General features: G+C 41.9%; 1 protein-coding gene across 1 annotated transcript; it reads right to left on the bottom strand.

Annotated features, from left to right (window-relative positions):
- Positions 1–32815: 32815 nt before the first annotated feature.
- Positions 32816–62893, bottom strand: LOC125452411 (bone morphogenetic protein 2-B). The gene is made up of 2 exons (XM_048530804.1): positions 62575–62893; positions 32816–33639 (listed from the first exon to the last, which is right to left on the bottom strand). The coding sequence occupies exons 1-2, from the start codon at positions 62891–62893 to the stop codon at positions 32816–32818; spliced, it is 1143 nt and encodes a 380-aa protein (XP_048386761.1).
- Positions 62894–72089: the final 9196 nt, after the last annotated feature.

The following is a 72089-nucleotide window of genomic DNA, read 5'->3' as shown; positions in this document are numbered from 1 at the left end:
GCAGTCTCTGCAGTAATTTTTGTCATATTCTCATAAACTTCAAACAGTTGCTATAAACTTCATATTGTTTACTCAACAAGACTCTAGTAGTTAGATCAGAAAGGTAGATATCTTAATCCATGCTGGACAACTTTGGGCTCGAAGGAACCTACCCACAAGATGGTTGCCAAGTGGCCTCCTGCCACAATGTAGTGAGCAGCGGTGCCCACCAGTGAGCAGCATTATTCCCAAAGAGTACCACCTCAGAGAAATTACAATGAGGCTGGATAGGCTGGGACATTTTTCCACTGGAGGTTGAGGGTGAGGTTTATAAAATCATGAGAGGCATGGATAAAATGAATAGCAAAGATCTTTTTCCCTAGGGTAGGGGAGTTCAAAATTAGAGGGCATATATCAAAGGTGAGAGAGGAAAGATTCATAAGGTACCTGAGTGGCTACTTTTTCACACAGAGTGTGCTTCATCTGTGCATTGAATTACCAGATTAAGTGGTAGTTGCAGAGACATTTCCAACATTTTAAAGACATTTGGACAAGTACACAAATTGGGAAGGTTTAGAGGTATATTGGCCAAATGAAGGCAAGTGGGCCTAGTTTAGTTTGGGAAACTTGGTTGGCATGGATGAGCTGGATCTGGTTTCTATGTTGTATGATGCTATGACTCTAAATCTGCAGCGCTGAGGCACAGGTGTGGGCTGCATCATGAGGTGGTCTGTGGAAGCAGTCCCTGCCAGCCAGCCTTCTAAATGTCGAAGATTGCATGAGTTAATGAGTTAACAAAATTTTTTTGTGCAAAAGGAGAAATCTTAAATGGTTCAGTACATCAAGCTGAAAGGACGGTAATTTAGAAATCAACAAGTTGCAGCTCCAGTCGGGTGTCACGGCAAAGCTTAAAGACCTGTATGGGGGGAGGGCAGGGGGAGTGGGTTCCAGTTTGTGGGGAATTAGCACCACTATTGGGCATGTTAAATCTGTACCATTAAGACAATCTCCTCCTGGTCCATACTGGCTCTTCTTCCCAGCTGCTTAACAAGGGAAGTAAAGAGGATTTTAAACTAAGTAGTGAGGGTGAGGATTCAAATTTGGGAACATGATAAACCAAAGAGTAGAATCAATGTGGGAAATTATAAGCCACTGTGACAGGAAGGAATAGAGAGCATGGAAATCAGTATAAATGATCAGATAAAACTAGAATTTACACATAGAATAAAAGGATAAAAATAAACGCCTTGTATTATTTGAAAAAAAATGCTGAACTAAGGGCACAAACAGAAATGAATGAGTGCAATCTGGTAGCCATTTCAGAGACATGGTTGCAGGATGACATGGATTGGAACTTGAATCTTTAAGGGTGCAGGACATTTTAGAGATATAGGAAAGCAAGTAAAGATGGTGGAGTACCTCTGTTGGTTAATAATGGTATTAGCACAACAGTGAGGTATGGGCTAAATTCAGGAAACCAAGATGTGGAAACAGTTTGGGTGTAAATGATAAATGACAACAGGTTATTTGTGCAAGTGGTGTACAGCCCCTAACATTAAACACATGTTGGGTGCTTGTTAGGAAGGTATAGTGATAATCATGTGAGATTTTAATCTACATATTGACTGGAAAAAGTCAGAGGAGCGAAGATAGCCGAGATGAGGAGTTCATAGAATTCTTTTGGATTGCCCCTCAGAAAAGTATATACTGGGATCAAGCAGACAGCAGACTCAATGGAAGCTGGTTATGTAATGAGTTTGGATTAATTAGTGATCTCATACTGGAGGTGCCAATATATGTACCAACCATAACATGATTGAATTTTACATTCAGTTTGGGGGAGAGATGAATGATCCGAGACCACTATATAAATTATATAAGGCCAGTTGTGAGGGCATTAGGTTAAACGACAGGTCAATAAAGATGCAAAGGCAGACATTTGCAGTAGTTTTTCAGAATATATAATATTGATACATTCCAATGAGTAAGAAAATTCCAAACGGTAGACCCACTAACTGTGGCTAACAAGAAATGTTAAAGATGGTATAAAACTAAAAGTGAAAGCATATAACTGTGCAAAGACAGGTAGAAATTCAAATTATTTTATGGAATATGATAAATAGCAAATAATACCATAAAAGAAAGAAAGTCAGAAATATAAAATAAATAAGCCCAAAAGACCACAAGACATACAAGCAGAAATAGGCCATTCGGCCCATCAGGTCTGCTCTGCCAGTCAATGCGGTCATGGCTGATCTGATAATTCTTTGATAGTACACTTTCCTGCCTGTTCCTCATAACCCTTGATTCCCTTACTGATGAAAACTCTTTCTATTTCACCCTTTAATACACCTTGTGCCCAGTGAGTCTGACCGACAATAGAGAGGATGACAGAGTCAATCATCAAGGATTTAGAGCAGAACACTGAGAAAACAGACGTAGAATCAAACTCAGTCAGTGTAAATTTACAAAAGGGGAATCATACTTGACAAATTTTAAGGAATTTTAAGAAAATTTTCTATGAGATTGGGGCATCACAAGCTATCCCAGCATCTAATTGCCCAGAGGATAGTTAAGAGTCAACCATATTGCTGTGGATCTGGAGTTGTATGTAGGCCAGATGGGGTAAGTATGGCAGTTTCCTTTCCTAAAGGGGATTAGTGAACCAGATGGTTCTTTTTTTGACAATTGGCAATGGATTTATGGTCAACTTTATACTCTTAATTCTAGATATTTATTGAATTCAATTTCAATCACCTGCCATCTGCCATACCAGGATTTGAACCTGGGTTTCCAGAACATTGCCTGGGTCTCTGGATTCACATTCCAGCAATAATATCACTAAGCATTGCATCCCCTTGAAAATGTAGCCGATAGCGTTGATCAAGAGAAGCCAGTGGATGTGGTTGAGGAGTTTCGGATGGCTTTTGACAAAGACATTGAGTCGGTTAAGATTGTATTCATTGGAGTTTTGAAAAGTGAGGGTGGGGCAGGGGTCTCTTAGAGATCTACCACATTCTAACAGGACTAGACAGGTTAGATGTAGGTCATAAGTAAATTTCTTCACCCAGAGAGTGGCAACCCTTTCAAGTACAGAAAGTGGTTGAAACCAAAATGTTTTCTATTTTCAAGGAGGAGATAGATATAGCTGTTGAGTCAAAAAGAAACCAAAGGATATAAGGGGAGGGTGGGATTGAAGTATGAGCTCAATGACCAGTCATGATCATATGGAATGCTGGAGCAGATTTGAGGGATCAAGTGGCCTACCCCTGCTTCTATTTTCTATATTTAGTTGTGATCCAGCTTCAAAAGCCCTCTCTGGCATAGAATTTCACAGATTCACTACTCTGAGAGACAAGAAATTCCTCCTCATCTCTGTTTTAAATGTGTGACCATTTATTCTCAGATTAAGCACTTTAATCCTAAAATCTCCTCCAAAAGGAAACAACTTTTTGCATGTACATTGTCAAATCTTCTAAGAATCGTGTATCTATCAATAAGACAATTTCTCATTCTTCCTACATTCCAACGAGCACAGGCCCAAGCTACTTTACCTCTCCTCATAGAACAGTCCCTCCATACCGGGTATCAGCTTAGCCACCCTTCTTGGGACTACATACAGTACAAATATAGCTTTCCACAGACAACAGAAGTGATAGTTTCTACCAAATAATTAAACAAGAAGAGTTAACAAAGTGAGGGTTGAACCTGCAGTTAGTGAGACTCGAGGTTTAATAATAGATTATTTTTCATTATAGACGATACAAGTAATATCCCAGAAGCAGTGATAAATCGGGAAATGGAAAGTCAGGAGAACTGTCTTTAACACTTTCCACAGTTTCTCATTATTAAGTATTTTGGTTAGTTTACCCCACAGGAGAGTAAGCAACCGACAGTATATAATTTTACAATAGCCAACATACGACAAATAATTCAGGCTCATCAAAGTATTTGTACATTTAAACCAATATCCCACCATGTTGTTATTGATTTTAGCTATCAAATTGTTAATTTTTGTTACAGCCAATAATAACGTTTCTGAAAAAAAATTAATTTGCATTGCTAATTCAAAATGTTTCTGCCAAAATTGGAACATCATGTCCAAACCTCAACAAATACTCATCTATTCCTTTTCTCTGACAGTCCCAATCATAGTTAACTTTAACTGTTTATGACGATGCATGGCCGTATTCATGTCTCATGACCCTCCAACGACCTCTTCGTATTCAGAATGCAGCAGGCAGAAAATGGGTGTTCTAATTTGACATTCTCTTTTAACATAACATTGGAAGCTCCTTTCCTATGTCGGAATAAAGTATATACCTTTATCTCCATTAGATACCGGCAGGGGAGATCGGTGGTGGGAAGGCAGGGGTGCATATAGGATATAGCTTCTAATATACAATTGATTGTTTTAGAATGCTGCAGTGTTCAGATCCAAATGTCAAAAGCACAATACCAAGTTACATACCCACTATGGCAGCCTTCCAATTTCAATGACTTGCGTATTCATTTCTATAGTGAAGCAGTTTGTGTGCTCATATATTGTATACATGCCATTAGCTTGCAACTGTGCAATATTTTCTAATCTGTACAGGGTTCAGGGCTTCCTCTTAATTAGAACTAACAAGTGAGTATATGACAATCTCCACCATCCTTACATTTGATTTTCTGCATTCAACTGGAATTGGATTGGCTCAGGCTGTGCGGAACTGACAGCAATTGTTGACATTCTGGCTCCAGGCTTCAGATTTTGATAATCTATCCATTGAGGAAATTCCCTTCACAGGTTCTTTTCAGCAGCACATTCTCTTAATTAACAACAGGCTGATTTATGTACGAACATATTGTTTCTTCTCTTTTCATTACGTTTAGCTCCCAAGTGGAAAGTCTCTCGGGCAGACACCTAGGAGACCCAGGTTGCAGGGGCCTGTGGAACCTCCTCACGCACATTGAAACATTGAAAACAGGAGCAGAAGTAGGCAATTTGGCCCTTCAAGCCTGATCTTCCATTCAACACGGTCATGACTGATCATTCAACTCAATATCCTGCCCTGTTTTCTTCCCATATCTTTGATCCAGTTAGTCCTAAAAGCTATATCAAATTCTTTCTTGAAAGCATTCAATATTTTGGCCTTACCACTTTTTACGGCAGTGGATTCTACAGGCTCACCATTCATTAAGCAAAGAAATGTTCCCTCATCTCAGTCCTAAATGGCCTACCTTGTGCTGACCTATGGTTCTGGATTTCCCAGTTATGAGCATCATCATTTTCATCCCACATTTTGGCAATATTCATCAGTGCCATGCTGACATTCACAGCACCATACCTTGTACCTGCCAAAAATATCAAAATGAACAGCAACAGCTTCTACTGGAGGAGAAGAAAACAAAATGTGTAGCTAAATTGATTTTATGATAACTGGGGGATGACAATATGGCATTGATAATAGGGAATTGATTGCAGCACATAAGGAAATGGCAGATAATTTAAACCAATATTTTGAATTAGTCTTAACTGTGGAGAATACTATCAAGATTTCAAATCTTTACAAAGCAAGGTGCTAATGGGAGGGAAGAACTTGTGCCGTTCTCTATTACGAGGGCAAAATATTTGACAAACTAATGGGACTAAAAGCAAACACGTCACTTGAACGTTTGTATCAAAGGGTTTTAAAAGAATTGGCTGCAGAGATAATGGAGACATTCCAGCAGATTGAAAAACCACTACTGTGACACACCTGGCCAAGAGGAAGGGAAAGAGAAAGCCGGAAACCATGGGACAGTTAGTCTAACATCTGTCAATGGAAAAGCTCTTGGGTCCAATATTAAGGATGAAATAGCAGGGCAGTTAAAAAAATTGACACAGTCAAACAGATTTTGTGAAAGGGAAATCATGTCTGGCAATGTTTCTAGAATTCTTTGAGGTTGTAACGAGCAGAGTTGATAAAGCAGAACTGGTTGATGTGTATTTGAATTTCAGGAGGTATTTAGTAAGGTGCCACATAAAAGGGGAACAGAAAAATGAAAAATAATTTAAGGCACAGGTAGGAGCTCATGGTATTGGTGGAAATATATTAGCATGGATTGAGTATTGTTTAACAGACTACATGCAACAAACAGCCAGCTAGGATTTATAGGTCTTTTCAGTTTGGAAAGACATATCTAGTACCACAAAGATTACTCCTAGGGCTTCAATTATTTATGATCTATATTTATTATTGCAGATGGGGAGGGTGTAAAATATCTAATTTTGTTGATGATACAACAAACTGCAATGAAGACATAAGGAATCTGTAAAGAAATATGGATAGTTTGAGTGAGCAAAAATTTGGCCAATGTAAGTTAAGCATGAGAAAGTATGAGGTCATGCACTTTGATAAGAAGAATCAAAAGGCAGACAATTATACGATTATCTAAATGGAGAGGGATCACAGCGCAAGGGAATCTGGATGTTCTTGTGCCTGAAACACATACATTAGTATGCAGGTGCAGCAAATCATTAATTTCTTTTCTTTATTCATTCATGGGATAAGGGCGTCACTGGCTAGGCAGCATTTTTTGGCTTATCTCTAATTGCCCAGAGGGCAGTTAAGAATCAACCACAGTGCTGTGGGTTTGGTGTCACATGTAGGCCAGACCAGGTAAGGATGTCAGCTTCTTTCCCTAAAGGGCATTAGTGAACCAGTTGGGTTTTCCGGACGATCAACAATGGATTCATGGTCATCATTAGATTCCTAATTCCAGATATTTATTGAATTCAAATTCCGCCATCTGCCATAACAGGATTCAAACCTGGTCCCTCAGATTATTATCTGGGTCTCTGGATTAACAGTCCAGCGACAATACCACCAGGCCATCACCTCCCCCTGAAGAAGGCAAAGGGAATTTTGGCGTTCATTGCTAAGGCCTTGGAGTTTAAAAACAGAGAAGTCTTGTTACAACTTTGCCTGGTATTAGTGAAGCTGCACCTGGAATAATGCCTACAGTTTTGATTCCCATAACCAATGGAGGCAGTCCAAAGGAGATTCACTAGACTGATTTGTGGGATGGAGGGATTGACTTATCAAGAATGGTAAACAGTTTGGGTCTTTATTCAACAGAGTTTAGAAGAGTAATGAGTTATATCCTAGAAATATAAAACTCCCTTAGGAGACATGACAGGGTAGACGTTTCCACTAGAGGGAACATCTTGAAATATGATACTTAGTTACAGAATAAAGGGGCAACTATTTGAAGTTGAGATCCAGAGAAATTTCTTTCTCCAAGGATAATGAATGTCTGAAATTCTTTACCAGAGTATTATAGGGGCTGGAAATACTGAAAGTATTTGAAGGAGAGTTAGATATAATTTTGAAACATGACGGAATTGAGGGTGATGTGAAGCTGGCACAAAAGAAGAGTTGAGCCAGATCAGCCATGATTTTAGACCATGCGACCAGAAGAAATAGGAATAGGAGTAGGCCATTCAGTCCCTCAAGCCTTCTCTGCTATTAAATAGCTGATCCAACATTTCTCACGTCCATTTTCCTGCCATTTCTCCATAACTATGATTCCCGGCTGGTCGAGGATACAGCTATATCAGCCTTAAGTATACCCAAGTGACTCTGCCCCATAACTCCTTATGGCAAAAAGTTCCAAAGACTGTCAATCCAAAGAAGAAATTCCTCCTCATCTCAGTCTCAATTTGTATTCCTTTATTCTTAGGCTCTGTCCTCTGATCCTAGGTATCCCCACAAGGGAAACATCCTTTCAGTATTTGCCCTGTCAAGTTCCTTAAGAAGCCTACATGTTTTAATGAGATCATGCCACATTCTTCTAAACTCCAGTAAGTTCCAACATGTTTAGCTTTTGCTCATAGACAATCCCTCCATACCAGGGATGATTATAGTGAACCTTCTCTGAACTGCCTCCAATGAAATCATGTCTATCCTTACATAAGGGGACCAAATCTGCTCTCAACACTCTAGATGTAGTCTTATATCTAACTCTTCCTTAAATACCTTCAGGATTTCTAGCCTTCATTAATCTCTGCAGTAAGAAATTCCAGACATTCATTATCCTCAGAGAAAGGAATTCCTTTGGATCTCTACCTTATGCAGTTGCACTAAGACTTCCCTACTCTTATACTCCAAACTCCTCAAAATAAGGGTCAACATTTCATTCACATTCCTGATTACCCGCTGTGCCTGTGTGTTAGCTTTCTATGTTTCATGCACAAGTGTCCCCAAGACTCTTTGTGTTACAGCCTTCTGCAGTTTGCCTCCATTTGAAAAATATTCTGTTCTTTTGTTCTCCCTTCCAAAAAGAACAACTTCACATTTTCCCATGTTATACTCCATTTGCAAACTGTTTCCCACTTACTCAGCCTATTCATATCTTGTTGAATGGTGGAGCAGATTTGAGTGATGAATGGTCTACTCACTCTCCTGTTTATTATGGCTTTGTGTACCCTCTGCCCTAAGTTGGCGAAGTGTCTTTTTGGTTTTTGTACAGCTTGCACTGATCAGTGTTTGGACATCTATATCACACATACTGTCAGGCTGGTCTTGTCCATAATGGAGTAAGTCTATGTACAATACTTCAGGCATCCTTACTCGCACATAATTCTGACCATTATCTGGTCCCCATTGTTCCTCTCTTGTTCTGAATGGTATCCAGTCTCAATTTATTTTCCACACAGATCTGCCTGAAACAATGTATTGCCTGTACTATAATTTTTTTCTGTCTCTTATGCATCTCATTGACAAACTTATCCTTTGTTTGCCTATTATTGCACCAGTTCAGTCAGTACAAGCTCTAAGACACAAGAGGTTAATTCCATTCGACTGATAACTATCCTGTAGCTCGGGACAGCACTGCACAAGTATTCAAGATTAGTGGCGACACTCCTGTTGGTATATTAGTCCCAGGCAGCTCTTTCCTCAATCTCTCTATAAGGATCTGATTCATTCTTTCCAAAATTCCCGATGTGCAATGCAAGCCTTGGTTGATTTAAAAGTAATTGACAAGAAAATGGCAGTGAGTGAGAATGACATCAGGTTAGCAAGTCAAATCATCCTTTGCAGAGTCAGATCAATTTTTATTTTGATGGAACATTAGTGCATTGTTTATGTTACTGTCAAGTAAACTGGAGATGTGGAGACAAGAGTTCATAGTAATCTTGGCAGTTTATAAACTTTGATTCAGTTAATTAAGTAAATCTGGAACCAATTGCTATTGTCAGTAATAGTCGCTATGAAAATTACCAGGTTATTTATAAAAATACATCGAGTCATGGCGTCGTAGAGATGTACACCATGGAAACAGACCCAACTCATCCATCCTGACCAGATATTCTAAACAAAGCTGGCCCCATTTGCCAGCATTTGGTCCCTATCCCTCTAAACCATTCCTATTCATATATCCAGCCAGATGCCTTTTAAATGTTGTAATTTTACCAGTCTCCACCACTTCCTTTGGCAACTTATTCCATATATGCATCACTCTCTGTGTGAAAAAGTTGCCCCTTAAGTCCCTTTTAAATCTTTCCTCTGTCACCTTAAACCTATGCCCTCTAGTTTTGGACTACCCCCCCCCACCCCCCGCCACCAACTGGGGAAAAGACATTGTCTATTTATCCTATCCATGCTCCACATGACTTTATAAACCCCGAAAAGATCATCCCTCAGCATTTGATGCTCACTGGGAAAATAGCCCCAGCCTATTCACCCTTTCCCTATCGCTCAAACCTTCAACCCTAGCAACATCTTTGTATATCTTTTTCCACTTATCTCCTTTCGAGAACGGAATCTGCTATCCTCCATGTAACTCCAGATCCAAAGTTTGTGTTGACTCTTAACTGTCCTCTGAAACATCACCCAAATGTATCAAACTGCTACAAAAAGGTATGTTGAGAATAAAGCTGGACAGACCACAGGGCATTGATCTAAGTTGAGGGAGTTGGGTTTTTTTTCATTCGAGGAGAGGGGATTGAGGGGAAGTTTAATAGAAATATAGCAAGGTTATGGTAGAATTGAATGAGAGAGTCAAAGGAAAGCTGCTCCCATTAGTTGTTTGTGTAAGAACTAGGGAAGACATATTTAGCTTTTGGCCAAAGATGCATGAAGGATGTGATGAAGAGCACAGCAAGTCGTAATGAACTGAATTCATTGCCAGCAAATGTGGTAGAAGCATACAGGATCAAAACTTGGTTTCTAAAGGAAATTGTATGGGCAGTTGAGAAAAATAAATTTGCCTGCCGATGTGGATAGCGCAGAAGATTGGGACTGACTAAGTTTCTCTTCAGAATGCTGGTGTGACCTCAATGAGTCAGCTGGCTTTCTGTGCTTAATGACTGTGTCTCATTACAGCCCAGATGATGAAGGTGAATATTTACCCCACTGTGTCTCTGATTGTGACTCACGGTCCTGCCACTGAATGAAACAGCATTCACATCACGCGTGAAATTTAAAGGAGCATCAGTTTCATGAAAATATCTTTGAAAAATTCTATCCTAATAACAAAACACAACGTAGGGCAAAGTAATGGCCATTGTTGTCTATAAAGGCATTCCTAAAATATAAACTACTCCTACTCGTCATTGTCTACAGGAATCGTGCCAGACGACTGGAGGATAGCAAATGTGGTTCCCCTGTTCAAGAAGGGGAGTAGAGACAACCCTGGTAATTATAGACCAGTGAGCCTTACCTCAGTTGTTGGTAAAGTGTTGGAAAAGGTTATAAGGGATAGGATTTATAATCATCTAGAAAAGAATAAATTGATTAGGGATAGTCAGCATGGTTTTGTGAAGGGAAGGTCGTGCCCCACAAACCTTATTGAGCTCTTTGAGAAGGTGACCAAACTGGTAGATGAGAGTAAACCAGTTGATGTGGTGTATATGGATTTCAGCAAGGCGTTCGATAAGATTCCCCACAATAGGCTATTGCACAAAATGTGGAGGAATGGGATTGTGGGAGATATAGCAGTTTGGATCGGAAATTGGCTTGCTGAAAGAAGACAGAGGGTGGTAGTTGATGGGAAATGTTCATCCTGGAGAGCAGTTACTAGTGGTGTACTGCAAGGGTCGGTGTTGGGTCCACTGCTGTTTGTCATTTTTATAAATGACCTGCATGAGGGCATAGAAGGATGGGTTAGTAAATTTGCAGACGATACTAAGGTCGGTGGAGTTGTGGATAGTGACGAAGGATGCTGTAGGTTGCAGAGAGACATAGATAAGCTGCAGAGCTGGGCTGAGAGGTGGCAAATGGAATTTAGTGCAGACAAGTGTGAGGTGATGCACTTTGGTAGGAGTAACCAGAAGGCAAAGTACAGGGCTAATGGTAAGATTCTTGGTAGTGTAGATGAGCAGAGAGATCTCGGTGTCCATGTACACAGATCCTTGAAAGTTGCCACCCAGGTTGACAGGGCTGTTTAGAAGGCATACAGTGTTTTAGCTTTTATTAATAGAGGGATCGAGTTCCAAAACCAAGAGGTTATGGTGAAGCTGTACAAAACTCTGGTGTGGCCGCACTTGGAGTATTGTGTACAGTTGTGCTCACCGCATTATAAGAAGGATGTGGAAGCTTTGGAAATGGCGCAGAGGAGATTTACTAGGATGTTGCCTGGTATGGAGGGAAGGTCTTACAAGGAAAGGCTGAGGGACTTGAGGCTGTTTTCATTAGAGAGAAGAAGGTTGAGAGGTGACTTAATTGAAACATATAAAATAATCAGAGGGTCAGATAGGGTGGATAGGGAGAGCCTTTTTCCGAGGATGGTGACGGCGAGCACGAGGGGGCATAGCTTTAAATTGAGGGCTGAAAGATATAGGACAGATGTCAGAGGTAGTTTCTTTACTCAGAGCAGTAAGGGAATGGAACGCTTTGCCTGCAACAGTAGTAGATTCACCAACTTTAGGTACATTTAAGTCGTCATTGGATAAGCATATGGATGTACATGGAATAGTGTAGGTTAGATGGGCTTGAGATCGGTATGACAGGTCGGCACAACACTGAGGTCCAAAGGGCCTGTACTGTGCTGTAATGTTCGATGTTCTATGTTCTTTGTTTCCTACAAATGAATGCTAACTGCTTGTACAGTTTCAACTTGAATTTGCTGGATGTCCTAAGCAAAGCCACTGCTGGTGTGGCATGTTCATTCTATATATTTACTCCATCGATTCACCCGTGCCCCCCACACCCAACCCCTCAACCCCCAACTCACCCCAGGCTCTAAGTTTGAAATTGAAATAGATTAAATCTTGAACAGAAAGGAATTGTAAGGATGGCATTGTTAGCCACCAGTTGAGGAAAATTGACTCCACATCTTAAGTATTAATGAGTTACCTATTAGGAGGCCTGTAAGTAAATTATCTAGAGCTTATTATCTAGCGCTTATTCTGCAAACAGTTTCTGCAAACATTTTCATTTCACAGTGTCCTGTATATGTTCAACTAACTGAGTTTTTTTTAAGTTTGAGTATTTAAAACATATGCCTATATATTAGTCATCAGCAGGTTTTTATAGTGTGCGTGACAACCATCAGGTTTGTTGTTTGGTTGGTCTTTTGCTCTTCAGTGAACATTTGCACTGACAAAGTGCAAATTTAAATCTTGGCTTGGACAGTACTTGCACCTGGCAACCTGTTTCTCTTGGCCTATAAAAGTTGTATACTTTCAAAGTTGCCACATCATTACACAATATGTATTTTGAAGTTTGAGGCCACTCTAACAAGTAGCAAGGTCATTATCCTAATTTTGTTTTGCAATGAGCAGTATAACAGCTGCAGGAGTCCATAAGGTTCACTTGAATTTCTCTTCTGAAGTCAATTTTTTGACTGTGCACAGCATAAAATATGGTGAAGAAGAAGAATATCGTTTACTCCTAACATTGCACATTTTTTGCTGATTTTCAGGACATAAGTAACTTAGTTTGAAAGGCTACTTCTTTTTGATTCTTTGTTTTCCATTTGTTGTTCAAAATCTTCACTATCATAAATCTTCTGCTCCAGCATTAAAATTGTTTTTCCATATCTAAGAATATAGAAATAATACAGCCCAGAACTATTGCAGCACAGAATAAATACAGCACAGAGGAAGCCATTCAGCTCATTTGAGTTGGTATGAATTTCACAGAGGATTTCTTTCTCTGTGAGGCTTTGCAAATTTCCTTACAAAATCATCCCAAATGCGCCTCATTAAATAGCAGGCATACCCTATGGTATCCCTCTCGTCCAATCCTAGCCCAATTCACCCACTCTCCATACTGGAGGTACTCACCACAGCCAGGATATCCTGGCATATACCAGCATTCCTGGCATCGACATCATTTTTGAAAGGTCACTGTGCTGCCTGCCAATTCCTGGCAGTCTGGAGCTAACGTGCAAATTTGCTGACATTCACTCTGGACCTGGTACCTGAAGGAAAATTGGGGCCCCACTTTGCTGACAGGAACCTGGTGTACAGGAAATGAAGGCTATCTTTTTCCAAGTGTGCCACTGGAGGAGGCCACACCACCTGAAACAGAAACAAAAATGGCTGGAGAAACTCAGCAGGTCTAGCAACATCTGTGGAAAGAAAGCAAAGTCAATCTTCAAGTCCAGAGCCCCTACTCCAGTACTGACCCACACCACCTAAGCCAGCTGACCTGATCCAAGTTCTGTGCAGTCTCCAGTCTGGAGAAACAGTCAACAGTGCAGGTGAAGGTGAGTGACCTTCTTCCCTCATAGCATCTTCCCTCACTCGCTCTTGCCAATGCCAATCCACATACCACCCCTGCATTATTAATCCTCCATGGCCTATCTGCAACCTACTCACTCACTCAGATCATGTCGCCATCTTTCCATCTGCCACCCAGCACTAATAGCTCTGCCACCCCACCTTCACACATTCAATTTCTCCCTTACTCTCATTCCAGGACAGACTGACCTATAATAGGGCTGAAATAGCCAGGCCGGGTGATGAGCTGCTAGATATACAATGCACACTATGATCAGGGTATTTTGATGGCGGCTGATGAAGATTGGGACCACTCCTGTGTGGACGATAAAAGTCTCCATGACCCCATGACTGAGTAAGAATCATTGTTCACGGTCTAGCTCTCCCATTACCTCCACTATACATTTAATGTTAGCATGCAACAGCTTCTGCTCCTTGGTCACAACATTCTCTCTTGTCTTCTGCAGGTACCGATGGAACACCACTCGTGTCCAATGTCAGGAATTTTGCCATTGAGAGAGATACTGTATAAGATTTGCTATCCACTACCTCTGAGGAAGAGTGTATGGATGCCTGAGAGGAAGTCCTAGCAAGGCTGTCTCTTACACCCCACAACAGGTCAGGCTGATACCTCAGTGAATATATTTTCTAGAACCTGGACATTGGGGAGCTGTTGAGTATTTCACTGCTGTACCTCTGTAGCTGGCTTTGGCTTGTGACACGGAAACCTCGATGCTGACTGTGGCCGACTCCCAGGAAGGGTAGACGCTCTGATCCCCTGATCGTGACTGCCCCAACCAGCTAACAGACCATGGGTTGATATTGGAGGCTGCCTTGACTTCCCCTACCAGGAACCCCTGACTGATGTGTGTGTCCTGACCATTTAGATTTAGATCTGTTATCACATGTGCATAAAAAAAAAGTTTTTTTTTGTGTTATACCCACAGTCCCTGTGGACACAAAGTGCCTCCTTCACACTGAGAATAACCTCAGTCCTTGTACTGTGTGGCACTATCACCGTGCTAAAGAGGGCAGGCTTTGCACAGATCTAGCAATTCAAGACTGGCCGTCCATGAGGCACTGTAAATAGTCAACAGCAACAGAATTGTACTCCAGCACAATCTGTCACCTCATGGCCCGGCATGTCTCCCACTCAACCATTACCATCAAGCCAGGGAGTCAACACTGGTTTAATGGAGAGTGCCGAAGGGCATGCCAAGAGCAGCCCTGGAAAATCAGATGTCAACCTGGTGAAGCCACTAAGCAGGACTACTTGCACGCCAAACAGCATAAGCAGGAAGTAATAGGCAGAGATAAGCAATCACACAACCAATGGATCAGATCTAAGCTCTGCAGCCCTGACACATCCAGTCATGAATGATGGTGGATAATTAAACAACTCACTGGTTGATAATTAAACAACCCACAAGTATCCCTATCGTCAAAGATGGAAGAGCCCAGCATATCAGTGCAAAAGATAAGGCTGTAGCTTTCACAGCAATCTTCAGCCAGAAGTGCTGAATGGATGATTTATCTCGGCCTGCTCCAGTGGTCTCCAGTATAAGTCTTTAGCCAATTCGACTCACTCCTCATGATATGAAGAAACATAGAAACATAGAACATTACAGCACAGTACAGGCCCTTCGGCCCTTGATGTTGTGCCGACCTGTCATGCCGATCTCAAGCCCATCTAACCTACACTATTCGATGTACGTCCATATGCTTATCCAATGACGACTTTAATGTACCTAAAGTTGGCAAATCTACTACCTCTGACATCTGTCCTATATCTTTCACCCCTCAATTTAAAGCTGTGTCCCCTCGTGCTCGCCATCAACATCCTCGGAAAAAGGCTCTCCCTATCCACCCTATCTAACCCTCTGAAAAACGATTGGAGACACTGGACCCTGCAATGGCTACAGGCCCTGTCAACATTCCAGCAGTAGTACTAAAGACTTGTGCTCCAGAACTTGCATTTCCCCTAGCAAAGCTGTTCCAGTACAATTACAAAACTGGTATCTACCAAAAAATGTAGAAAAGTGCGCAGATATGTCCCATACTCAAAAAGCAGGACAAATCCAATCCAGCTAATTGCTACCCAATCAGTCTACTCTCAATCATCAGTAATGCGATGGACGGTGTCTTAACAGTGCTATCAAGCAGCACCTGCTCAGAAATAACCTGCTCAGTGATGCCCAGTTTGGATTTCGCCAGGACCACTCAGCTTCTGACCTTGTTGCAGCCTTAGTTCAAACATGGGCAAAAGAGCTAAATTCCAGAGCTGAGGTGAGAGTGACAGCAACAGCCCTTGACATCAAGGCTGTATTCAACCAAGTGTGGCATCAAAGAGCCCCAGCAAAACTGGAATCAGTGGGTATCTGGGGGCAAATTCTTCGCTGGTGGAGTCATACCTGACACATTGGAAGATGGTTGTGGTTGTTGGAGGCCAGTCATCTCAGTTCCAGGACATCTCTGCAGGAGTTCCTCAGGGTAGTGTCCTAGGCACAACCATCTTCAGCTGTTTCATCAATGGCCTTTTCTCCATGATAAGGTCAGAAATGGGGATGTTTGCTAATGATTGCATAATGTTCAGCACCATTCACGACTCCTCAGTTACTGAAGCAGTCCGTGTTCAAATGCAACAAGGTCTGGACAGTATCCAGGCTTGGGCTGACAAGTAGAAGGTAACATTTGTGCCACACAAATGCCAGGGTTTGACCATCACCAATAAGAGACAATCTGGCCACCGTCCCTTAACATTCAACAGTGCTGCCATCACTGAATCCCCCACTATCAATATCCTGGGGGTTATCATTGACCAGAATCTCAACTAGACCCACCACATAAATACAATGGCTACAGAGCAGGTCAGAGGCAAGGAATACTACAGTGAGTAATCCACCTCCTGACTCCTCAAAGCCTTTCCCAATCTATAAGACACAAGTCAGCAGTGTGATGGAATACTTCCCACTTGCCTGGATAAGTGCAGCCCAAACAACACTCAAGAAACTCGACACCATCCAGGACAGCCCGCTTGATTGGTACTACATCTAAAAGCATCCATTCCCTGCACCACCGACACTCAATAACAGCAGTTTATAACATCTACAAGACGCACTGTAGAAATTCACCAAAGATCCTCAGGCAGCACCTTCTAAACCCACAATCACTTCCGTCTAGAAGGACAAGGGCAGCAGACATATGGGAACATCACCACCTTCAAGTTTCCCTCCAAGACAATCACCATTCTGACTTGGAAATATATCGCCGTTCATTCACTGTTGCTAGGTCAAAATCCTGGAATTCCATCCTTATTGGTATTGCAGGTCAACCTATAGCATGTGAACTGCAGCAGTTCAAGAAGGCAACTCACCACCACCTTCTCAAGGGCAACTAAGAACAAGCAATAAATGCTGGCCAGCCAGTGGTGCCCACAACCCACGAATGAATAAATAATCAGATATAATCAAAATGTCATCATGCTCTGGTATGATCCTGAAACACTGAAAATAATGCAAGATCTTACTGCAACAGAGTTCATCTTTCTCTCTTCCTCTCGTTCCTCCCCCGATGCTGCTCCAGTCATTGCATGACATTGGCCAGTGACTCTGAAACAGGCCGCAAGGTCCCTGAAGTGGGATTCTTGGTCTTTATGATGGGCTCTGGGGTCTTGGTTAGTGGCTTCCACCACCACCACAATCAGAACTGCCTCATCCGAGCTGGAGCCACAGGCCTGGCAATTCCGTTCCTCATCAAATGTTCTCCAGAGGCTGCTGCCAGCAATTTTTTATTACTCATTCACAGATTGGGGGCATCGCTGGCCAGGCAGTATTTATTGCCCATCCCTATTTGCCCAGAGGGCAGTTAAGAGTCAACAACATTGTTATGGGCCTGGAGTCACATGTAGGCCAGACCAAGTAAGGATGGCAGTTTTCTTCCCTAAAGGACATTAGTGAAGCAGATGGGTTTTTCCAACAACCGACAATGGATTCACAATCATCATTAGACTCTTAATTCCAGATTTTTAAAATTGAACTCAAATGCTACCACCTGTCACAGCAGGAATTGAACCCAAGTTCCCAGAACATTGTCTGGATCTCTGGATTGACAGTCCAGCAAAAACATCACTAGGCCATCGCCTTCCCTATGGTTATCAGTTATCTGGATGAGTGTAGCTTCAACAACATTCAAGAAACTTGGCACCATTCAGGGAAAAGCAGCCCACTTGATTTGCACCTCGTTTGCAAACTTTATCTTCCTGCAACACTGATATTGAGTCATTGAAAAACAAATGGAAGTGCTAACCAAGTAAGTACTAAGGAAGCAAATAAACAACCTTACAACGCAGCCTGATCAAATCCAGAAGCTGCGTGCCCATCCCTGTGCACAAAGTGTCTTACAGCAGCATTTCAATGCTGGCTGCCAGTGAGCCTTAGAGTGTAGCTCAGCAGTACAGAAGTGTACAGGAAGTGGATTAGAACTGTGTCATGGAGGTACAGAAAAGCTGACATATTGGATGCCAACATTTGTGGGCATGGAGTAAGTGCAGCCATCACCTAATAAGCATGCCCAGAGATGGTAATCCAGTGAGATAGAATAAATTCAGAGGAGGCCTGTGTGGAGCACAAACATCATCTTAGACTTATGGAACTGATTAATCTATTTCTGCACCAATCTATACTTTTTTTTCTCAGTTTCACTAATAGATTAGGTTGTTAATAAATTGCTGATTTGCCAAATAATAGTTGAGCGATAAATATTGATCACAATACTGGAGTTCACTCTTGTTTCCCTTTGAAAGTATGCCTTTCGGTTCTTTTAGGTCAATGTGAAACAGAGTATGCTTTTGATATGTAGCAAATGACCCATTCTCTCAATTTGACAGTTCACAACTGCTACTCCAAAATAAATCAATATCCTCAACGGAGATGGCTTCAAACCTGCATATTTCGAGCAGTATGGTCTGCTGCTCCACAGAGAAGTGTTTTATTTGCTTTCTTTTATTTCCCCATGATAAATGTGCACTGTTTGCTGGGCAAGCATTTATTGCCTGTCCCTAATTGAACCTTGAGAAGATGGAGGTGAGCTGCCTTCTTGAACTGCTGCAGTCCATTTGATGTAGGTACACCCACAGTCCTCATAGGGAAGGAGTTCCAGGATTTTGACCCAGTGACAGTGAGAGAACGGCACTTTATTTCCAAGTGTAGATAGTGAGTGGCTTGAGGGGAACTTGTAAGTGATGGTGCTTCTATGTATTTGCTGCTTTTTCCTTCTAAATGGTGGTAGTTGTAGGTTTATAAAGTGATATCTTAGGAACCATGGTGAACTTCTGCGGGGCATCTTGTAGATCGGACACACTGTTGAGATTCAATGTCAGTGCTAGAGGGGGGCAAGGTTTACAAATGAGCAAATCAAACAGTGTCAAGCTTCTTAAATGCTGTTAGAGCTGCACTCATCCAGGTAAGTGGGAACTATTCCGACACACTCCTGACCTCCGCCTTGAAAATAACAGGCTTTGGGGAATCAGGTGATGAGATCCTCTCTGTAGGATTCCTAGCCTCTGACCTGGCCTTGTAGCCACAGTATTTATACAGCAAACCCAGTTCAGTTTCTGGTCAATTGTAATCCTCAGGAAGTTGACAGTGAGGGATTCAGCAATAGCATTGAATGTCAAGGGTCAGTGGTTACATTCCCTTTAGTTTGAGATGGTCATTGCCTGGAATGTGTGGAGCACAAATGTTATTTGTAAACGTAAGTGCAAGTATCAAAACCATAAGCACTTGTAATCACATTCATGTAAAAATAAGACAGTAAATTGTAATATGCCATTTCTTATCTTACAAATAAATTACTTTTATTGCCGTTATAACTGATAATTGAACATTCGCTGAACACATTCATCAAATGTGCCAGTCCTATCAGAGAGATTAAAGAAGTATGAGATTGCATTTCAAGGACACCTGGTTTTGTCCCTAGTATTCGACTCTGTAGAATCTGGGCCACACTCAACTGCCAGGCACTCCAGAAGGATTTTGTTTCATCTGGTTGGATCATGGTTAAATTGTTTTGGCGTTTGGGGTTGCCCAAGGTGCTGGATATGGCGCTGTACCACGTGGGCATGGGCAGCTATGGAAATAAAGCAACAATGGACATTCTTGCGGTACCAGGATCAGTTTGCAATTTGCAGTTCTGAGGAAGGATCACTGGACCCAAAACGCTGACTTTGATTTTTCTCCAGTGATGTTGTCAGACCTGCTGAGCCTTTCCAGCAATTTCTATTTTTGTTTTAGTTTTCTTTATCATTTTGTGAGGTTCCTGAAGAATGTAGGACTCCTTAGGGCGAAGGGAATGAGGGAACCAGGTAGTAAGTTGTTGATGACAAAAGTGGAACCTTCTTTTGCAATCTTGTTGACGATTGTGCAGCCTGAAGGACTTCAACATGTTTTTGTCCAATCCTACAGGTAGCAGACCAACAACACAGCATCTACACATGAATGTCCATTTTATTTCTTATCATGAAGGTCTGCTAAGTGGAGGGCCTGCATCATAGGTGTGAGTAGGTCATAAAAGTAACAGATTCTGCCATCTTGGTAACCCAAGGTACAGCACACAGTAGGTACGGTGCCTTTCCACAGTTTGGACATAAAAAGCAAGGAGTATTGAGCCCTATTTGAACACACCAGTTGCATTAAGCATGCATACATATGAAAAGTATGAAAATTCTAAATGCCGTGGTTCAAAGAGACTTAGCCTGAGGAAGGAACGCAAAAGCATGTCAGTACAGCAAAAGGTTGGAAGAAGAAATGCAATGTCGGTTTTTATTGCAAGATATTTGAAGTTAAAGAAGAAGCAAGTCTTCAATTGGAGAGGGCTTCGGAGTGACATCTGAAGATGGTCAGGTTGAAGACGCTAAAGGAACACCTGCAAAGGTGTTCTGGAGCCGAGGTCACTAACGTTCAACAACCACGAACATCTTCCTTTCTGCCATGAGTGACTCCAATCTGCTGAGAGTTTTCTCCCTGATTCCTATTGACTCCAAGATAATAAAGTGTGAAGCTGGATGAAGACAGCAGGCCCAGCAGCATCTCAGTAGCACAAAGCTGACGTTTCGGGCCTAGACCCTTCATCAGAGAGGGGGATGGGGCGAGGGTTCTGGATTAAATAGGGAGAGAGGGGGAGGCGGACCGAAGATGGAGAGACAAGAAGATAGGTGGAGAAGAGAGTATAGGTGGGGAGGTAGGGAGGGGATAGGTCAGTCCAGGGAAGACGGACAGGTCAAGGAGGTGGGATGAGGTTAGTAGGTAGGAGATGGAGGTGTGGCTTGGTGGGGTGGGAGGAAGGGATGGGTGAGAGGAAGAATAGGTTAGGGAGGCAGAGACAGGCTGGGCTGGTTTTGGGATGCAGTGGGGGGAGGGGAAGAGCTGGGCTGGTTCTGTGGGGCAGCGGGGGGAGGGGACGAACTGGGCTGGTTTTGGGATGCAGTGGGGGAAGGGGAGATTTTGAAGCTGGTGAAGTCCACATTGATACCATTTGGCTGCAGGGTTCCCAAGCGGAATATGAGTTGCTGTTCCTGCAACCTTCGGATGGCATCATTGTGGCACTGCAGGAGGCCCATGATGGACATGTCATCTAAAGAATGGGAGGGGGAGTTGAAATGGTTCACAACTGAGAGGTGCAGGTGTTTATTGCGAACCGAGCGGAGGTGTTCTGCAAAGCGGTCCCCAAGCCTCCGCTTGGTTTCCCCAATGTAGAGGACGTCACACCGGGTACAATGGATACAGTATACCACATTGGCAGATGTGCAGGTGAACCTCTGCTTAATGTGGAAAGTCATCTTGGGGCCTGGGATAGGGGTGAGGGAGGAGGTGTGGGGGCAAGTGTAGCATTTCCTGCGGTTGCAGGGGAAGGTGCCGGGTGTGGTGGGGTTGGAGGGCAGTGTGGAGTGAACAAGGGAGTCATGGAGAGAGTGGTCTCTCCGGAAAGCAGACAAGGGTGGGGATGGAAAAATGGCTTGGGTGGTGGGGTCGGATTGTAGATGGCGGAATTGTCGGAGGATGATGCGTTGTATCCGGAGGTTGGTGGGGTGGTATGTGAGAGCGAGGGGGATCCTCTTGGGGTGGTTGTGGTGGGGGCGGGGTGTGAGGGATGTGTTGCGGGAAATGCGGGAGACGCTCTTCCCCTCCCCCCACTGCATCCCAAAACCAGCCCAGCCTGTCTCTGCCTCCCTAACCTGTTCTTCCTCTCACCCATCCCTTCCTCCCACCCCAAGCCGCACCTCCATCTCCTACCTACTAACCTCATCCCACCTCCTTGACCTGTCCGTCTTCCCTGGACTAACCTATCCCCTCCCTACCTCCCCACATATACTCTCCTCTCCACCTATCTTCTTGTCTCTCCATCTTCGGTGCACCTCCCCCTCTCTCCCTATTTATTCCAGAACCCACACCCCATCCCCCTCTCTGATGAAGGGTCTAGGCCCGAAATGTCAGCTTTTGTGCTCCTGAGATGCTGCTTGGCCTACTGTGTTCACCCAGCTTCACACTTTATTATCTTGGATTCTCCAGCATCTGCAGTTCCCATTATCACTGATCCTATTGACTCCAATTTTATTAGGGCTCTTTGATGCCACACTCAGTCGAGTGCAGCCTTGGCATCGAGGGCTTTCGCTTTCACCTCACCTCTGGAATTCAGCTCTTTTGTTCACGTTTAAACCAAGGCTGCATGGCATCGATTGAACCTAAAGTGGGCCTCACTGAGTAGGTTATTGCAGTTTATTCACTGTTGCTGGGTCAAAAGCTTAGAATTCCCACTCTAAGGGTATTGTGGGTCAACCTACAGCACGTTAAGGTGGCAGCTCACCACCATCTTACAAAGGGCAACCAGGGATGGACAATAAATTCTGGCACAGCCCCGTGCTGCCTGTGTCCCATAAATGAATAAAGTAAAGACTGAGATAGTAGAACTATCCCGGTGTAGACTGGTGTAGACACAAGTGCATACTAAATCATCAATCAATATCCAACTGCTCATTGTAGTGCAGCCAGCATCCTGCTGATTGTTTGGGAAATGCGATGGGAAACACCACCTTCTAAAAAATTGTGCCCCAAAAACTTAGGAAACAGACAATGTGGGAGACCAGCTAGGAATATACTAGTATAGTCAAGTCTGTAAGAAACACAGCTATGGATAAGGATTAGCTGCAAATGAACAAAGCCTGGGCATTGTTACAAGGAAAATGGGCAGACTTAAGCATTGACATGGATATATGGTCAAAAGTTCATCTCAGGGTAAGATGTCAAATGAAAGCCAAAAGCAGCCTGTGAAGTCTGTCTGGAAGATCAGACTGACATTGATGAAGACTTGGGAACAGAAATAACTGCACAGAGGCTGGTATTCTGTCACCAAATCACTCTTTCTCTTTTTGTTAATCCCCACACTACCGCTGCACCCAAAAGGGCCGCGCGTGCGTGCGTGCGTCCGTGCGTGCGTGCGTGCGTGCGTGCGTGCTAAATGAGACCCATGGGCTCTGACCAACCAGCTCAGAGCCAGTCCCTAGAATGCAGAGGGTCTCTGAAACTCCTGTGTATATCTGTCAGCCAGGACTCCCTGATTGGCCCAGGTTAACAACTCCAATCAAGAGTTTCATAGCTGGCTGTCCTTTCAATCACTCCACAACAGACTGTACCTAGTTCTTGAACGTGGAACTTTGTTTAGAACCCAAAATTAGAAGGGGAACGAATACTTTAAGATTCTTGTCTACAGAGGGTCAGGAGTTTTAACTAATATATATGAGAAAACTGGATAAAGTGCTAAGAGTCAAAATACCCAAGCATTTTTACCTGTTGGTCATAACTACACAGTATGCTGGATCTATTAGGAGCACAGGAATGGTGTCTTTATAAGGTTTGTAGGAGCAAGAGCTGAAGGCCATGAGCTAGGGATGGAGCCAGGACAGGAGGAAAGGGCGTGCAGTGGTGGAACAGGGAAGTTTTAGGCTACAGAAACAGAAAGTCAAAGCCTGGGCTGGAAGTGGAGGAGCTGTTTCACTGTAAGATAATAAAATGTGAGGCTGGATGAACACAGCAGGCCCAGCAGCATCCCAGGAGCACAAAAGCTGACGTTTCGGGCCTAGACCCTTCATCAGAGAGGAGGATGGGGTGAGGGTTCTGAAATAAATAGGGAGAGAGGGGGAGGCGGACCGAAGATGGAGAGAAAAGAAGATAGGTGGAGAGGAGAGTATAGGTGGAGAGCTAGGGAGGGATAGGTCAGTCCAGGGAAGACGGACAGATCAAGGAGGTGGGATGAGGTTAGTAGGTAGGAGATGGAGGTGCGGCTTGGGGTGGGAGGAAGGGATGGAAATTTTCTATACTGCCTAGCCAATTCAATACAAACCATAAAAATGCAATGAAATTATTTAAGGCTTTAATGCAATCTTACTTGCAGTATGGTACCCATTTGAGTCTCCCACATACTGAAGACTTGATCTGGAAATGGTGTGTTTCTGAGATCCTGAATGGTCTTGACAAGGTGGTCGTAGAAACAGTGTTTCCGCTTGTGGGTCAGCCTGAAATTCAGAGCACTATTTTTAAATGGGGCGTCACTTTATGGGACAAGTTTGAAGGGAATTCTTTCCCTCACAGGGTTGTGTGACTTTGGAACTTTTCCTCATAAGGAGGTGTGGTCATGAAAATTTTTAGGATGCGGGTAGATAGATTGTTAGAGAATCTAAAGGAATGGTTAATTCAACACACAGACATCAGCCACAATCTTTTTCGATAGCAGAGCAAATTGAAGGCTCAAATGGCCAACTTCACCTCCTGTTTTGTATATTCATATACGGTGAAGAACAACAGAAATGAGCCCCAATCTTAGTTCAGTGAGCAAACTAGAAGGAAATTGAAACTTTAGATCTGACTTCGTAAAGGAATGGAAACTTAGCAGGGATTTGCTCCAGATATTTAATCTTGTTGAAACATTGATCATCATATAAGAAGATAATCTTAAGATTAATGACTCAGTAGCAGGCAGAAGAATGCCCTACAAATGAATTCAGCTTTTGAATCTCTTATTATACAATACTATTTATGATCTCAATGCTTGAAAATTCTATCTATAACAAAAGCACATATTGAATGAATAAAATATACCAACTATTTTGTCACACTATGACTTCATGAGAACTATTTACACTTATGGTATGTTTTCAACCTAAACAAAGACACAAGCAGTATTTTCAATGTAGACACCAACAAGAAAACAGGAGGAAAATTGTGGGAGATGTCCAAAAGCACAGACATATGAAATGGTGAAAATTATACACTTTGCTTTGAATGTCTGGTTAATCAGTGATAATTAGTTGTTACTTTTTCAGGGGTATAATTTAAAATTGGCAACGTCACAATTAACCATAAAAACTGTCAATTGTAAACTTTTAGGTAACAATTGTGTAACTCTGCACTAGACAGATTGAGCAAAGTTAGCCACTAAATAGTTACGTTACATTGATGCTTGATCCTTGCTGTGTGAACACAGAACCAAAAATTGACAAGAGGCTGCAGCCAAGATGGGGACATTATTGTAAATTAATTCATCATTGCCTGTGAGTTACAGGAAACAGTGCAAAAATTGAAATGTGGAAATAAATATTTTTCATATTGGGACATTTTATTTGATATGTTTTTGTTTATCGTTTTAAATCTGTTTTGCTGTAATATCACTAACTATATTTGTTCATATATGAATGAATGGATAATGCCATGAAAAATGCTGCATATCTAGTAAATATTTCCATTCATGCAAATGCTTATCAAAGATATAATGCAGAAAGTCATTGTAATATACTGTACAACATTTAATTGTCTTTAACATTTGCGTCAAATGTATAATTACATTAGGTTTAGAAATCTATTATGTTATTGTAATACAACGTACAATAGTTCATTGTAGGAGATTGGGTGGCAAAGTGGGTTGAAACATTGTCCTTTCACCTCTGGAAATTAGCTCAATTCCACCCCAGACAGAGAAGTTGCAAGTATCCTCTCTTTGGCTGTTTTAACAAAGGATCCTAAGAGAAAGATTCATTGGAGACGTAACCCAGTAACTCTTACATATATAATATTCTACATAGTTTGGAAATGTCAGAGTATGAAGGAAAAGCAATTTTGTAAAGCACTTTGGGAAACTACTAGAATTTGAAGAAGTGCTTTGCAAGTTGGCCAAGAGATCCTTGAAACTTAACTTCTGCAAAAGCAAGTAATTATTTGATAATCCATAAGTATTCATTATTCCAGTAATGTACAGCATAGGCAAAAAGGATATGAGCACAGTCATAAGGCAGAGAAAAGAAATTCATATCCCAGAAATGTGACACTAAGAAGCTTTTTAAAATGCTATACCATGTTATGCCGAATATCTGCAAAGTGAGGGAAAAGAACAAAATCAACTCACTGGGAAGTGGGGAAGGGGTTTGGAAGGTGTAACATATCTCTTCACAAACTTTTCAAAAGAATTCCACTAACATCCTAAATTAAACAATGATTGTGAAATATCGATGACACTTTCAATGACACTTTCTAGTTCAAGCTCAGCCCTTTTTCCCTATAAAAGTATGTGCCAGATGTAACATTTAATTCTGTGACAAGTCGGTGACTTGCAGATATTACAGTAATAAAACACACTCTCTTTTGGCGATATTTTAGTTTGATTTAAGACTTGCTCATCTGCAAGCAAACCAGCCAGTTTTCTGATCATAAAATTGCAACTTAAAAAACAGCAAATATTCCATGCAGAAATTTGGAGCATGTCCTTCAAAATATCGTTTGTGAGTATAGTTCTGGTTTCGGAAGTGCTTTGCTGCTACATTTGTCACATTTGGTGATGAGTCACCCCATAGTGTTTGCAAACACTGAAAATCGCCTCTTTAGCACAGAGTTCAAATTTTAGAAATTCAGCCAATAAGGGGCCGAAGTTCTTTTGAACCACAAACCAGTACAATTCTCGCAACATACGATTATGACTCTTTAGAACAGCAAGACCCCAGGACCAAGTTAAATTTCTCCTTGAAATAGATGCAACAAACAGGCACTTTCCCATAATTGACCTGTCTGGACGTTATCAAAGCTGATTTGAGCCTGGATCATGGGGTGAAGCAACAGGTGTCCGTGCAGTTTTCTTGTGATGCTACAAGGGAGCATACCTATATCCTCCATCTCCAAAAAAGCCAATATTTTTTGAGCTTGTTTGAGCAATTACCAGTAGTTGATTTAAAGCCTGCTGATAAAGCTGCTTGACTTGGAAATGACCAGCCAGAACTTCCGTATTTCACATTCTAACTTACATAACGGAGCCCATTTTAGCCTTCCATGTGCTGAAGATTTAATCTGGAAAAGTTGTATTTATAAGATTCTGAGAAATGGGCATGGAAATTATATTTCTTCTGTCAGTCAGTCCAGAACTAGGGGCTACTGTTTTCAACTTAGGGGTCACTCTATAGGATAGGATCGGGGGAAATTCTTTCTCTCAGAGGAATGAAACATCATTTTGAACATTTTTGATTTTGCAGTAAGTTCATGCCAGTTGCAACCGTAATGAAAGTACCAAAAAATTGGGGTCAAGTCTATATCCTTTATAGAACTGATAACAAAGAGTAATTTCAGGACAGTAATCTAATCAATATGTTCAGATGATGGTTGTAAACCAGTTTAACTGTCAGCTCTTCCAACCTAATTTGGAAATTTAAGTTCCGAAGAATCATTATAACAGAGTCAAAGCATCTGTTCTGCTTTCCATCCAGATGCGGCCAGACCTGCTGAGTTTCTCCAATATTCTCTGTGTATATTTCAGATATCTGCAGTGATTCGTTTTACAGGTAATATCAATTTTGGTGGATAAATGTTGATGTTTTTCCATGTCCTAACTGCAAAGAAGCGTTTCAAAATTATAAAGTTCCATTACCCCATTCTCTGTCCCTTAGCCTCTCAAACAGAATCTCATTCGATCTCCTGAAAAATCATTATCTCATTTTCTAATAACACTTCCTTTTCAGACAAGTTTCAGTGACCTCTTCAATTCCACTCTCAATGAACCTAACAAAAATTGCACTCCATGATTTCTACAGTTGTGTTCCACTCTTATGGGGTGAATTTTGTGGGAACGGAATAACTACACCTCTCCATCCCCACCCCACATCAGCTGGAAAGCAAATTGGCCTGTGGCTTTAAGAATGACACTTCTTGATACCTTTGGAGTGTGGTGGGCACTACAAAGAGTGGAATGCTTTATTTCCCCTTCTAACTCCATTTTGATTTCGTCCCCTCCTGCTCTCCTTAACCCTCCTTCACATTTGGTGGTTTGCACTGCCCTTAACCGGCTTTGCACGTAAATTATTCAATTGGAAACGTGGATATTTACTGGTGCTGATTAATTGCTGAAAAAAAAACCCACGAGTGTTTGGGTGACAGAAAAAAAATGTTCAGTTGTGTGTCAGAGCACTTCTGGAAATAAATAAAACAAAAAAATTAAAAGTGACACTTCAGTCCCTCAGAGACAAACAGGAAGTCCCAGCCTAGAGACCTGCTGACCAATCTAATTCCCTGCAAGCTCTGCAGTCACAGCAGTATCAGGGTTGAGTAGTGGCTACTGTTGGGACTAAAAGTAGTCCTGAAAGTTAAGGTGCCATAGATTCCAATTTCAGGAACGTCCAAGGAGTTGGGACAGGCATACCGGATGAAGCCAATAGAGGTGATGCTGGGTGGGGAAAAGGAGAGGATTTGGGTTTTGGAGGTTTGCAATTGGGAGCTGGGAAGGAATACAGCTGGGTGTAATCTTGGGAAGAAGCAGCCAGTAGACATAGAAGTCCCTACTTCCTGTCTGCCAGCAGCCCATTCAGTGAAAGTTGCTGGAGTTTTCATCATTTCCCCATCTTCTCCATTGTGACAAAAGTAAATGTGGTGGAGGCAGATTGAAGAGCCTAATGGCAGTTAATTATATGCATAAGGGGCTCACAAGGCTGAAGAGTTGGAGGGTTGCCTGACACCTCAACTGGCCACTATAATACAAGGGGCTGGGTGGGATTGGTAGCAAGGCTACAGGTTGACCACCCACTTTATTTTACATTACCTCTGCCTGCAGGGTCCTTAAAATTCACCCTTCCCTTAAGGGATGTTTCCAATCATTAGTAAACTGTTCCAATTGGATCTTTTGGCATCAGTTTTGGCATGCTCCAGAGGTTTGTCATACACAGTCTGAACAGTTTGAAGATTTGAATTGTTAGATAGTGAATAAAATTCAATAAGCAATTGGGTTGAAATCTCTGGTGTTCAGAGAATTTTGGAAATGGTCACACGTTATACAATATCCTTTGAAATAAAAAAGCTGTTCAGTTTAGTTCTGTTCTTCCTCCTCCATCATCTATTTTCCTTTTATTCACATGTTTAATTCCATCTTCGACAGTGTGGTGATCTTGGTTTCTACTTAAATTAATACATTTCATAACCTAATGATATATTTGAGGAAGAAAACTTTTTCTAGCTTCCTTTGTACGTAATCACCATAAATTTATGTACTTTCTGGACCTCCCTTGGTTACCAACATCTTGAACAATCCCCACCCACCCCTTCCTGGCCTCCAGGTCCCTGCCAGCAAAGCGGGTGCCAATTTCACTCTGTCCAACAGGTCCAGGACAAATAAAGTTCAGGGCAGCTGTGGGTGGCTAATGTTTGACCAAGTGAGCTTTATAGATGGTGGTAAAAATCTCCAGAATTTCTAACATTCAAGCCAGGTTTCATTCTTGGACTTGACCTTTTGGGATTATATCAATATATAAAGTATCGCACTAACATCACATCCCTGGTGTCTAAGATTTTGGTGATTTGCCCCCGCACCTGAAGATCAATGCTACCTTGGCCTTGGAGTGTATGAGTCTGACTTTCACGTACTTCAACCAAATCCTAAGACTTGAAAGAAATAGCTAGTGAGATAGTCAAAATATTGGTTTCAACTTTCCAAAATTTTCTAAATGCAGGGAAGGTTCTATTGGATTAGAAAATCGTAAATGTAACTCCTTTATCAAAAAGAGGTAGGAGATAGAAACCAGGAACCCACAGGTTTAAAATCTGTATTAGGAAAGATGTTAGATATTGTTATTTTTTAAGACTGCACAGAGGCCAGTGTGCCATTAGCAACCCTTTAGCAACACGTGGAGAGTCTTTGACACTGGTCCAGCTCCATCAGAGCCAGCTCTCAAACTGAACAGGGAGTCTGACACTCCTATTCTTATCTGTCAGCCAGAACTCCCTGATTTGACCAGATTAACAGCCCCAATCAGGGAACTCATATTCTATGACGTTTATCTGGCTGAATTCATTACAATCGCAACAATTATCGCATTTGAGGTAATCAAGCAGAGTCAACATGGTTTTGGGAGTCATGTCAAACCAATTTATTGGAGTTCTTTAAAGATGTAACATGTGCTGCAGATAAAGAAGAACCAGTAGATGTATAGTCTACATTGTTTAAGGGTAAAATTCGATGAAGTGCAACATCAAAACGTGTTGTAGAGGCACAGTTCTATTGGTAATATTACTGAATGAGTAATCCAGAGTCCCATGCTAATGGGAACACATGGCACACACATTCACCATGACGATGATGAATTTTTAAAACAAAATCTGGAAATACAAGCTTGCCTAATGCAGGACATGTAACTGCTGTTACTTGTAATGGTTCATTATTGTCCTTTATGGAAGGAAATCTTTCATCTTTATCTGTTCTGGCCTATGTATACCTCCTGACTCACAGCATCATGGTTGATTTTTATCTGCCCTCTGGGCAGTTAAGTGTGCACAACACGTCCTGGCCTCGGCAGTGACACCAATATCTCATGAATGAATAAAAAAGAAGAATCCCACGCTATAGGGTGTAACATCTTGGCATGCATTGCTTGGCTAAGAAGAAATAGACATTAGGCATAAATGGTTATTTTTCTGATTGGCAGGATGTAAAATGTAGAGTGCAGCAGGGCCTGGGGCCTCAACCTTTGCATAAAATGATTTGGATGAAGGACCAGAGATATTTACCCAAGTATTTCAATTGCCAGTGAATCCCTAGAGCAATGTAGACTGGAGTTGTACACCAGCAGCATGCGGAATTCTAATTGTAGCAAACTCCATGGAAATTGCCTGAGAAATTTAAGATTTCGATGGGCAACTCCCTGCAGCTGGACCCCTCTGAAAGAGTGTATTGAAGTCAGAGAATTTGGAGGGCTCCAAATCAGTTATGCTAATAGTTATATAGGAAATCTTGGAAAATTAAAGCCTACTCTAACACTTTACTATTAAACTGAATAAACAAGTCATTAGTCACCATACTCAAATTCAAACTCTGTCTGCTTGCATCCTTATATCCCTGATAACAATACTCCAATCTGACACCCCACCCACCTAACATGATTCCAAACCTCCACCATGGGAAACAACACTCCTCCCATCCCCTCAGCCTGTTGTGCCTGACAAGCCTGGCCACCAGCCTGATCTCCCTGCCACCCCTTCATTGATGGCCTAGTTGCTATTGATGACAATGATAAATCATGCTTCCTCAGACATGCATATTACCTACAACATATCTGTGCAAGTACTAATCCATGATGAAACCTGGTTCTCTCAATGCAAAGCTGTTTCTATTAGCACTCATCCCTTTTCTGTCCAAATTTATCATTTAAAACTTCTCAGCATTAAATTTCTCCCCTTGGCTTACTTTATTTTGGAAGAAGGGTGAAACTTCATGAAATATTACATCTAATAAAAACAGTAGGCAAAGTCCATGATGGCAGCAAATATGTAGAGTCTGTGCAAGAAATAGGCTCAATGGGGAAAATGGGTCCTTTGTAATTCTGCACTTTCAGATGTAGTTACGTCAAGTAAACACTGGAAAGATGGCACTTCATCTATAAGATCATTCATTCCAAGATATGTCAGCACCTATTGCTCCCACTTTACTGTATAAAGGGCTGCACGATTTGATATATTGCTGCTTAATATTAAGAGTATGTTGAGAAATCCAATCAAATGCTTGTTTTCAACCTGCAGAAGAATCAACTGGAGAGAAGTACTCACCCACTGATCTCTAAAAAAGCTCCCCTCCAAGTTATTTCCCCCCCCAAAAAAAACTTGGAAGTGGCTTCATGCCTGTTCATCAAATTATCATTTCCCAAACTGCGGATTAAACGCTCCTTTTCCACACTTACCCTCGCGAGTCATGTGTAATCAGATATATTTGATCAGATATTAAAATTTTATTTGATCTTAAACCTGATTTATCCAAATCAAACAGCAGGTTATGTACTTCATTAACAATGTAAGGCACCATCAGAATATTATATGTCCAAATGAACTTAATGAATGGCCTCTCATTTATCAACATCACTGTTTGGTTGCATAGAAATCCTTTGAAAAAAGTGTAGAAAAATATGAAGAGGTGCCATTGACATTAGAGAGGGTTAAATTCACTTGGTATTTTGCCAATTTCATTGTCATAACTACAGCTGAAATTCAGTAGAAATCTCATTAATTCCATGGATGGGGTTTTGCTAAGGTGGTGGAGCATAAGAAGCCCCAAAATAAATTGACTCTGAGATTTTGGAACTGGCTCCATTCAGTTTGCTAGATCAAAATCCTGGAATTCTCTTCCTAATAGAGCTATGGGTGTACTTATTCCCTATAGACTGCAGAGGTTCATAAAGGTAGTTCAATACCACTTTCACAAGGACAATTGAGAATAAGTAATAAGTAGCACCCACGTGCCATGAATAAATAAAGTTTGCTTCAGTCATTTAATTCTGTATTTTTTATTTGATGAGCCATTGCATGTACATTTCTATTTGAATAGGCCTTTTCTTACTGAAAGTTGTATTAGCCGCAAATTGGAATTTTCAAGAATAACTTCATTTTATGGACTATCAAAAAGACACAGCTAGACATTTGGGCATTATCTGTACTTTAATTTGACATCTAGTGTACAATGATGAAGTAGAAGGTTGAATGAAATATTATCAAGATAAATTATTTTTACTGCAAACGGAATAGCACATAAATATCAATAAATACTTTCTTTGCAATAAATATCTAAATTAGAAATTGGTTAATAAAATTATGAGCAATGGCATCTGGACACAATCATGTCATCAAATGCTGTAAGTGTTAATTTGCTGTTACTGTTAAAATGCAGGAGAGTTAGTGGTTCATAGGATGCAGGAACACAACAAGGTGCAGGAATAGCTCCATTAGAAAGACGATTCATCTTTGATTTGATTAGTGTATGCATTGTGGCAAGTTTGTACTTTTGAGGACAAGTACCCTCACAGTAAAAGGCATTATAACTTAGAGGGGCCCTAATCCAGTCTGACCATCCAATCTCTTCAAAAGATACGTGTAGTGGTCGCCTACAACACTGTATTTGATTTCTCTGGCAATCCTCTGTGTGGCTTTCACGACGTGTGCGGACCTCTTTAAAAACCTTTTGCATTTCTATTTCTAGTTCTGCTTCAATGGTCACTATGTCATCAGGATTGTGTTTGTGACTTGCAAACCAAGGAATCAATTCAAGTTCAAGACCATAATTTTCCTGTGGATAGTTTATCCAGTATTCAACTGTTTTTCGAATGTCAAACATTGCGGCCTTCTCATCATTTGATGTAATGACTTTACTGCCAAGGAAATGGAGCTGAAATTCTTTCCTTTCAACTGCTGGCTTGAGCAACTGGTAGATTTTCACAAGCTGTAGGTTTGCGTCTCTCTTTTTTTGAAGTAAATTTATTTCTTGCTGTAAACGTTTGTAGAGTTTAAGTTCACCTCTCAAAATTTTTATTTCGGGAGAGACAAGCCAGTTCCTGGTAATGGTAATATTGAAGTACAGTCGCTTTTTATTGCTGGTCAGGTAATTTGTTGTTCTACGGGTGGTTTCCAAAAATGTCCCTGTCACAAACATAAGAGAAATATACAATTATTCAAAAGATTATGATGAATTTTCCTTATATTCTCCTAACTGACTTTGTATAGTTTCAGCACTGTGAATCTGTCCCTGAGAAAAGAAGCAAAATTAGGCTGGGATATATCTCCAACCTCCCAGGATTCTCAATCAAACATCAGTTGGTGGTTCTCTTGCCCCTGAGTCAGAAAGTTTCATGTTCAAGTCTCATCCTCGGGTTTGAAAAGAAATCTCAAGGCTAACATTCTTGTATAATAGAATATATGCTGCGCTGTTGGAAATGCTGACTTTCAGGCGAGATGTTAAATTGAGACTCCAAATTGCATGTAAAATATTCCAAGCGCTACTTGAAGAAACATCAGGAGATATCCTTCTCTTAAAGTATTTGCCTTCGAAATTTTGCTTCACTCTTTCTGTGGCTTTGCTTGTTGCTACTTTGGTCAATTATCAGCCAGAAACATGTTGACTGGCAGAGCTAATGGGCTGAATGGCCTACACTTGTTTCTATGTTTCTAACAGTGGCTTACTTCGCAACAATCTCACTTCTGATTCACAAGTTGAAATTTACGTCCATTCCAGCAACTTAAGTGCAAAAAAGCTCTCGGCTGACATCCTAGTGCACGAGAGAGAGCACCAAAGGTTGGATATGCTGTCTTTTGAGAAGAAGACTTCATCTGTGATCTCAGAAAGCTCTGAAAGGTCTTATGGGCATTATTTCATTGAAAAGCAAAAAAAAAATTACCCCAGCATTCTAATCAATACTTACCCTCAGATCACCATCTGCTAAAAATAATTTTGGTCATTATCAGACTGTTGTTTGTAGGACATTGTTGTGTGCAAACTCATTGTTGTACCCCACCCATTAATAGTCACTACGTTTCAAGGAATTTCATTAATTGTAAAGAACTTATTCATGGAAGGCACTGCAAGCATTTTTTTTGAACCGAAAGAAAGACAAGTTGAGGAATCACAGCTGTAAACTCCTCTTTCTTCTAGATTGTTGGATCTCCAATGTCTTAACACTACGTTTATTTCCGTATAATTTGATCATTCACTTCAAATTATTACATTACTTTGATAATGAGTCCGTTGGTTGCATAAAAGTAATGGTATTTTTCAGCAAGATCTGAAAATCTGAAGATCTGTCTTGTTCATTAAAGAAGGACAAATTTTACTTATATATAATGTATCAGCATTCACAAACTCCTTTATGCACAAGGTTGGAAATTATTTTTAAGCAATGTTGGAATTCTCATGAGTAGAATAGTGATATAACCATCCAAGAGTAGAGTTCAAGAAGTTATCTTGTGAAGCACTACCGAAAAGGAAACAAATTATGGCCATGAGCTTGGTGCTGACAAGTTTTAAAGTACAGTCAATATAAAAATATAGATATCACATAGAATATAGAATATAAAAAGGAAGTACACTGTTGTCATTTTTTTGGTCTTGCATTCATCAAGACAGAATTACAAGAATACTAAGTCTAGAATGAATAGCAATGTAGACTACATGAGAAATAGGTCCTGATTGTGGACTCTAACTGGTAGTGACATTTCTTAATTGGATCTGTTCCTTAAATGTTATATTGCCTCTCTCTTGGACTTCACTGAAGCAGCCATCTTTGTGTGTGACTAAACAGTGGATGATGGATTATTTCATAGTACAAGAATGTCACAATTGTGTCTGACATTCAGAAACATACAATTATCAACAAGGTTGTCAGATAATGGTCAAGGGTTACTGATGGTATTGCTGACCGAGTTAGGATCAACTGTTTCATCAGAAACCAAGGATGTTTCTGATGGCCTATATAGTTCAGTACAACATTGTGCTGTTTTTGGACTCTCTACCCTTGGACGGTTATATCACTATTCTACTCATGAGATTTCCAACATTGCTCAAAAATAATCTCCAATCTTGTGCATAAGGGAGTTTGTGAATGCTGGTAAATTATATGTCAGTAAAAGATGTACTTCTTTAATGAATATGACAATATACAAATATAAAGTCATAGAAACAAATGGCTGTGACTTCTTTTGCAGGAATATTTGATATAATATAATTGAAATGAGTTACATTTTCAAATAGTTTGAGCTGATTATTTTGGAAACAGTAGTATATGCTTTCACCAGGTCTATGTCTGTTGCCACTTCTTATATCATTTTCACAGCTAACGTTCTTAACTATTTTAGTTCAATACAGGTGCCCTAACAATAATGTACACCACAATGTGAAACATGGTATACGAGAAGAAATTTTGGTTGCTTGTGAAAAGGGGACGTCAAAAATTACTGATCACTTTAATCTGCTTACAAAGTGTAAAAGTCAATAGTAGTTACATGGATGAAGAGCTCATAGATTGGTTTCAAGATTGTTTCTTACAGCAACACATTTCAGAACCAACCGCAGGACATATTTGGCGTTGTGTAATACCATAAGATTTTAAATGGCCTTAGAGTTAAGGGAGCAGTGACCACAATATGACGAAATTTTGTTTTCAGTTTGAAAGGGAGAAGACTAAGGTTAAGACGAGCATTGTAAAGCTAAATAAGGGCAATTATGTGTATATGAAAGCCGACGTAGTTGAATTTAACTTGCATACTAGGCTAGGGAATAAATCAAAACAGACATAATGGTAGACCTTTAAGGAAATTTTTCAGAATAATCAGAATAGGTTTATTCCTGCTATAAAGAATAATAGTGGAGTACCTATCACTTACAGTTAACTAAGGATGTTAGGAAAAGCATGAAATCCAACAACACTCAAGAAGCTTGACATCATCCAGATCAAAGGACTTGATTGGCACCACATCCACAAACATTCACTTCCTCCACCACTGACACCCAGTAGCAGCAGTGTGTACCATCTAAGAGATTCAGGGCAGAAATTCACCAAAGCTTATTAGACAGCACCTTCCAAATCCATGATCACTACCATCTAGAAGAACAAAGGCAGTAGATACATGGGAACTCTACCATTTATGAATTTCCCACACCATCCTGACTTAGAAATATATCACCATCTCCCTCCGTAATGGCAATGTGTCCCCTAGACTTCTGTGGTTCAAGAAGGCAGCTCTCCACCACCTTCCTCAGGGCAACGAGGCCAGCAATACCAACATCTCATGAATGAATAAAAAAGGGAAAAAACGCATGACTGTGCCAAGATGATTGTCAGGCTGATGATCTGTTACAGTATAAAGGCTGGCAGAGAATGACTAAAAACTAAATCAGGAGGAAGAAGTTAGAGTATGATAGGAGACTAGCCAGGAATGAAAAAAAAATGTCAGGTTTGTACAGGTATTTAAAAAAAGACTAAAGAAAGTGAGCCTTGGTCCTCTAGAGAGTGGAAATGAGGAGTTAATAGTAGACAAAAAGGAATGGCAGATGCTATGAACAAGTAACAAAGTGTGGGGCTGGATGAACACAGCAGGCCAAGCAGCATCTTAGGACCACAAAAGCTGACGTTTTGGGCCTAGACCCTGCATCAGAAAAGGGGAATGGATAGAGTATTCTGAAATAAATAGGGAGAGATGGGGAGACAGACTGAAGACAGATAGAGGAGAAGATAGGTGGAGAGGAGAGTATGGGTGGGAGTTAGGGAGGGGATAGGTCAGTCCGGGGAGGACAGACAGGTCAAGGGGGTGGGATCAGTTTAGTAGGTTGGAAATGGAGGTGCAGCTTGAGGTGGGAGGAGGGGATAGGTGAGAGGAAGAACAGGTTAGGCAGGCAGGGACGAGCTGGGCTGGTTTTGGGATGCAGTGGGGGGAGGGGAGATTTTGAAGCTGGTGAAATCCACATTGATACCATTGGGCTGCAGGTTTCCCAAGTGGAATATGAGTTGCTGTTCCTGCAACCTATGGGTGGCATCATTATGGCACTGCAGGAGGCCCAGAATGGACATGTCATCTAAGGAATGGGAGGAAGAGTTGAAATGGTTTGGGAGGTGCAGTTGTTTACTGTGAACCAGGTGTAGGTGTTCTGCAAAGCGGTCCCCAAGCCTCCGCTTGGTTTCCCCAATGTAGAGGAAGCCAAATCGGGTACAGTGGATGCAGTATACCACATTGGCGGATGTGCAGGTGAACATCTGCTTGATGTGGGAAGTCATCTTGGGGGCTAGGATGGGGGTGAGGGGAGAGGTGTGGGGGCAAGTGTATCACTTCCTGCGGTTGCAGGGGAAAGTGCCGGGTGTGGTGGGGTTGGAGGGGAGTGTGGAGCGGACAAGGGATTCGTGGAGAGAGTGGTCTCTCTGGAAAGCAGACAAGGGTGGGGATGGAAAAATGTCTTTGGTGGTGGGGTTGGATTGTGGATGGCGGAAGTGTCGGAGGATGATGCGTTGTATCCAGAGGTTGGGGGGGTGGTATGTGAGGACGAGGGGGATTCTCTTTGGGCGGTTATTGCGGGGGCGGGGTGTGAGGGATGTGGTGCAGGAAATGCGGGAGACATGGTCGAGGGATTTCTTCACCACTGTGGGGGGGATGTTGTGGCCCTTGAAGAATGAGGACATCTGGGATGAGTGGGATTGAAATGCCTCATCCTGGGAGCAGATGTGGTGGAGGCGAAGGAATTGGGAACAGGGGATGGAATTTTTGCAGGAAGGTGGGTGGGAGGAGGTGTATTCCAGGTAGCTGTGGGAGTCGGTGGGCTTGAAATGGACATCAGTTTGTAGGTGGTTGCCTGAGATGGAGACAGAAAGGTCCAGGAAGGTAAGGGATGTGTTGGAGATGGTCCAGGTGAACTTGAGGTTGGGGTGGAAGTTGTTGGTGAAATGGATGAACTGCTCGAGCAACTGGTGTCTCTTGTGCTCCTAAGACGCTGCTTGGCCTGCTGTGTTCATCCAGCCCCACACTTTGTTATCTTGGATTCTCCAGCATCTGCAGTTCCCATTATCTCTGCTATGAACAAGTATTTTGCTTCCAACTTCACTATCAAGCGAACAAAAAGCATACCAGTGATAGCCGTAAATCATAATGTTGAAGTGAGAGAGGAAGCTATTGAATTATATTCATGGGTGAAATAGGTACTAAGAAAACCAAAGGTTGACAAGTCTTCAGGTCCTGGTGGATTTTATCTGACAGTGTTGAGTGAGGTTGGTAATAAGAGAGTTGATGCACTGGCATTAATTTTTCATACTTTCCTAGACTCAGGAAAAATTCCATTGGCCTGGAGAATAACAAATATAACTGCTGTATTCCAGACAGGGAGACAGACAACAGGAAACTGATGTCTATTATGGGGGAATATGTTAGAATCAATCAATAAAGCTACACACTTAGAAAAACTGAAGGTAATTGGGAAATGTCAGCATTTATTGTCTATGGGAAATCATGTTTAACCAGCTTAGGCGAGGTTCTCTGAAGGCACTGTGGACAAAGGGGAGCTTGTTGATGTACTGTACGTGGAATTTTAGAAGGCATTGATACTGGTGTCGAGGTAACCTATTGGCATGGCTAGAAGTTTGTATGGCTAGTAGAAAATAATGAGTGTGCATAACTGGGTGTTTGTCTGACTAGCAGGAATCAATATGTGGGTCTCACAGGTATCTGGGGCCTCAACCTTTTACAATTTACATCAATGGCTTAGACAAGGGGAGCGAAGGATCGTAGCTAAATTCACAGATGGACCAAAGGTAGATAAGATTGCTTAAAGTGAAGAAGACATAAAGTAATTGCAAACAGACATAGATAGGCTAAGCAAATGGGCAAGAATTTGGAAAACGTTGTACAATGTGGGAAACATAAAGCTATTCATGTAGGCAGGAAGCATCAGAAAGCAGTGTATTATTTGAATGGAGAATGACAGCAGAATTTGAGGTGTAAACAGATTTAGGCATTCTGATGCATAGGTCACAAAGGTTATTATACAGGTACAGTACTTAAAATCAAAGGCTAATGGAATGATGTCCTTTACTACAAGAGGCATCGAACCCAAAAGTAAGGATGTTATGCTTCAGTTATACAGACCTTTGATGAAATCATGTGCAGTTCTTTGTGCAGTTTTGGTCTCCTTCTTCAAGGAAGGACATATATGCAATGCAGGCCATTCTGAAAAGATTGACTGATTCCTGGAATGAAGGGGTTGTCTAATAGAGTCATAGAGTTGTATGGCATGGAAACAGACTCTTCTGTCCAACTAGACCATGGTGAACATGGTCCCAAATTAAACTAGTCCCACTTGCCTGTGTTTGGCCAATATCCCTCCAAACCTTTGCTTTTCACGTACTTATCCAAATGTCTTTTAGATGTTGCAACTGAACCTGCATACACCACTTCTTCTGGCAGTTCATTCCACACACAAGTGTAAAAAAGTCACCCCTTATGTCCTTTCTAAACTTTCAATTTCCAGTCAACACCCTCTTTTAACACGCATTCAGCAGTGCTATTTAAAGAAATCATCATCAAACTTTCAGCTTTGCTATTTTGTACTTTCTCCTGGCTCTTGCTAAATTTTTTTAGGTAGTGAATGTTTTCAAAAGTTCATAGAAGTTGGAGAAGTCCTCTGTTGATAAAATAATGCTGCACATGGGAAAAGCATTAGTTGTTTCTGCAAGGCAATTTCCAGCTATGAAGCCTATAGCAATAGTCGTCCTTGGGTTACAACATCACGAGGAGATGGAGCAGACATGAGGAAGGAGGATCAGAGAGAGAAGAGCTATTGGTAAGGAGCTTATTTACCTGGTGAGCATTTTTCAGTGAACATTTTTCCTGCTTGCACCTAAGTCAGAAGCGTGGATTTGGTGACTGTGTTTCATTGTGGAACTGAAAGTCCTTGGTGAACTGAAGAACCAAAGTCACAGAACGGTGTCACATCCTGGAAGCAGACTTACAGCCTCAGTACAAGGTGAGGACTTCATTGGAAGTGAGTGTGAATGAAACCACTGCTCCATTGCTGATTCAAAACTGTCCAAATCCAATGTGAACACTGACATCGCGATTTTCAGAGCCAACCCCTACCAGAACTCTAATTCCTCTATGTCCTTCAGGAATTGCAACGAGGATGTCTCAAAGCAATTTACAGAGAATGTAGAGCATGGAAAGGAAAAGCAAAAGCATGCTCAATTCACCAGTAACAAAATCTATCCATTCCACACCCTGATTTCCATCTACAACCCAATCACAAGTAATCAGCTCGAACTGAGAGTCTGACTGCTGTGAGAAACTTGATAAAGCAGGTGGCTAAGATGCTGCCAGGGCCACTCTGGCAGAACTGCCCCACACTTGTCAGTAAGTGTCCCAATTTAGCAGAGGCCTGTTGCATCCATCACAACACGACACCTGCGACGTTGTCATGACCAGCTCGGTAAGCATCTCAGATGGAAAAAGGAGAAGGAGGAGACAGCCAGCATATCCATCCTCCAACGGGGATGTACATTAGTGCATTATTTGATCTTGGTTCCTGTGAATGCAATCCCAAATTACCACAACATAAGAATATCATGGCTGACCCATTCCTCTGTTAACAGTCATCACCTGGTCACAATTTTAAATAAACGTCACTACAAAATTATTTTATCCAAAAAGAATGATATTGTACACAACAGTCATGTCAGTGCATTTACCTGTCCTTGTGTTCATAAAGGATCTTCCACGAAGCATTCATATAAGCAGTCCTTTCCTCCTACCCTGGTTGCAGGCCATTCAAGCCTGATGTTTCCCAGCATCAATGCTACTGTCCTAAATTCACTCAATGCTAGGTGCTAGTGGCTGCATGTTAAGATCAAATGACCTTGACCTGTATTTCCATGCAGTCAGAAAGGCTCTGTACCTTGTCGTGCCAGTGCCCCAAAGTTGGAAGTCCCAGCTCCATAGGAGGTACACTGAAGGTGCTGAGCGAGCTGTTGGATGGGTTGAAAATAAGTTTGCGCTTGAACATTTCTTGAGGCAATGTTGCATTTTAAAGTTCACTGCTTTCACTTAATAAGTGAACGTGAAAATATGACACATCATATGTCGGGCATCAAATGTTAAGAAGACGTAAGCCCATGGGGCAGAGTACCTTTAAGGGTTCTCTGCCATTGTATCATCAGATACTTTGGAGGTAGTGCAAAAAGATGGTCATTGGCCCATTCCTGGAACCACTGCAGTCTATACTACTACTTCCAGAATTATGAGGAATTTCTGAATATTGGCTCAGCAATATTGACCCAGCTCAGTCACAATGACACTTGAAATATAAATTGGAGATGGTGTCTCCTTGACTTAAGACTATGAGATGCAGGAACAGAAGTAGATTATTCAACCTATTGAGTCTTCTCCAAAATTCAGTGAGATCACGGCTGTTCTAATAATTAGCTTATCAATTCCACTTCCCTACTTTTTCCCCTACTTTTTCCCCGTAACTTTTGTTTACGAATTAAATATCTATCTCAGCTTTCAATATACTTAACAACACATCCTCTATAGCCCTCTGTGGTAAAGAATTCCACCAATTCACAACACTCTGATAAGAAATTCCTTCTTATCGCCCTTTTAAATTCTTTATTCTATCCCTCTTGGGGAAACAGCCTTCCGCATCTACCTTGTTAAGTCCCCTAAGAGATAGCAAGAACTGCAGAGTCAGAGATAACACACTTTGGAGCTGGAGGAACACAGCAGACCAGGCAGCATCAGAAGAGCAGGATTGTTGACGTTTTGGTCAGGACCCTTCTTCAGATCTAGGGTGAGTCCCGACCTGAATGTCAACTTTCCTGCATCTCTGATTCTGCCTGACCTGCTGTGTTCCTCCAGCTCCACACTGTGTTATCTCTAAGTCCCCTAGGAACTTTTTTTTGTCCTTCTCAAAGGTAGAGGTTACAGGAAAGGCAAATATCATCAAAGTATATTTGGTGAATTGCTGTAATGCATCCTACATAACTATTGCTGTCAATATGCTGGGGACGGAAGGAATTAATACACAGTTCACTTCCAGACTTTATCATGCCATCCAAGACATTTAAAAAATGTCAATTTTCAATTGGCAGCTTTCTTTTTTTCCATTCAGATCAGTCCTGTTTCTTTATGGGCTGCAGTAGCTCTGCTGTAATATTGCCTGAAGTTTTGAAGTTGACAATGGTGAACTCCTTCTTGCTCGCAGAGGTTTAATTGGGAACGTCCCCTCAAAACTTAAAGAGCTCTAACTCAAGAAAATGTATTGAGTTCATGGCAAAAAGTGGAAGCCTTCAAGGGCCGATACAGAAAAATTCAAACGTCAGTTTTCCATAAAGCTAAAACGGTATTCTTACATTAAAATAAAATTTAAGAAATTGCCTGGTTCTTTGTATTGTTACTTATCAAATTGTGTGAACTTCAAAGATAAAGAAGCAGCAAGTGCAATTGTAACCGGTATCAGAACTGATCTCGTTTATTGGCAATGCCACTGCTACATGGAGCATTGCAAACTTGAGTGCACGAGGCTAAAGAGCTGCTGACTGGCTGCATCGAAAACAACTCTCCTGGGTTGCGCTGAAGTTTGCTCCAAGTACAGAACAAATAACCAGACCATAACAATTGCTTACATTAAATTTTAAATTGGTTGCAAGGTCCAGGAAACCATAGCAAGAATTACTATCTGTCTGTAAAGTTTCTTGCAAATTGGAGCTTCAGAACAAAACATGCTGAACGGATAGTCACTGCCAGTGAGTAGAATGACCAAAAACTGGAAACACACATCATACACGTGCACCCATACAATTGCACATAATGCTGAAGTAGTCAGCTTCATAAGTGATTTAGATCTATCTTTTGTCAAATTACCAGGAGTGATCAACTTTTATCTAAATGTTACCTAATCACATGGTGTCAGATAACAGTTATAAACATCTTGAGTTTTATTCTGTCAATTTAACATTCCAATTCTTTTGAGCTAAACCAATAAAACAAAATAAAGCTGTCATCATCAAATGACGTTGAAATTTGAGCTTCGTTATAGAGTCAAAAAGTCAAACAGCATGGCCATAGGCCCCTCAATCTAACTGGTCCATGCTGACCATGCTCCCAAAGTAAATTAGTCGCACCTGTCTGCACTTGGCCCCTATCCCTCCAAACCTTTCCTACTCATGAATTCATCCAAATGTCTTCTAAATTTTGTAACTGTACCTGCATTCATCACTTTCTCTGGCAGTTTATTCCACACATGAGGCTCTCTCTGTATATAAAAGTTGTCCCTTATGACCTTTTTAAATCTTTCTCCTCTCACCATAAAAATATGACCCCTATTGTAAAACTAACCCACCCTAGGTAAAGACCCTTGTCATTCATCTTAACTATGTTCCTCATGATTTTATAAACTTTAATAAGGTCACCCATGGAACATAGAACATAGAAAAGTACAGGACAGTACAGGCCCTTTGGCCCACGATGTTGTGCCGTCGAATAATCCTAATCCAAAAATAAAATAACCTAGCCTACATTCCCCTCAATTCACTGCTGTCCATGTGCATGTCCAGCAGTCGCTTAAATGTCACTAATGACTCCGCTTCCACGACTACCACTGGCAAAGTATTCCATGCGCTCACAACTCTCTGGGTGAAGAACCTCCCTCTGATGTCTCCTCTATACCGTCCTCCTAACACCTTAAAACTATGACCCCTCGTGGCAGTCAATCCTACCCCGGGGAAAAGTCTCTGGCTATCGACTCTATCTATGCCTCTCATTACCTTGTATACCTCAATCAGGTCACCTCTCTTCCTCCTTCTCACAAGAGAGAAAAGTCCGAGCTCAGACAACCTCTCCTCATAAGACAAGCCCTCCAGTCCAGGCAGCATCCTGGTAAACCTCCTTTGCACCCTCTCCAAAGCCTTCACATCTTTCCTATAATAGGGTGACCAGAACTGGACAAAATATTCCAAGTGTGGTCTCACCAGGGTTTTGAGGAGCTGCAGCATAACCTCACGGCTCTTAAACTCGATCCCCCTGTTAATGAAAGCCAAAACACCACATATTTTCTTAACAGCCTTATCCACTTGGGTGGCAACTTTGAGGGAGCTATGCACTTGAACACCAAGATCCCGCTGTTCCTCCACACTGCCGAGAATCCTGCCTTTAATCCTATATTCAGAATTTAAGTTCGACCTTCCAATATGCATCACTTCGCATTTATCCAGGTTGAACTCCATCTGCCATTTCTCAGCCCAGCTCTGCATTCTGTCAATGTCTCGCTGAAGCCTGCAACGGCCCTCGATATTATCAACAGTACCTCCAACCTTTGTGTCATCAGCAAACATACTAACCCACCCCTCAACCTCCTCATCCAAGTCATTCATAAAAACTACAAAGAGCAGAGGCCCAAGAACAGAGCCCTGCGGGACACCACTCAGCACCGACCTCCAGGCAGAATACTTACCATCTACAACAACTCTCTGCCTCCTGTCAGCCAACCAATTCTGAATCCAGACAGCCAAATCACCCTGTATCCCATACCTCCTGACTTTATGAATGAGCCTGCTGTGGGGAACCTTATCAAATGCCTTGCTAAAGTCTATGTACACCACATCACTGCTCAACCCTCATCAACCTGTCTCGTGACCTCCTCAAAGAACTCAATAAGATTTGTAAGGCATGACCTGCCCCTCACAAAGCCATGCTGACTCCCTTTAATCACGCTATGCTTTTCCAAATAGTCATAAATCCTATCCCTCAGAATTCTTTCCAAAATCTTGCTGACCACAGATGTAAGACTGACTAGTCTGTAATTTCCAGGGATTTCCCTATTTCCTTTCTTGAAAAGAGGAACAACATTTGCCTCCCTCCAATCTTCCGGTACGACTCCCGTGGAGAGTGAGGAAGCAAAGATCTTCGCCAGCTGCTTAGCAACCTCCTTTGTCGTTTCCCAGAGCAACCTAGGATAAATCTGGTCTGGCCCTGGGGACTTATCAATCTTAATGCTTGCCAAAGTTTCCAGCACATCAACTTCCTCAATCTCGATCTGTTCAAGGCTGTTTTCCTGCTCCTCAAAGTTCTCATTCACAACAAGGTCCCTTTCCTTAGTGAAAACCGAAGCAAAAAACTCATTTAGGGCTTCCCCTATCTGCTCAGACTCCATGCACAAGTTCCCTACGCTATCCCTGATTGGCCCTACCTTCTCCCTGATCATTCTCTTGTTCCTCACGTATGAGTAAAATGCCTTCAGGATCTCCCTAATCCTTCCTGCCAAGCCTTTCTCGTGCCCCCTCCTGGCCCTCCTCAGTCCACTTTTGAGCTCCTTCCGAGTAATCCTCTAAAGCTGTGCTAGACCCTTGCTTCCTCCACCTTACATATGTTGCCTTTTGCTTTTTGACAAGAAGCACCTCTGTACCCGTCATCCAAGGCTCCTTAATCTTACCCCTTCTTCCCTGTCTGAGGAACAAATTTATACATAACTCGCAACAACTGCTCCTTAAACAGCCTCCACATGTCTGCTGTGCCCTTTCTGTGGAACAATTGCTCCCAATCTGCCATCAACCTCCTACAGTCCAGTGAAAAATGTCCTAGCCTTTTCAGCCTATTTTTATATCTTAAACCCTCCATTCCCAGGAACACCCAGGTAAATCTTTTCTGATATCCAGTTCAATAATATCTTTCCGATGTCAGAGAAACCAGAACTGGATGCAGTATTCCAGAAGAGGCCTTACCAACATTCTGTACAACTTCAACATGACATCCGAACTCCCATGTTCAAAGGTCTGAGCCATGATGGTAAGCATACTAACCGTCTTCTTAACCATTCTGTCTACATGTGAAATAAATGTTGAAGAATTGTGTACCTGAACTATTAATTCTATAAGTCCTGCCCTTGTTGATACGATCAAAACGCAATACCTCGCATTTATCCAAATTAAACAGCCATTCCCCAAAGCTCATTGGCCTAATTGATCTCTTTGTAATCTTAGATAACCTTCTTCACTGTCAACTGTACCACCAATTTTGGTGGTTTCTGCAAACTTCCTAACCATGCCTCCGAAAATCTCATTCAAACTATTTATACAAATGATAAACAAAAGTGGACCCAGTACCAATCCCTGTGGAACACCGCTGATCACAGGCCTCCTGTCCAAAAAACAATCCTCTACCACCACCACTCTCTGCCTCCTACCGTAAAGCCAATTAACATGTTAAGCATCCGCAGTTCCCATTATCTCTGATCACAATTTTAACCTCACCGCAAAGCCTCTTCCAGGGATGCCTAACCTGAAGAAGTTACCCTCCTCCCTCCGGACAAACCTCAGGGGATCTCTCTCCCACTGTAACTCTCTTGTAATCCATCTTCGATCCACCTCCCCCTCTCTCCCTATTTATTTCAGAACACTCTCCCCCTCCCCCTTTTCTGATGAAGGGTCTAGGCCTGAAACGTCAGCTTTTGTGCTCCTGAGATGCTGCTTGTCCTGTTGTGTTCATCCAGCTCCACTCTTTGTTATCTCAGATTCTCCAGCATCTGCAGTTCCCATTATCTCGAACATGTTAATTGTTTAGCATGAAAACTATTAAAGTGCATTTTGTAATTCTGATTATTGTATAATCACTTATGGTTCTAGTTCACGTTTCAGAGCTTCCTGCAAATAATAGTAAATTGCAACATTATCATTTGCGTTGAATCTAATTGTGGATTTATCCTAAATAGAGTTGGTCTAGTGAGGAGATTAAATGTCCATTATTTGTCTCAATATGAGCTTTAATATACAAAAGAAGTAGAAAAATGTCTTAAAGATAAATCAATTAAAAATACGCCAAATAAACAATAAAATTAGCTGAAAGATAAACTAAAGTCTGAAAGTTGCTTATAGTTAATTTGCTTCTCATAACCTTTATGTCAAATTGTTAACTTGAAAATTTCAATTATTAATAATCCTATTCTATATACTCTACCAGTCAGCAGGGCATGCAGTTATTTTTTTAAAAGAAAGCAGTATCTTTTAAAATATTCTTTCACAGAATGCAGATGTCTCTACCAAAGCCAGCATTTATTGCCCATCCCCATTTGCCTTTGAATGAAACAGCTTTCTCGGCCATTTCCAGTGTCAGTTAAGAGGAAACCACATTGCTGTGAGTCTGAAGTCACATGTAGGCCAGACCAGGTAAGAATGGTAATTTTTTTTCCCTAAAGCATTATTGAATCAGCTGGGTTTTTACAGCAGTCTTCTTCGACCTCATTGTGACCATTACTAAAACTAGTTTATATCCCAAATTTATTAAATGCAATTTAGTGGTTTCCATGTTTCCCAAGGCTGGGTCCCTGTATCAATAGTTCAGTTATATTACCGCTACACCATCATAGCCATCCAAATGGGAGCTGCAAAAAAGGAGATACTAGTGTTAGATGATTAGCCAAGCTAAAACATTACTAGATCCTGATGGCTTCTGATGTTGGAAATAATGATATAATTTATTCATTTCTTTTTAAATCACAATTTACTTCCCCCTTTTACATTTAATGGCAATAGCCCACAGCATAATCAACACACAGCAATAGTTATTTTCTTAGAGAAAATGGGAACTGCAGATGCTGGAGAATCCGAGATAACAAAGTGTGGAGCTGGATGAACACAGCAGGCCAAGCAGCATCTTAGGAGCCTTTCTTGAGTGTTATGCACCTATCATAAAATCCTCTTCCTCATTCTCGCTTCCAGCTCCCTTTTTGGATGTTCCTGTTAAACAAGCTGGAGAGGAGGCCACGGTGTGAACTTTGGCCAGGAATATAATTACCTGGCTAGCAATCCAACACTGTAGTCGTATAACCATAAAGCTGTTCTGAAAATTATTTTACTCTCAGATGTAAAAACACTTAGGCATGATGCAATAATGAAGTTTAAAAAAACTGTGTACATAAGCAGTAATTTCATTTCCTATCAGTTTCATAACTTATGTTTGTAATTTGCAATAATAAGTTGCTTTGAAGAGGCAAAGTATGAAGAATTAAGGGAGAAAGAAAACATAAAGTTATGGTAGGAGAAACTATTATATAGTATTTACATTGTGCAATTTAAAATAAATTTCAGTAAGGCATCTCCGGCATGATTTATCAGCATTTTGTGAATCTTATTGATATTATTTTGCTGGCCATGGCATCCAGCATGAGTCTAATGATATACGGTTCTGAAAAAGTGCAAATGCGTTTGATGATCACTCCAATTGCTTCGAAGTCAGCACTTCAGACATGGCTGGTTATTAACTTACACCAGTCAAACCAGGAAAACAGGCCTCTGTACCAGCGATTGTAGAAATGTAGCTGGATGGTATTCACAAGAATCAGAGACTATCCCATAAATACTCAGCTGACATTAGGAATGATTGCAAATCCAATGAATTTTGAAGTTATAAAACAATTCATAATCTTTTCCTATTCCCAAGTAAATCTCATTTCCCAAAAAATATTCTGATCCTGTAATAATAGTTTGATAGCGCCACATCTCTATAGTCTTAAAATAATTGTGATGTCACAATTGGGTGCTGATTTAAATTGATGTCAATTCTTTAGTGCATGATCTTAGCTAATACGTGGTTCTAATCATATACGCTACCACTACTATTTTTAGGATGCCTACCAGACCAATGGATATTTCTACAAATGGTGTTGTGGAGGACAGACTGTAGCACAGCGAACTCACACATGGTATTTTCTTAGAGTGTACTTACTATACAAATTTTAAATGAGTTCTGAATTTCACTAATGAGCAACAGGGAGCTTATCATCATGCATTTTCACCTCATTAATAGAAATCTCACCTCATTTCAATGCAACTCCCAATTCTGCCACCCATGTGGCTTGCATTGATTTTCAGCATATACATTCCCCAGCCATAGCTTACGTACAGGCTGTCAGCTTCTTTAATTGCAATGCTATTTAGCACAGATAGAAAAGCTTGGCTCATGTTCAGAGCACAGATGTCTAAGGAGTGGACTTGCCCACTGTACAACACTGGGCTTCGTAAAAGTCACAACTGCAGCCTGGGTCAGCTGCTTACACAGCAAACACACTGCATGCTTCAAGCTAACGGCCAAGACTAAAAGTCAAAAGGGACCAGATTTAGTGAAGTGAAGGAGGCTGTCGTGAGTCAGGGAATACCGCCACATTCTATCAAGAGGTACATCCAATCTCCGTACAGGGAACTGACCACAGTCAATCAGGCTTTTGTGCTGCTGAGATGCTGCTTGGCCTGCTGTGTTCATCCAGCTCCACACTTTGTTATCTTGGATTCTCCAGCATCTGCAGTTCCCATTATCACAGTCAATCAGGTACTTGGTCTGATCACAATCCAAAGATCAGTGTCCTTGCAGACTGAGGATTGGATCATGGTCAACACTTCAGATTGAGTGCAACTACTCCAGAAGTTTCAGATAGGTCAGTCAGAATTCTCTGGAGACATCCTCAGGTGGCTGGGTTATGCTCAGTCAGGGATGTTGTCCCAAATCAGTCCAGAGAGTGCACCTTGGTCAGTCTCGCAGATTTAGGTTTATATATTCAAGGGCAGTCTGCACAGTGCTGAGGTATATGGGCCATTCATGTCTGAGAATGGGATTCAACTGTGTTTGTCACTAAGGAAAGACTGATGGTGCAGTATAGCAATTCAAGATAAAAGTGGAGGAATTCATGGAGCAGAAGATTGTTTAAAGGATTGTTTAAAGCCAAGGACTGTGGAAAGAATTGATGCACTTCTATAGGCAGGTACTCATTGTGAGATGAGTTTACACTGCTTGCAAGCCATGGGGGAGAAGATCTAAGATGGTGTAGCACCAGGGTGTGTGTGTGTGTAGAGTGAGAATTGGTCAACGATGGAAACAGTAAGATTTGATCAGCAACATCACTGATTGGCTTTTGTAACTATAGCCGGTTGTGGATGCTAGAGGTCATCAGCCTGATGACAACTCTTTTGACTGGCTTCTTAGCAGTTGAACAGCTGGTACATGTGATTAGCACAGACACAGAACGTCTCCAGACTGGAAGAGACAGGATCTCTATCTCTTTGCAGTGAACTAACCAAAAACACATCAACTGGTAACTACCTGCTCCAGCCATTTGCTATAACTCTTTAATCAGTGACTACGAAACTACGCAATTAATGTGTAAATCCTATGTTTCAGCAACGAGTTAAGAATCTGGAAACAAGGGGATCAGAGGACAGAAGGAGTTGAGAAACAGAAGGACCATCTTATCAATTGTGAGGGCTGGTGCTATTAAACTGTGTTTCTCAAGTATTTTTCCCTCCATTTATAACACCTATTTTTTGTCTGCCAGTGACTCACTGTCTGCGTGTAGAGAGATTTCAAATCGGGTTAGAGTTTCAACAAGCAGAGTTATGTGTTCCAAACAATATTTTGCTTATCTGTGCCTAAAACGTATTTATATGTAATAAACAGTCATTCTTGTTAAGTATAAGAAGCTGGTCAGTGCTTTATGTTTCATGATTTAATCAAAGTACCCCAACTGGTCTAATGGAAGCAAACTTGTTGAGACCCAAGGAGTAATGGCACTTGAGAATCAGCACACTCATGCAAGTGGGTTGTAACAATTTATAATCACATTGGCTTCAGTGTAAGGAGAGTGAATGGCCAACAAGGGCATGGCATTTCACAAAGCCATGAGGTTGGGGGTAAATGGGAAACATTAACAGTGATATAAACAGAGTACTGAGATATAATGGGTTGAACGGGGTTGGAGGGGTGTTGAGGGAGGCTGAAAAGTCATCAGAGTTTTTAAAGGAATCATGAAGGATGGGGAGCAGGATTACTGTTAGTTTCAAGTGGAAACTGCAATGCATTCATAAGGACACAAAGCTGAAATCTTGCCATCTTTGTACCAAACTAAATTACACACTAAGGAGTCAAGTAGCAGCCACTGCATGTATAACTGATGGTGGTAGCTATTTTTCTCTCTGGAGGTGTAATGCAATTATTTGCATGTGAGATCCTGCTAGAGGAAATTGTACTAATTGTGCATCCAGTTGATTGTGTAATGCTACCTATCTGTCAACAAATCAGCTTCGACTGAACATTTGTTATTTTGCCAACTATGATAACACAAATTATGACTTCAAGTAATCATGACTGCTGTGTACTTTGCATAAATTGTTCTCCTGTCATATTAGATATTCAGAGCTATGCAGACACAATCTTAGAAGTCTCAGCTGTCTTTGCCATACCTGACAATGGAACACAATGCTTCAGAGCTGCAACATTCCACACTTAATTGTAAATATGCAATTATTAAAGTATTAGAGGATGGCTTTATTTGGCAGTGGGTGCTGTCACAGTGGAGAAGTGCCTGTATTTCAACAAAGTAATGGAGGAGTAGTTTTAATCATGGAATTACATCTGCACAAGGAGCTAAGAGCTTCTTATTTAGGCACGACCTTCTTCTTCTGAAGGCAAAATCTCCATGATACCATGAGGCCATAACTTGTTGTTTGCTTGTGAGGGATCAGGAGTACCATTACTGATAAGCTGTTCTATTTTTGAGATTCACATCAAATTATCTGATCACCCATCAGCGACATAAACAGGTCTTGGAGGTTACCTTGCAGTGTTGCTGACCATTAGATATCAGACTCAAAGAAGATATTCAGTGGAACATCTTCACCAAATCCAGAAACTTCCAGTAGCTATTGCACTGTCTCCAGAGACATTGCCAGCAGCTGCAGATCCTCACAACCAATGGAAGAGAAAGACGAAATCTCAAACGTACCAGATACAGCATCACTTTATTTTTTAAAATTCCTTGATGGGGTGTGGGTGTTGCTGGCTCAGCCTGCTTTTATTGCCCAGAGGGCAGTTGAGAGTCAATACATTGCTACCAGTGTGGAATTATGTGCAGATCAGACCAAACAAGGACAGCAGTTTCTCTGAACCAGCTGGGGGCTTTTCCCAAACAATTGGCAATAGTTTCATGGTCACCATTAGGCTCTGAAATCTAAAGCTTTATTGAGATTCTGGTCTTTTTAACTTGCTGCCTAGTTGCACATACTCTGCTTTCAAGACCCAATCCTTTGTGGCACAGCGGTTAGCACTGCTGTCTCAGAGCACCAGCAACCTACATTTGATTCCAGCCTCAGGCAACTGTCTGTGTGGAGTTTGCGCATTGTCCCCCTGTCTGTGGGAGTTTGCTCCGGTTTCCTCCCACAGTCTAAAGATGTGCAGAGTAGGTGGATCGGCCATGCTAAATTGCCCATAGTGTTCAGGGAGGTGTAGATTAGGGAGATGGGTCTAGGTGGGATGCTTTGAGGGTCGGTGTGGACTTATTGGGCTGAAGAGCCTGTTTCCACACTGTAGGGATTCTGTAAAATAAACAAAGATTCTGTTTTGTTCACATATCCTGTTGGTATTGATGACCACAAACACCCTCCCCTCAGGGATGTCCTGTAGCTGTTCCATGACATCCTTGACCCTACCTCTTGGGGGGGCAACATATCATCCTAGAGTCTCATTTGTGGCCACAGAAATATCTGTCTATTTCCCTTACAGTTGAATTCCCCTATAATATTCCAACACTTTCTCCCACACAAATTTGGTTGTTACTACTTTCCTCTGAAAGACCATTCGCTCCAACAGTATGCAGAGAGGTACATCTGTTTTGCAGGGAATTGGCCATATGGGATTCCTGCACTGCCACCTAGACCTCTTAATCCTCTTACTCTATTGGTGGATATCCATTTCTTCCGTACCTGTGTCCTCCCTGCCTGTGCAGTGACCACGTCTTATATATGCTATCCATTATACTACCAGCTTTGCGGTTTTCCGCAGTGTCATCATTTGCTGCTTCAACTCTGACTCACAGGGTCCCAGCAGTTGCAGCTGGAGACAGTTTCTGTACACATTCTGGTCCTGCGTATTGGAACTGTGTCTGGCTTCCTAACCCTAACCCACTCGGGGCAGGAGGAGTAGACTATGGCCCTTTCATGACTTTCCCCTTTAATTTAAATCCTTAACTTTCCCTTCAAATCAAATCATATTAATTACTCCAGGGCCATTCTTCCCTTCGGGTCTCTGCACCGTTACCCTTACTAATTATAAACCCAAAATAAAGATCTTACACACTATAAGTGATTTAAAATAATACTCATCCAACTTTACTCACCCAATCAGCTGCTTCCTCTTGTCTTGTGTAACTTTGTGAATCCTGACATCAACTCAGGAGTTCTGCTTCTGGTTTCAGTGAAGGTTCCCAATGCTTCACTCCGCTCTGCCCCAATCCACTCTGCCTACTCTGCTCCCACTGCTCCTCTGGGCTCAGAAAGAATGGGTAGCCATCCTGTCCTGGTGCCTGTTTATATGGCAGTGGATTGTTCCAATAGCAACTAGGAACCTGTGTAGCCCTGGCCTACAAGTGCATCTGGAATGTCACAGATGTGAGGGCGCAAAGAAGCTCACTCAGTTTGTTGCTTGTGGAGGTCTTGTTGCCCCCACAAGAACAGTCACCCATTCTTCCATCCAACATCAGCAGTTTCTGCTCATATTGGGGTGAAGAACCTGATGTTACCCACTGCTGGTTTTGGCTCTCTCGGCTCAGTTATGGCAGATTAAGAATCACTGGATTTGAAACATTGACTCTGCTTTCTTCCCACGGATGCTGAGTTTCTTCAGCAATTTCTGCTTTTTGTTTTATGACAGGTTTTTGTCATATAATGACCCAAAAAGAGGGACTGAATATGATGGAAGTAAATGAGATAGATGTTTGTGGCGATGCATGAGTAGGAGAGGAAGTGAGGCGAGTGAGTAAGAAACAGAGGGGACAGGGAGGACAACGTGGCTGAGAGCTGCTGCGTGAACATGATGCACATAATAATGAGTTGTATCCACACATTTTGGTGAAAGGTGCATACAGAAGCAGAGTTAGAGTTGTGGCCCTATGAGTGTGAGGTAGCAGAGAGAAGATGATGGCACTTAACTCGTGGAGCACGGAGGGGTATTAACCTTCTTATGGCACTCCTGGGTGTTTCTGAAGACAGCATTTACCTGGGTGGCGATCTCCATGCCAAGATGTCTGCATCTGGTGACGAGATCTCCAGTCAGAACGCTCCACTTCTCTCAACAGCCACATCCACCCGAAACGGATTGCAGCTTTTCTTTCTGCACTTTTTGCTTAGATCCAATGGTGGAGGCAGCAAAGTGTAAAGGCCAGCTCCTGGCTTGCATCATCTGAAGTTCTGTGGAGGTGGTGTTTAAATATAGCACCAGCAGAGTGAACATCACAATGTTACAGCAATGGCAAGCACTTCCAATTCTCCTGCTGTATAATTACATGAGCGAGGCACCAAAGAGGTCAGTGGCACAATTAATGAGCTGAAGAGTGGATGATTGCATGAGAAAAGTTAAGATGGACCATACTTCATGAACCTCACTGAAAAATTCAGCCCATTATTTTAAAAAAAACTCGTGATAACAAATATTGAATCTACACAGAGGTAGAAATGCCATTCATCCTGATTCTCTGCTTTCTCGTGGTTAGCTAAACCCCAACCGACGCTAATATATTATCACTTGGCCTGCATGATCTTATCTTGTGTTTTAACCATTTTTTGTGGCACATTATCAAATGCCTTCTGGGCGTAAAGGCATATGCCTACAGGACCCCATTATCCACGTTGCTTGTTGCATCTTTGAAACAAATTAACTCACTTAAGCAAAGTTTAAACAAAGCCAAATACATAGATAGGATTGGACACCTGGCTAAAGGTGATCAGATAAATAGTCAAAAAGGTATGATGGTAAATGAAGAGCAAAAAATATTTGAGGAAACAAATAATTTTATTCAGCAAAGAGATATTCCATCAAAATCCAAAAATTCAGTGAGAAAGATCCATCAAGGACTTATTAGACAAGTTGGTTTCATATTAGAATAATAGAAACAGTTAATAATTGCTGTAAAAGGTCACTTTAAGCCTTAAGATTGTGGTAGTTTTACAAATCAGCATTAATTTCCCACTTAAGGGTTCCCACAGGTGCAGCCCACCCAATACTATCACATAAGGCCATAATGGGGACGAGGGCGACATGTGGGCTGACAGGAAGCAGGCCATCAATGGTACATCACCTGATTTTACAGGTCCACCTCCAGACCATATGACAATTCAATGGTACCAAGATGGTTTTGTGAAGGGGAAATTATATTTCATAATTTTGTTGGAATTCTTTAAGGTTGCAACGAGTTGGATAGATAAAGGGAGGTCATTAGATACATAAAAACATAATTTCGATGAGTTATTGAATTAAGTTTGACACAGAAAACTAATATACGAAATAAGGGTTGATGGATCTGGAGTAAAGTATTAGTGTGTGTCGGAGATGCAAGAAGTGAGTGTTGGGTAAGAGGAGTATTTTCAAGTCAGTACATGTGAACTAGTACAAAGGTTGCAAGGCTACAAGGGTTGATGCTGCAGGCTCAACTATTTATGATTTACGTTAATGGCTTAGAGTTAACAGGTCACTTTGCTAATGATAAAAAGTCAGATTCACACTCGGGTGTCCATTGTGAAAGGGTATGTGAAGTCCACTGGCACTACTGAGGCCTGTAAAGACCAGAGAGCACTACAGGAGCTGGAGTGTAACATCACTTCAGAGAATGTTATTTTGATTTAGTAAGTTTCCATTCATCTTTTATAAGTTTCTATCAACCATTAGTTCATATTCTTGTTACAGTGTCTCATTGGGGGGGCTGCTTAACTTGTTTATTCTGTTTTATTTGTTTATTTGTTTAAAAATAAAAATAGAAGGGGAGGTGGAGATTTGAGCAATGAAGAGATCCAGACAAGGCATCTGAGTGGGCCACACGATGGCAGATGAAGTATTACATAAAAAAGTGTTAGGTTAATCACTTTGGTGGTAAGAATAGACAAACAGAAGATTATTTAAAAGGTGTGAAACTTCTAAATGTAATATATTCAAGAAGGGAAGTTTCAACATTGGATCTATTACTTGGGAATGAGCTATGTAATCAGAGCCAAAGATAAGTGGCAGCAATAGCAAGAACTGCAGATACTGGAGTCAGAGATCACAGGGTGTGGAGCTGGAGGAACACAGCCGGCCAGGCAGTATCAGAAGAGTGGGAAAGTTGATGTTTCAGGTCGGGACCGTTCTTCCGAAACGTCAACTTTCCAGTTCCTCTGATGCTGCCTGGCCTACTGTGTTCCTCCAGCTCCACACTGTCCAGCTATCTGGACAATATAGCCATTTGCATTAAAATTATTACAGAGAAGAACATAACAATGACACAAAAAGTTAATACATTGGGGAAAATCTGATTTTGTAGAGCAGAGAATAGTACTTCAGGAAATAAAATGGGCAACCATATTGGCAAACAACAATTTAGAATAATGTATCAGAGATAATGGGAGCTGCAGATGCTGGAGAATCCGAGACAACAAGGTGTAGAGCTGGATGAACACAGCAGGCCAAGCCTAGACGAACTCATCCTCACCCTCAAAAACTTCTCTTTTAATTCCTCCCACTTCCTACAGACAAAGGAGGTGGCCATGGGTACCTGCATGGGCCAAAGCTATGCCTATATCTTTGTAGGTTACATGGAACAGTCCCTCTTCCATACCTACACAGGCCCTAAACCCCACCTCTTCCTCCGTTACATTGATGACTGTATCGGGGCCGCCTTGTGCTCCCATGAGGAGCTCGAACAGCTCAGCCACTTCACCAACACCTTCCACCCAAATCTCAAGTTCACCTGGACTATCTTGAACATCTCCCTCACCTTCCTGGACCTCTCTGTCTCCATCTCAAGCAACCACCTAGAAACCGATATCCATTTCAAGCCCACTGACTCCCACAGCTACATAGAATACACCTCCTCCGACCCACCTTCCTGCAAAAATTCCAACCCCTATTCCCAACTCCTTCGCCTCCGCCGCATCTGCTCCCAGGATGAGGCAGTCCATTCCTGTACATCCTCGATGTCCTCGTTTTTCAAGGACCGCAACCTCCCCTCCACAGTGGTTGAGAATGCCCTCGACCACGTCTCCTGCATTTCCCGCAACTCATCCCTCACACCCCGCCCCCGCAATAACTACCAAAAAAGAATTCCCCTTGTCCTCACGTAGCACCCCACCAACCTCCGGCTCCAACACGTCATCCTCCGACACTTCCGCCATCTGCAATCCAACCCCACCACCAAAGACATTTTTCCATCCCCACCCTTGTCTGCCTTCCGGAGGGACCACTCTGTCTGGGACTCCCTTGTTCACTCCACACTCCCCTCCAACCCCACCACACCCAGCACTTGCCCCTGCAACTGCAGGAAGTGCTACACCTGCCCCCACACCTCCTCCCTCACCCCCATCCCAAGCCCCAAGAAGACTTTCCACATCGAGCAGATGTTCACCTGCACATCTGCCAATGTGGTATACTGCATCCACTGTTCCCGTTGTGGCCTCCTCTACGTTGGGAAAACCAAGCGGAGGCTTGGGACTGCTTTGCAGAACACCACCGCTCAGTTCGCAATAAACAACTGCACTTCCCAGTCGCGAACCATTTCAACTTCCCCTCCCATTCCTCAGATGACATGTCCATCATGGGCGTCCTGCAGTGCCACAATGATGCCACCCGAAGGTTGCAGGAACAGCAACTCATATTCTGCTTGGGAACCCTGCAGCCCAATGGTATCAATGCGGGTTTCACAAGCTTCAAAATCTCCCCTCCTCCTACAGCATCCCAAAACCAGCCTAGCTCATCCCCGCCTCCCCTGTTCTTCCTCTCACCTATCCCCTCCTCCCACCTCAAGCCGCACCCCCATTTCCTTCCTATTAACATCATCCCACTCCCTTGACCTGTCCATCCTCCCCGGACTGACCTATCCCTCCCTACCTCCCCACCTAGGCTCACTTCTTCTGGCTCCATCCCCGCCCCTTTAACTTGTCTGTCTCCTCTCCACCTATCTTCTCCTCTATCCATCTTCGATCCACCTCCCCCTCTCTCCCTATTTATTTCAGAACACTCTCCCCCTCCCCCTTTTCTGATGAAGGGTCTAGGCCTGAAACGTCGGCTTTTGTGCTCCTAAGATGCTGTTTGGCCTGTTGTGTTCATCCACCTCCACACTTTGTTACCTTTTAATTTATAATAATGGTAGGGTCCTGGGGAGTGTTGCCAAACAAAGAGACCTTGAGGTGCAGATCCATAGTTCCTTGAAAGTGGAATCACAGGTGGACAAGGCTAGTGAAGAAGGCGTTTGGTACGCTGCTTTTATTGATCAGTGCGTTGAGTCCAGGAGTTGGATTGTCATTTTGAGGCTGTACAGCACATTGGTTCGGCCACTTTTGGACTGTTGCATTCAATTCTAGCCTCCCTGCTGTAGAAAGATGTTGTTAAACTTGAAAATGCTCAGAAAAGATTTACAAGGATGTTGCCAGGGTTGGACAGTTTGAGCTATATGGACATGTTGAATAGGCTGGGGCTATTTTTCCTGGAGCATCAGAGGCTGAGGGGTGACCTTATAGAGGTTTATAAAATCATGATGGGGATCGATGGGGTGAATAGCCATGGTCTTTTCCCCGGGGTAGGGCAGTCCAAAAATAGACGGCGTAGGTTTAAGATGAAAGGGGAAAGATGTAAAAGGGACTTCAGGGGAACCTTTTTCATGCAGAGGATGGTGTGTGCATGGAACAAGCTGCCAGAGGAGGTGACGAAGGCTGGTACAATTACAACATTTAAAAGGTATCTGGACGAGTACATGAATTGGAAAGATTTAAAGTGATATGGGCCCAATGCTAGCAAATGGAACTAAATTAATTTGGGATATCAGTTTAGCATGGACGAGTTGGACAGAAGGGTCTGTTTCCATGCTGTACAACTCTATGGCTCGATAGCTGTGGAAAATATTTAATATGGTGTTCAACAGAAGGTAATGAAATATATTCCACTACAAGGAAATAACAAATGAAACACTGGTGGGATTCCATGAATAAATAAACACGTAAGAGTTAGGATAAAGAAATCCAGGGAGTTCTGAGGAATAGTCACTCGACCCAAAACGTTTTCTCTCCCCACATGCTGCAGACCTGCTGATCTTTTCCAACAATTTCTGTTTTTGTTTCTGATTTCAAGCATCCGCAGTTCATTCGGTTTTTTATTTTATAAACAGTACTCATTTCTGCAACTATGTGTCGATGATGAAGAGAGTGAATGTTTGTAGATGCAGTGCCATTTCAGCGGCTATGTCCTGGATGGTGTCAAGTTTCATAAGGAGATGAGTATTAAGGTAAATGCATTTCAATGAATGTGGGATGTACCAAACTAATAGTTCAAAACCCCTTGTCCATGAATTGTATTTTCATGTGTTAGAAGTAATGAAATTCTTACCAACAGAGAAAATGAGAATGTCTAGAAATAAGAAATATAATGAATAATTCGCATGGGCTTCAAAATAGAAAATCTCACTTCAGTAATCTTATTGAATTTTTGCAGAGGTTACAGGGAGAATAGATGTTAATCCAGATGCATCAAGACTTGTTATGGCAATTGCCCTGCCACAACTGTAAGAAATGACAGAGTTGTGAATACAGCACAGTCTATCGCGCAAGTCAACCTTCCATCCATTGATTCCATATATACTTCTGAGAAAGGTAGTCAACATAATTAAAGACCCCTCCCACCCCGATTATAATCTCATTCAATCTCTTCCACTGGCGGAAGATACAAAAGCTTAAAAACACGCATGAAGAGATCATAATAACAAAGTGTGGAGCTGGATGAACACAGCAGGCCAACCAGCATCTCAGGAGCACAAAAGCTGACGTTTTGGGCCTAGACCCTTCATCAGAGAGGGGGATGGGGAGAGGGAACTGGCAAAAATAGGGAGAGAGGGGGAGGCAGACCGAAGATGGAGAGAAAACAAGATAGGTAGAGAGGAGAGTATAGGTGAGGAGGTAGGGAGGGGAAAGGTCAGTCCAGGGAAGATGGACAGGTCAAGGAGGTGGGATAAGGTGGTAGGTAGGAAATGGAGGTGCGGCTTGGGGTGGGAGGAAGGGATGGGCGAGGGGAAGAACAGTTTAGGGAAGTAGAGACAATTCCCATTATCACTGAAGAGATTCCTGAACAGCTTCTTACCCATTATTATAAGACTTCTGAACAGACCTCTCAAGTTTTAAATTAAATGTTGATATTCCTCTTTGTGCACCTTCTCTGCAGCTGTAACAGTGTATTCTTTGTTCTATTCTATTACCCTTATGCACTTTGTATGGTATGTATTACACACATACACACCTGTACTACACACAAAACAAATCTTCTCACTGTATCTACGTACATGTGAGAATAATAAATCAAACCAAAACAGTAGATGTAATTTAGCCATTTTTTCAAATGACCTTTGATAAGGTGCCCATAAAAGATTAATGAAAAATTAAGAGATTTTGGAGTTGGGGACAAGAGGCAAAATGGGTTGCTACTCAGTTTCAAGACTTAAAGCAGAGAGGGTTACTATGAAATGTTGTTATTTGGCGTGGCAGAAGGTGGAAAGTTGAGTTCTATAAGGAACGGAACTGGGATCACTGTTGTTCACAATTTATATCAATGATTTGAAATCAAAAATTCAATTTCTAAATTTGTGGATGAAATGATGTGGTGGGATAGTCAATACTAAGGAGGACCGCAACAAATTAGAGACATTAATAAATTTGCCGAATGATGAATGTATTGGCAAATGAAGGTCAATGCAGATAAATACAAGCTAGTACATTTTGATAGGAAGAATAGTGAAGTCACATATTACATGGAACCTGTGAGCCTAGGTAAGGTGGAGGAACTCAGAGTACAAGCATGCAAATCTTTAAATGTTGCACCACAGATTAGCAAGACCATTAAAAAGTAAACCAAAAATAAAGCTTTATGTCTATAGGTGATTCAATTGAAACTAAAAAGGGAAGTTATGATAAACCTGTACTAGTTTTATCTTACCACACTTAAAAAGATTACAGTCTACAGCTCTGCTTACTGTATTGTAAAAAGGGACATAGAGACACAGAAATGGTTCAGAGAAGATTGATAAGGATAACACCAGAGATACATGTGTATATATAGCAGGAAAGGATTGACAGGCTGGTTCTGTTTTCTCTCGGATAAAAAGCTGTGTTTTTTTAATATTATTAAAGATTTTGATAAAGTGAATATAAGCAGAATGTTTTGTCTTGTGGGAAAAAAAACATAATAGAAGTCATCAATGTAAGTTCGTTACTAAGTATTCCAACATGGAATTCAGAAGAAACTTCTTTACCCAAAACCTGGTGAGAATTTGCAACTTTCTACCATAGGGATAGGGTTAAGTCAATAGTATAAGTGCAGTTAAGGAGAAGCTAGGCATACATTTGAGGGAGAAAGGAATGGATGGTAAGTTTAGATTATAAAAAATGAGAAGAATGGAACAAAAACATTAGCAAGGACTAGTTGGACTGAATGGCCTGCTCCTGCGCTGTATATCCTATGTAATCCTAAATACTGTTGCAGAAATAGGTGAGCTAGTTCCACTTCCAGCAATTGTGGGCTCCCTGAGGACTTCATATTAGCCTGACCTCGGACTCCCAAAGATTGTCTTGAAATGGCTCCATGCAAACTCCTTCACACAAACACTTATCTACATGTTCTGGAAAAGAAGCCCAAAATCCCAGTATTCAAATTCGGATGTTTTCACTTTCGGATAATCCACCCAATCAGAATTCAACCGCTTGCAGTGGGAACCTGGAAAACGGATTCCCATAGCTCATGCCGGTGACAGAGAAGATACTCCCAAATTTAACAGCATTGATTTTCTCAAATTTTAATTCCTTAAAAATCGACATGTATTTGAAAATTTATGCTCAGTGTTGAAGCCAAAACGTTCAATTCTAACGGGGTGGTGGCGGGGGGGGAAGAGTTCAGGTGGGGGGATTTTTACGATGTCGGAGATCTTATTTAAGTGTGTGGCTAAATTGACACCACAATACATGAGCTACAATTGAGTCAAATTTCATGCTGATAACAACATACACACAACGTGCTTACCCTTCTCCATAAAGATATTGACAGAACTCATTCTGATACCCTTCCTGTTGGTCAAGCCAGGATTTTGATCGAAGTGCCTCACACGCTGTAGGTAAAGTTGCTGCATTTTCTCCTCCTCTGTTCCCGAAAGATTTCTTCCTGAAATAGGTGGTCTCAACACACCCAGTTGCTCCACGACTGCCTTTTTGATCGCTTCGATCCGGATTTGTTTTTCGTCTGTCCACCTCAGATTGGATTGATTTTTCATCTCGCTGCTCTTGGAGCATGTTAGTGCCAAACAAACAGAAACATACATGGAATAATAGCGGTACAGTTCCATGCTGTGAGCTTGCCGTCAAAATTCCTGGCAGGTCCTGCACCAGGAAGTAATGATGCGACTGGAGGCTTTCTCTAGCAGCTATTCGTTCCAGCCCGGGTGCGTGGGTTTATATTGTGTCCAAAGTTGACACTGTGCGCCGCGGCCTTTTGTTTCTTCCTTTAAAAACAGAGAGGTTTTATTAAAAGCACGCCCATTACAGGAGTCAAGTTATTTAGAATTTTAAAAGGCTGCGTTAAAACATATTAAATAATGACAATAAATCTCACACAAAATTGTTCAACAGGTTTGATTACAACAAAAACGAATTGAGATGGAAATGGGCTGGTACTGAACAGCATTAGGAGGATTTCAGATGTAAGTACACATACAGGCGATCCAGCTGCTCCTATGATTGACCGTAGAAGCAGGGACTCTAACCAAACTTCTAATGTCAAATTCCCTGACCAGATCAATTGTTATCAAGAGATTGTTCTTTGCCCAAGCTTCTCTCCGGGTCTGTCAGTTTTATGGAGCTGGAGTTGTTCAGTCTGTGATCAGAGAGGTTTTTGAAGAGTGTGCGGTGAGTTAACGGTCTGGGAGGTCACTGCAGGTCTGTAATTCCCAACCGGTTCTACTTCGTACACATGGAGCTTTCGTTCTCTCTGGAAACAAGGCAGATCAAGAACATTTTCTATTTGGATTGAACAAGGGTCACAGGACTCAAAGCATTAACTTTACTTTCTCTTCACAGATGCTGTCAGACCTGATGACTTTTCGGCAGCGATTTCTATGTTTCTTTTGGATTTCGGCACCCGCAGTTCTTTGCTTTTTGTTTTCTGTCTGGGTTTCCAGCAGCTGGTCCCACAGCTTTAGTGAAATTCTAATTGAAATCCTGGAATATTGAAATAAATCAGTTTGGTTGGACAGTTAACTTAAAGTTTTTATAGTTTGAAAGCTGGTTTCGCTGCATTAAAAGTTACCTTCTAGGCTGTCCGTGGCTGTGAGCCCACATTCCTGCCCATGTGAAGAAAACAAAGTCAAATTGCATGCAGTTATAGAAGCACAGACTGGAATCCTTTTAATGCTTCAGTTTGTGAAGCTCTGGAAGGCTTAACCGACTGACAGCACGATTAAATTCTAATCAGTCAGAGATATTAAGAACCGCCGATGCCTATGTCCGAGATATCACAGTGTGGAGCTGGATGAACACAGCAGGCCACGCAGCATCAGAGGAGCAAGAAAGCTGGCATTTTGAGTCGGCCTTCTTTAGAAATCAAACGTCAGCTTTTCCTGCTCCTCTGACGCAGCCTGACCCGTTGTGCTCCTCCAGCTCTACGCTGCTATCTCTAAATTCTAATCAGAATGTGCCATTAGTCACAAGGCAATTATGAATGTGAAAGTGTTTTCAGCCTATGTTGGAGAACTCATTCAGTAAAGCCATGCTCTAGAGGGGATGGCCACTGAGGGTGGAGTGGTGGCTCAGGCATTAGCACCGCTACCTCATAGCACTAGTAGACCCATGCTCAATTCCAAGTTCCGCAACTGTCCGTGTGAACTTTATACATCCTCACGCGGGCTAAAAATGCACAGGATAAGGGGATTAGCTAGGGGAAACGTGGAGTTGCAGGGGTAGGTTTGGTCTGGATGGTATACTCTTTGGGCAGTTGGTATGGATTGAGTGGCTTGCTTCCAGGCTTCAGGAATCTGATGAATTACCTTTTTAAAAGATCTGAAGATTCACATTTACTCCTCTAACCAGAAGCCTATTGCACATATTGATTTCTTTATATTTGAAAAGCCTCTTGATATCACTTCTGCATATGCCATTTAACTCACACAATTTCGTTTGAAGCAATTTAATAAATCACAGAAAGATTACAGCACAGAGGAAGCCATTCAGACCATCATGTCTATGCCAGTTCTCTCCAGCAAGTAGGCTAGTCCTACTTTCCTGTCTTTTTTCTCTGTAGCTCTGATTTTGTTTTCTCTGCAGATAATCAGATATTTCTCTTTTGAAAGGCATGATTGAATCTGTCTCCATCACGCTCTTAGTGCATTTCAGATTCTAACTACATGCAGTACAAAAAAGATTTGTTCATTTACCATTCCCCTTAAATTAATGTTGTTTGATTCATGATTTTCCTGCCAACAGGACCAGTTTCTCCCTATCCAAATCCCTTATTATTTTGTACATCTCTATCAAATCTCATCTCAACCATCTCTTCTTTAAAGAGAACAATTCCAGCCTGTCCAATGCATCCATGTGACTGAACGCCTTCATCACCAGACCATTCTGATCATGAAATGATCCTGAGCTTTTGGTTCCCTGCCACTTCAACACACCATCATGCTTCATGGCCAACATCCCTGTTTCAGTCTTGCTGCAGTGTTCCAGTGAGGCTCCACGTAAGCTGGAAGAACGGCATTTTATTTTTCATTTGGAGACCCTGCAGTCTTCAGGGCTCAATATTGTGTTCAATAATTTTAGAACCTGAGCACCTTCAACTATGTCCTTTACCCATCCCCACACCTAGGCCATGTTATGACTCGGGCTGCTTTAGTGCAACTAATGCATTTTCACCTAATTATGGTCTCCATCATCAGCTTTTCTTTCTCTTTGGCTTACGATCAGCCATCCCTTTGTCTGTCTAACTGTCTCTCTCTCTCTCTCTTCCTCTCTCTGGGCTCCATCTCCACCTGTCTGCTCACTTCTTTTCCAACTCACCTTTTGTCTTCAGCATAGATAACTACCATCTGCTCACTACTAGCAGTTCTGAAGAAGTGTCACTGGAGTCAAAACATTAACTCTGCTTTCTTTTTGAAAGTGCTGCCAGACTTGCTGAGGTTCTCCAGCAATTTTTGTTACACAACTTATAATTAGAAGTAACAGTTTCTACCCTGTTTTCTTTCTTTTTAATTTTGTATCCATTCTGATGTTTTACCCAGTATTCCCCTGAATTCAGCTTAATTTGCCATTTTTTATGTGAAACTTTGTCAAATATCTTTTGGAGATCCAGGTAGACTACATTACAGGTGAGTTCTGAAGAACAGTCACATAGACTGAAAACATAAACTCTGTTTCTCTCTCCACAGATGCTGCCAGACCAATTGAGTTTCTTCAGCAATTTCAGTTTTTCTTTCCGGAGTCCATTTGGGATATTATTTCTGCACAGCAGACAAGAAAGTTGGACTGATGGGATCTTTATTTCTGATTAATTCTATCATTTCACATTGCTTTGAAGTAAATCATTAGGTCTGAGTTTATCAGTTTACTTTTCGTTTAATATGTTATTGTTAGCCTGATTTCAAGCAATTACTTGTTGCTCAGTTACCTATGATTTCCTCACAATGATTGTCAATTGGTCATAAATTCCATCCTTTTTCTACATTTACGAGTCCTGAAAAGAATGCCAAGTAGACTAGAATTTAATTATTTTGAGTCACTTTAGAATGCTTAGATCATTCTTCCAATGTATTTCTAAATTATTAATTCAGCGTGATTTAGCATTACAAAAAGCAACTATAAAGGTAGAATTAGATGAGGTTAGTTTCACATTTAGAGACCACCATCAATGACTGTGTCAACATCCAGCAGTTACAATGAAGTCCAACACAAAATTTTGAAATTTTAATTTCCATGAGATCTAGGTGGCACAACGAGATCTAGGTGTTCTTGTACGTCAGTCAATGAAAGCAAGCATGCAGGTACAGCAGGCAGTGAAGAAAGCTAATAGCGTGCCGGCCTTCATAACAAGAGGAATTGAGTATAGGAGCAAAGAGGTTCTTCTGCAGCTGTACAGGGCCCTGGCGAGACCGCACCTGGAGTATTGTATGCAGTTTTGGTCTCCAAATTTGAGAACATTCTTGCTATTGAGGGAGTGCAGCATAGGTTCACGAGGTCAATTCCCGGAATGGCGGGACTATCATATGTTGAAAGATTGGAGCGACTGGGCTTGTATACACCTGAGTTTAGAAGGATGAGAGGGGATCTGATTGAGGCGTATAAGATTATTAAGGGATTGGGCACTCTGGAGGCAGGAAGCATGTTTCTGCTGATGGGTGAGTCCAGAACTAGAGGACACAGTTTAAAAATAAGGGGTAGGCCATTTAGAACAGAGTTGAGGAAAAACTTCTTCACCCAGAGAGTGGTGGATATATGGAATGCTCTGCCCCAGAAAGCAGTGGAGGCCAACTCTCTGGATACTTTTAAGAAAGAGATAGATAGAGCTCTTAAAGATAGTGGAGTCAAGGGTTATGGGGATAAGGCAGGAACAGGATACTGATCGTGGATGATCAGCCATGATCATAATGAATGGTGGTGCTAGCTCGAAGGGCCAAATGGCCTACTCCAGCACCTATTGTCTGTTGTCTATTGTCTATTGTCTGTAGAGTTATGAAGAAATACAACATGGAAGCAGGCACTTTAGCCCAAACTGGTCCATGCTGACCGTGGTGCCCACTCAGCTAGTTCCAGTTGCCTACTCCCACTCCTAATTTCAATGATCTTATGTTCCCACTCTTAATACTATGATGAAACTCTCACTAATAAGAAAAGGTGCATAATTTCATAGGAATATAAATATGACAAAACCTTCGAAAAACTGAATAACACATATTTTAGTAAACTGATTTGTGAACTATTAATTATTGGAGACAAAGAACCTCAGTATAAGGAGAAAAAGGAAATTGGAAGATGTGCTAAGACTCTACCCTACAGTTTCATGTGCACTGGACTTTATAGAATTAAGTTGATGTTGAGCAGAATGGCTTTTGCTCTCTGTGCAAAACCCCAATGGAGGTTGAAGCCTGGGCCCCTCCATGCTATTTACATTCTATTTGTGCAGTACAGGTCATGTGTCAGAAGCGGACATTGCTTTTGATTGAATGAAAAGTGGCTAGTCAACTATAATAACATTGTGAACCCTAAATTAATAGCCTGGATATATGGGGACTGTGACAAGTAAGGGAGGGCATGAGGTGCCAATGGCAATATCATCCATCTGAAGGGCAAGTGCTGGCTCTATCTTTAAGGGGATGCCAACCCACATTTTACGCTGCCTGAATGGCTCAATACCATTTAGACAGAAACCTCATGGGAGCCTAGATACCCCCAAGTGAAGATCAAGAAGTAAAGGGGAAGACTGCCATGTTAGATGACATAGGATGGCCCCACAGTTTATTGACAGGCTTCGGAAGTTCCTATTCCCAAGGGGCAACAAGAAGAGGTCAACCTGCCTGACCAAGCAGAACGGGTTGAAGATCACAGAGAAGCTCATCACATATGGGGATCAACCCTAAACTTGAGTTCAGTGCAACTGACAGGTCAATGACCTCCTTTACTCTGGCTGATCCGTCATGTGGCTCTCCTTTTTGAGACAAACATGTTCTATTGTGGGACTATGTATTAGATGGGGAGGTAGTGAGCACTCAGGCAGGGTTGTGTCAGTAGCATATCTTTTCAGATACATGGCAGTATCTCACTGGTAGCCAGAAATCCATGTTTGCTGACCCCACCAAGTCCCCAAAAAACAGAACAATGCGGCAGGCCTTCCAAATCCCTCAGACACGGTCAAAGGGCTATGCTAGTCCATGTTAGAAAAGCAACAGTTTTCCTACTCCCTGCAGGGATAATTGGCCCACAAAAACGAGGAGCAAGCCAAAACTGATAGAGACATCCCAGGTAATCATACTTTGAAGTGTGCATAAGAGAAGAGCCCTGGGAATTGACTGGATCGTAGAATGGCTGCATGATAACTGATAGTGAGATAGCATAGTTGATCCAAGAGACTGAGTGAATGAGTCCATAGAAATGAGAGTGTGTTTGAACGACGCATATGACATCATGCTCATGTGTTCACCACAAGATATGTTGAGCTTCACATCAGGAATTGTTGGATGGCAGCTCTTACCCTCAAATATCTGTGTTCATCTAGGTCTTGGAAATCGCTTAGAAAACTCAGATCTAGAGATCAAAGCTCATTGGACAACCACTGAGGTTGACGGGGTGGAATCCTCAGAGTCTACACCAGAACATCATTCCCCCACACCATTGCAGATTTTCTCACATTGGGGTGTGATATTATGTGATCATAAACAGATGCAGCATTGAAAGCTGGTGAGTACGTTACTGAGCTGCTCACTGGAGGCTACGACAGCTGGGACAACTGGCTGCTGGAACTCTGACCCTTTCCGATCTCCAGGCTGCTGTTGTGCCTCTGGAGTCAGCAACATGCCACCTGTAAGAGCTTCAGTAAGAGGTGGGAGAATATCTGGGAGCAGTACTACAAAAAGCATCGAGCAATGAGATGAAGAAAGTAGAGGAGATGAGTTCTACCCTACTTTGGATGTGTGCACATGGCTTTCTGCATCGGGAGGTTGACATCCCTCATGGAAAGTCAGGCCAGATACTCGGTATCAAGATGCCACAGACCTGCATGCCATCTTTTTGTCTATGAGTTCAACACAGCAGGCTCAGATCCTCATTGTCCTCCAGCAAGCAGAAAGAGATGTGTGTCCTACAAGGGAGGAGGAGTTTGAACTTACTCATCAGAAAGTTTTTCTTAAGGTGCTCTTAGCACAGACAAACATTCTTCAGTCCTGCTGCCAGTGACCCATCTCCAGCTTCCACAATGACTGTGGAGATGCCTATACTTATGCAGGAGGTCCTCAGTTTGTCAGTTTCTCTGACCAGTAGACAGTTGGCAAAGTTATTCCAGACTCTGAGACAGCACAGTCCACAGTCAAACTCCACTGCAACCCGTCGCTGATACAGCTACAAGTGCAGATGTTGCATCCCTTGGGAGTTTACAGTCAATGACTGGCCCTTGCTACTCCATGTCACCATGCCTCTTTAAGCAGCCCTACCTTCTCTTCCTGAAGTGACACAGGGGTCTACATTTTGAGTACCCGAAATGAAAGAGAGGGACAGGGATTAACTTTTAACATGAAGGCTGGGCAGAGGATGTGGCCGTTGCAGTTTATCATGAATTACTAGGTGAGAAAGAGGTAAGAAGTTAAAAAGAGGAGAAATGTATAAATATTTGAAGAAACTTCGTGCAATGAACCTCCAGCATTGTCGCTCACCACACTGAAAATACTTTACCTGTCCTCAATGCCTTGGTACTTTATTTTACAGAAAGGAGGAGATCTTTATTTTCATTGCATTTCTGCTGCCTTACCATGTTTCCCCTGATTCTTCAGACTAAGATACAGCAGATGATTTGGAGAACTTGCCCTGCAATTCATCCTTGGGATATGCAGGTTGGATTTGCTTCATTCTGGTGCAGCCTCCTCGAGTAAGTTATATGTTCTCATGTGTAGTGAGAAAGAAGGGAGTGTATTAATGACTGTCCTGTGAGGTATATAGAGAATGTACCAGGCTTGATCAAATAAGTGTCAAGATATGAGGCATGGAGATATTAGGGTTGACATTGAAGTGAGCATGGAGAAGCAGTTGGAGTTAAGAGCCATATATTGAAAGTAGGAGAGACAAATGAAGGAGCAAAGAAAATATTGTGACTAGTGAGAATGTAAGTGATGGAAGGATGAATAAAGAATATTTGATCAATGGCCTGATTTTCCAGTGGTCAGATAATCCTTGCCATTGAATAGCGGAGAGTTGTTCATGGGAGATCCTGTGGAATCCACAATGTAGCAAATGCCAAGGGAATTAATTGCTTATGAAATGGAAGTTCTGAGCAATTCTCCTGCAACCATACACCTGTAAAAATATGCATTTAAATTGGAGAATTTGAAGTATGCTGCTGCATCAGTAAACAGTTACTCAGGAAAAGAAGAATTATTAAAATTTAGTCTAACTCCTCTGTAACTACTCAACTGACCCCAACTTCCCAGACAACCTCAATTATACGTCCTCCAGGCTCCTTACACATATCCCAGAACCTGACCTGACACACCCACAACCCCGGTACCTGATAATAACACCTGGACACTGAAAAATTGTCACACTATCCCACTTCAAACCCGAAACCAACCACCCTCTCCCCACACCTCTCCCAACTCCCTGGGAACCGACAATGTCACTGCTGTCACCAGACTCAAAACCCCTCCTACAGGCCTGAGCCCAACAGCAATCTCTTCGCAGGACATTACTCCTACCACAGGATACAGGCCTTCCCTAACCACATACCCACCAAACCTGAAATTTCCTGCCCTACCACAGACCTACCATAAACACTCCATGACTCACCTAACCCCATTGCAACCTGTACTCTGGCACCCTACTCTTATACACCTGGCACCTAATTTATTTGGAACCCAATCCCTACCCTGGCGCACTACCCTCTGGGCACCCTAACCTGACAATAAACTTTACTTATCCTTTCACAGGAGGAGACAAAGTGGCTGTCTGTGACACTGGATCTTTAAACCAGAGAACGGTATAAAAAAGGGTTTGCTTTCACCCGACAATCAAGCACTATAAGGGAACTATCAGGTTTAATGTATACTTACTACCCTATTGGAATCTCAAAAAGAAGTTACTGGTGGCAATATGCATGTGGTTGCCTCCTCTTGGGAAACCCGGCCCAATATTTTTGTCTTAATACCTCAGGTGAGGTCATTGAATTTCTTTTGCGATTGCAAGCATTTATTAGGAGCTAAGCTCTTCAGTTGCTTCAATCCACCGGTGTACAGTCTGGAGGGTTTGTTGCCCCAGAATAACAGGATATTGTCCTTCCAGTCTACTGACTGTACCAGATCCCAATCTTAAATCAAAATATTGGTGCCATCTTTTAAACAGTTTGCACTTTGTTGCCATCCCCTATAGTCTTCAGCTTGAGTGTAGCTCCTGTTAAAGTAGTGCTAGCTGCCTTCATCTGGTGCCAATGAAATCTGATTTCACTCACTCCCACACATTGCTGTCCAAATAGCTGTGCAGCTAATGAATAGCACAGGCATTATAGTGTGCACTCTTGAAATGTTACAACGAGTTCCCAACAAAAATTTAATGTGATCCCTTGTACTATGTCAACAGAAGTGTGCAGCACAATGTAACCTCTAGGTCAATGTATTCTCTTATCTTCAGATCAGTTGCTTGTCCTTCTTCATTATCTAGAATGTGAGTCAACACATGCACTTTAATTATTTTACTCTCCTATATTATTCTCCCTATCTCTTCTGAGAATTTTCTAGCCAGACATATTAGGCTTCTAATCCTGTATCAGCTGAAGCCAAGATTCCACGAAGCATGGAATAT

This window comes from Stegostoma tigrinum, chromosome 1, assembly GCF_030684315.1.
Source record: "Stegostoma tigrinum isolate sSteTig4 chromosome 1, sSteTig4.hap1, whole genome shotgun sequence".
Classification (NCBI taxonomy): domain Eukaryota; kingdom Metazoa; phylum Chordata; class Chondrichthyes; order Orectolobiformes; family Stegostomatidae; genus Stegostoma; species Stegostoma tigrinum.
Note: the sequence above shows the minus strand (reverse complement) of the source record. Positions and strands in the feature narration are given on the sequence as shown.

Coding starts and splice junctions, on each gene's coding strand:
- LOC125452411 (XM_048530804.1), bottom strand. CDS start 62,893: ATGGAACTGTACCGCTATTATTCCATGTATGTTTCTGTTTGTTTGGCA. Junction 33,640..62,574: donor CAATATCTTTATGGAGAAGG/GTAAGCACGTTG, acceptor TGTTTGTGACAG/GGACATTTTTGGAAACCACC.